The sequence below is a fragment of the Diplotaxodon limnothrissa genome, linkage group LG14, assembly GCF_057381915.1.
Source record: "Diplotaxodon limnothrissa isolate DT_005_m linkage group LG14, D_limnothrissa_male_GT1.1, whole genome shotgun sequence".
Taxonomy (NCBI): domain Eukaryota; kingdom Metazoa; phylum Chordata; class Actinopteri; order Cichliformes; family Cichlidae; genus Diplotaxodon; species Diplotaxodon limnothrissa.
The window spans coordinates 9,939,720-10,001,016 of NC_140609.1; the positions used below are offsets into that span (position 1 = coordinate 9,939,720).

At 42.1% G+C, this 61,297-nt stretch overlaps 3 protein-coding genes across 3 annotated transcripts; all 3 read right to left on the reverse strand.

Moving 5' to 3' along the window:
* Positions 1–19,503: 19,503 nt before the first annotated feature.
* On the reverse strand, positions 19,504–32,427 carry LOC146618386 (TRPM8 channel-associated factor homolog). The gene is made up of 11 exons (XM_085371501.1): positions 31,781–32,427; positions 31,313–31,529; positions 30,348–30,639; positions 27,414–27,715; positions 27,029–27,203; positions 26,662–26,756; positions 25,804–26,017; positions 23,631–23,867; positions 21,978–22,195; positions 21,615–21,728; positions 19,504–19,746 (listed from the first exon to the last, which is right to left on the reverse strand). Exons 1-11 carry the CDS (start codon positions 32,425–32,427, stop codon positions 19,504–19,506), a joined length of 2,754 nt encoding a protein of 917 aa, XP_085227627.1.
* Positions 32,428–37,740: 5,313 nt separating this feature from the next.
* Positions 37,741–47,373, reverse strand: LOC146618387 (TRPM8 channel-associated factor homolog). The gene is made up of 11 exons (XM_085370597.1): positions 46,727–47,373; positions 46,259–46,475; positions 45,288–45,579; positions 42,386–42,687; positions 42,000–42,174; positions 41,633–41,727; positions 40,775–40,988; positions 40,223–40,459; positions 38,556–38,773; positions 38,328–38,441; positions 37,741–38,054 (listed from the first exon to the last, which is right to left on the reverse strand). Exons 1-11 carry the CDS (start codon positions 47,371–47,373, stop codon positions 37,812–37,814), a joined length of 2,754 nt encoding a protein of 917 aa, XP_085226723.1. The 3' UTR covers positions 37,741–37,811.
* A 3,566-nt stretch (positions 47,374–50,939) lies between these two features.
* Positions 50,940–60,711, reverse strand: LOC146618388 (TRPM8 channel-associated factor homolog). Its single transcript, XM_085370579.1, has 11 exons — positions 60,065–60,711; positions 59,597–59,813; positions 58,626–58,917; positions 55,724–56,025; positions 55,340–55,514; positions 54,973–55,067; positions 54,114–54,327; positions 53,562–53,798; positions 51,895–52,112; positions 51,667–51,780; positions 50,940–51,393 (listed from the first exon to the last, which is right to left on the reverse strand). Exons 1-11 carry the CDS (start codon positions 60,709–60,711, stop codon positions 51,151–51,153), a joined length of 2,754 nt encoding a protein of 917 aa, XP_085226705.1. The 3' UTR covers positions 50,940–51,150.
* Between the last annotated feature and the right edge of the window lie 586 nt (positions 60,712–61,297).

Genomic DNA, 61,297 nt, shown 5'->3' on the forward strand with positions numbered 1-61,297 from the left:
ATGCAGCCTTCACATTCATAAAGTTTTCTCCTTTTTCTTTATATTCACGTTTTATGTAAATAAAACCACAACACAGAGTACTAACCACTGTGCAGTCACTGTTCATAAAATAGGAGCGCAGCTAAATTGACCTCAGTGTTTGATTGTGTAGGTCTGTAAGCACAGTTTTCTGCAGGTTTGGTGTCAGTTTGAACTATTACATCATCTGTATGAAAAGTAGTGATGTCTCCTGTGTGTCGAAGCTTTGAAGCGTGTGTCGGTAATCTCAGGGTAGTTTTGTGAAGCGCGCGTCTTGCTTTGATTGCGTATGCAGTGACGTTCGAGGCCTCGCGGGCAGTCCGTACCACGTGACTGATTCAGGAACTGGCTCGCCGTTTTGCGCCAGATTCTAAATAAATTGGGCAGCAAAACACAGCTGATTCCCCATCACATTGTGTTGTGGAATTGGATTATGTCCCAGTTACATACTTGAGCATTTCCCCTTCGATGGAACCAGCAAGGAAGAGAAGATTTTCCCCTGTCTGGCAACATTTAGATCTCATCTCTCCTAATAAAGTATGCACACAGTAATAAATATCACAAATGATAAGTACCATAATATAAATCAACAACACCACAGATCTTATAATCTCATTTCTGTCTTTTAGTTTATTAAAAAAGTGAAGCACCACACACTAGTTTGTGTCATTGTCCAGATGTACATAAGCATGATTACACAGTTACACAATCATATCAAAACTCTGTCCTGATAGTTTCCACTTTCTCTTTTGTATCAGACATACTGAGACAATATTTGGGATAAATAACCATGAAAACAATTTATTTATTAAGTTTACACATCACATCATTATAATCATTGAGCCTATTTAACTTTAATCATCCACTTGATGGCGCAGTAGAGCCAATGAATCGTCACAATGCTTCGAACCATGAGTCGACCAGTTAGCTGGAAAGCTTCAGTTCATCACAAGGTTTCATCTCACCATCACTAATGAAAGCTCTTATAATTTGGCTGCTATTAGAGACCATCGATTTAGGCTCTCTTTGGTTACTACGTGGATCTTTTTTCAGACTAATTAATGAAAAAAAATATAATAAATGGAAAAACAGAGTACAAATGTGGACAGTTAACTGGATATTACAGCGCAATTTCAGTGCATATATACATAAATACAGGTCTGAGACGTAAGTCGTGCAATATTGATAGAGCTCACATGACTCCCTCCTCTTCATATCCCAGAAATAAACCAGGATTTTAGTGCCTCATATACTGCACAGGTCATCGGCACACCTGTGAGATTCAGGACGACATGCTAAGAATCAGAATCAGAATACTTTATTGATCCCTGGGGGAAATTATTTTTCTAAGCAGTGCTGTGTCACCGTTAATAATACACCATATTAATGCAAGGTACAATTACAGCTGGGCTCCGCCATGTTTTAAAATATGCAGAGCAAGCTGAGTTGGTTGAAATTCAGTTGTTACTTCAAGGGAATTTCATACAAGAATAATTGAAGATGAAATATGTCAATGGAAAATTGTACTTAGTAGTCAGTATAATCTTTTAATAATATAAGTTTGCATATGGTAGTGATAGGATGTGCGATCCTTAATAGTCTGCAAAGGCTTTGTGTGCATTCCAGAGTGCTCTGGCATTCACACCCACACTCTGGGAGTATGGGAGAGGTCGTACCTTGTCTTATTATTTTATGGTAGGATAAACGTAGCTATGTCAAGTTTTAGTCTAAGTGCTTAGATGAACTGTTGGACTTCCAACCAGCAGATTTAGGGAAGTCGGTTATGGGGTCACACTCTAACTCCACACCTACACCCACACACACACACATATAAACATCCACATTCCAATGTAAGGAACAAACACCCACTGATGTATAAAATAAAGACCAGGGCAGTCTCAGAGCTGCGAGTCCCTGAGCCATCACTCTCGTGCGAGCGTTCTTTGGCTGCTCTTGCTAGCAACAAGTAAAACTGTGTGTTTTTCCTCTCTGTTTCTCAGCTGAAGAAGTGTTTTAGAATACATCTCTTGACAGTTTGTCACCCTGAGAACACAAGCTCCAAAAATCTTTCCCCGGAGACAAGAAATGCAGTTCCAGAACAACGAGATGGATATCAAGAGCTCACAGCAGGTCAAGAGCTCACAGCAGGTCAAGAGCTCACAGCAGTATCCTGAGCCGTGAAGAAAAGGTCCAGCAGCAGCAGCTGTGCAAGACAGCGACAGCAAGGAGAAAAATGGCATCATCATGACTGGATGGATGGATGTGCATTTCCAACGAGCTGCAACTTCACTGTGTGTGAATGGACTTTTGAAAAGACTGCCTGAGTTGGACATTTGCCACTTTTGGAGCAAAATGGCAAGATGAGACAGTGGAAAAGACAGGACAAAGCTGAAAGACAACTGACTCTCACTGGACTGCTGCAAGGGGGGGAGATGGGATGAGACCACAGTGGAAGGAGCAGGGGAGGACACTAAAACAGCTGGCTGTTTTAGTGTGGGAATGAAATTTGGGAAGAAAAAACGACTGCCTTGCGTGGTGAATTGTAAAGTGTCTGGAGCACCGCAAAGAGGAGAGGTACACAAAAATTACACAAACAGAAAAATGCATTAATCCTACTAACACATACACACATGCCATGAAGCTCATGAAGATCAAATAGTATTTTTAAGCATGCATTTCTGTTACCATCATCTTGTCCGGTTCACTTAGTAGGTTAACAAGTGATACATAGACTAGTGAACTAGTATTATTTTGGGCAAAAATGATTGAATCATAGCAGGGGTGAACAGAATGCTGCAGGAGGGTCAGATGAGTGGAGACTAATAGATTATTGAGTTTCTTGTTTCTGATGTGTGGGGGAGGTCTTATCATGACACACATCTGGGTACATAGGGGGGGAAAAAACTCATTATCTGATAGAATATTGCTGTTGTGTGAGGTGTGTGACTCGTGGATGAATGTTTTGGGGATTTACTTGACTGATGCATTTTCTTTTGGTACCACTTTGAACCTGCCAATTAGTTTTGTTTTTTCATCATTCTAAGAGAGTATGCTCAGACAAGTCCTAAAACTAGGCCTTCATATTTTTCGATTTTTAACAGTGCACTGAGATTTTTTGTTTGGCAATTTTCTCTTTTTCCAGCAGGCCTGCAACATCGGAATCGAAAGCGCTACACAACATGTTGAACAATCGCAAGTGAGCTTTTCCAAAATTAAAATGGGCTCAGGAGAAAGCCACTTATTTGGGACAATCAGAAAACAAGTCCCTGTCAAAAAGGATTCAGCGAGGTAATCCAGTCTAAATTTTCTTTTCTCTTTTTTTGAAATGGCGTCATTGCTGGCAGTAGAAACTTATTGCGTCACGAGAGGTTCTACTGTCAGCAAATAAAAAATGGGGACTGACTGGACTGACAAAAGCTTAACTTACTTGACACCAGTATGCAAGAATGCACCTCCACCTACACAGTGACAAAAGGGTGGATGTATGTATGTTTCTTTTTACAGGAGCAGAAAGGTCACACCAACAGGTTGCATGGGCTTTTGGGCCGTGCTGACTTAACCTTTTAATTGCCACTTTCCGTGTCTTTGTGAATTTACCAGCAGTGTGTTATTCATGACCTTGTATTGTTTACAGTGCAGAGGTCACTGTGAGAAAGTGTGCATACAGATGCGCTGCACTAACATCTACATCACTTTTTCCACAGCAGAGGGTTAATCGTGGGTTTTTCAAGAAAGTAAGTCTTCATCACTGGCTGGTAGTAACAATTAGTTAGCTCCAGCTAACAGCAGAGTCCCATGTAAATAATGAACCAGGTGCTCCCCATTTTGATAAATAAAAACCAAAATTTATCTCTGCCCTGCCCGTCGGCCTATCGTAGGAAGGAAAAATATATGTCAATGCTTTTGCATTCTTTCGGAAATGTAGCTGGGTAATTATGTCATTGGCATCGGTGAGCCACTGTCAATATGTGACATATTGAAATCGCATTTGAATTTGCGCTTGTTTTTTGCTTTCACTTTGCAATCGAGCGAACTGTGTATAGAGAGCGACAGCACTGACTGGTGAGTGATGATAATTTGTGCACCAATTCCTCTGACATCGTCTTATCAATCGTTAGCTTACTATGCAAACATGACAAGTGAAATCTCCCGCAGCAAGCTTAAACATGTGAGAGGTTGATCGCGCAGAGAATCGCTGAGCTTATGTGAGTGCCTCTGTAAAAGCAGCAGGACATATATTTTAGTTCTGCTGAGCCAAATAAGACAGGTCAGGATGAAGAAGTGACAGCCAAAGAAAAGCTTACCACAAAACGGAAAAGTTATGACAAATCAGACTATAAGGCAAAAAGAAAGTGCAGCTTTATGGTTTCATGGACAAAATAATTTCTGTGGCTGCAATATGACGAGCTAAATAACCAGGGCTGCACATAAGTGGTCCGCAGGTGCGCATTCGCTATCAAAATAAATAAAAAAACGCGCACAAGATATGAAGTTGCAATGCGTGTTTGCGTACATAAGATTTTCAGGAGGAGGACAGACATTTGTTTAGAACTCTTAAAGATGTCGAAGAAGCTCCTTTAAGCAATTACTTTGGTGTTCCTCCACCTCCAAAGAAATGTCAGAAGGAGTCCGAACCACAAAAGAAGCGCATATTCTCGGAAAAGTGGTTGCAGGAAGTGAGCTGGCTTCAAACAAATGATGAACGCACAGAGATGTGGTGCAGAATGTGCCGTGAAAATCCCACTCTAGCGGACAAAAACAGTGGCATATGGAGGCAAACGCGCGTTGCAACTTCTTATCTGGTGCGCGTCTTTTATTTTGACAGCTAATGCGGACCACTTATGTGCACCCGTGTAAATAACATAATGTTCTGCCGGGTGTGTTGTTGGTTTTCCCTCGAGTCGACAAGCGCCTTTGTTACTGGGACCAGTCATTTTAAGAAAGGCTCCCATTAGAACCCATGAGCATAGCTGGACATAGCATTTGCCCGGTGGGCCGCTGGCGATTTTTTGTTTTTATGGGCCGATGGATTTTTTTTTTTTTTTTTTTTTTTAGGGAGGGTATATGTAATGAAAGGTGTTGGATTGGCCAATTGGTCATGATCGACTCTGGGCTAGACCGAGGAGGCCGGATGCACCCTCCCCCTTGTTTAGCAATCACGTGATTTTCGCGCATTGCATGCCGGGAACTAGTGGCAAAACAATCAAGTACCGCGTCAAATGCAAGTATTTGCAGCACCGCAAAACGTTCATTCTCCGGTTCCAATGCCTTCTTGTTTTTTCTTTGCCGCACAAAAAAGGAATGTACAAAACAAAAGGAGAACAATGCCGGTCCATACAAAGACAGACTCGATGAAAAGACAAAGAAAAGATATGAGGAAAAATCAAAGGAGTGAAAGGGTCAGACCCTTACGAGCACACAGAGTGGACAAAAGACGTTAGCGTGCTGCCCAACTTTCACCACGCTCAGATTTATAATTATACGCTTCTTGGAGTGAGTGCATACACTCATGAAGTTTAGTAACTTCAGGTCACTGCAACAAGCCCAGGTACAGTTTACCGACGGATGGGTACAGGACCTTGAAATGCACCGTGTAGAACGAAAGACCATCGTACGAACAAAGGTAAGTTTACCAGTTTCACAAATCGTCGTCATAAATACACATTCGTTAACCGTTTATTAATATAACCTTTGAGCTCAACGGTAACTAAATAGTAGTGGAAATAATTTCTGGTAGCATCACAGAAATGTAGCAGTGACAATAATATTGTATGCTGTAATCGCACTGGACAATTAGTGACACAAAACAACTGTTTTATCCTGTGAATAAAAGTATATGTTTTCGTCAATGTACCATGGTAATAACAGAAGCGAAATGCAATATTGTGTCAGGACAATTCACTATTTATGCACAATAAATAAGGAGCATAGCGCGACAATTTCTGTTCAGCGCCAGACTTGCTTGTAACCTATATCACCAATTATGTTAAGAAAAATGACGCATTAACTACAACAGCAGACTGACCTTTGTGGGAATGCTTGGAGCAGACTAACCTGTGTGAAGGAAATTGCCTTCCCGGGTTTCCTCCGTGGCGTGAGCGATAAGCAGAGTTTGTCCTTTCCTTATAAGACTCCTAATTATTCAAAGTAACACTCAGGTATGCCGTTCAGCGGGGTTAGTTACGATATCGGGAGCAGTTAGGAGAACAAAGTGATACAGAAACTGTTCAGATTGCTTTCCCAGAATCAACTCAAAGGTTTATTTGATACACAGCAGTTTATATAGAGAAAAAAAAGGTTCGTGTGTCAGCTTTCCCAGTTCAAACCGGTACAGACTAAATAAGGAAACGTCTTCCTGCCTTCTGAGCAAAGTATCCCTTGTGTAGTTTATCAGTTCAGCTATAATTTATGATCATCCCAGCAAAATACACTCCTAGACATAAAATACAGAGTTCTTTCATTAGTGAATTCTGAAACAAACCACCTAGCCTTTAACGAGCCTTTTTCTAAGAGATAAGGAAGGGAGGATGGGAGTAGGGAAGTGGTCTCATCTCTGTGGTGTTTTCGACCTTGAGGTACCAGCTTGTGAGTCCTACACATTAATTCTTGGGTCACAGAGAAAGAGAAAAACAACTAGTAGATGAGCCTTATTGAGTAACAGTTTTCCTGTATAAAACAATATCCTGTAAATGCTTACCGTGGTATCAAAATACCTAACAGTTTCCCCTCTTTTATTATTTTTAAAAATAATAACTCAAATAGAAAGGAAAAATCACAAATGTAATAACATAATATAAAGATAAATCATAAATGTGAAACAAATTATAAATGTGCCTTCGAGTGAGCTTAATATCAAAATCTTAAAAAGAAGAAAAGAAAAAGAAGAAAACGTCAGTCTCTTCTTTGACGATTGAGTAATTCACAATCTAATGCTCAATACAGACATCAGGATCATCATTGATGACATCTGACACATAATCTGGGTCAATTTGTGCCAATTGCAAATACATTGAAGTAGCTGTAGTAGTAGCTATACGGGTTATCATTGAACGTACACAGGGTACCACACAACAGGCAATAATCATCAAAAACAAAATAATACATGCTACAATGGTTACAAAAGCTACAATTAGTTCCTTCCATTTTCCAAACGTGTCCTGCAGCCACTTGTCTATCCACTGACCGTGACCTGCATTGGCTCTTAGTTCTATCTGCAATGCTTCAAGTTTATTCATAGCCTGTGTGAATGAACCGTTAGGGGCGGTATTATTGGGAATGAAAGTACAACAAACATCTCCGAACATCGCGCAAACACCTCCTTTCTCAGCTAACAGCATGTCTAAGGCCATCCTATTTTGCATGGTCATTAAAGAGGTAGCCGACATCTGTTCTCCTAGGGCCTTAAGGGCCGTATTGGTCAAATTAGTAAGTCTTTGCTGATTGTAATAAACATAATTGATCCAGGCTACATTTTTGTTTACCTGTATATGCGGTATTAGTGAGGCAAACCCTGCAGATATTTCCCCTTGTGCCTTCAATTCCCTTGGTATCCCGCGTGGAACCCCTATAGCATCTATGTAAACGTTATGTGAGTAAGCGGAGCGTTTTGTACGTCTGCTGGATACAGGCAGATCTGAGGTTTGTTGTATTAGTAGTTCTTGAGCTAAAGTTACTAGACCGCAGGTACCGGTCCAATTAACAGGTAAAGCCACTCTAAGGGTATTATTGCACATCCAATAAGCATGTGGGATTGGTCTGGTCAGGCGCGAAGCTGTAAAGCCTTTTAATATGCCTCCCCAGTACGAGTCGTTTAGTGTGTTGGGCGAATGCAGGATTGTGGAGTTATCTGAATGCGTACTTATATATGCATATAGATAAAAAAACATATGTTTATGTTGTGTCCTGTCAACACTCGCTGCTAGCCATGTTTCATTACAACGTGCTCCTGGAGAGTCAGAAAAAAATGTATAGTTTTGCGCGTCATAATTTATGTTTTCAAGTTTTGGTCGGTGTATGCATGTCATCAAGATATTTGGGTGATGGCGCACCTGTTTTGGGGGCGAGAGAGGTTCAGTGCGGTCTTCGGGGCGCTTCATTGGGTTACAGGGGTGGGTAGAGTCGTTAATCATGCTAACATCCTTACTAGAGACTTGTCCTGTGTATATGAGTAGACAATCTAAAGGACTTAGTTCCACTCGCACCGCTTCAATCAGGGTTACTGTTAAGGGCCCCTTTTCATCATTTTTGAATAGCATCTTTGTCAGGGGAAAACCTGAGATTGGGTATCCCACTATAACCTGTTCTGGATTACCCTTTGAACAGACATAACAATTGCTGTTTCCTAAATCACGAGCAGCTGTTCTAGCATTTTCATACCAGGAGTTGACTCCTGCTCTAGAGGGCGCATAAAATGGTTTATTAGTGGCGTCTATGTTGCCATTTACTGATTTTAGGGAGCGTGAGGAGTGCATTAAGTAGGTGTCTCGCAAAATAGAGCATGAAGTATCGTCAGCAAAATATGACCTGCAAAAATGTGAACATGGTTGCAGTTTACAATACAAAATAGCAAAGAAAAATCCTAAGGTTAATGCGATAAGTATGATAAATAACCTAAATATATAAGAAAAACAGTTCTTCAGTCGTCTTCTGGCCTGGTCCCAGGTTTGAGAGACATTGAATAAGCGCCGTATGATGACAATGGGCATTTCATTTTCTCCATTATCAGGATGGAGTGAGTCTAGCTTTATCAGGTTAGACATCATGTGGTACTTTTGGCTTTCTATTCCTGCTGGATGTTCGAGTACCTTGCTGTGGCTCTTTCAGACGTTGTGTGTTAATCAGTGATTGTGTGTGTGCACTGGATCCGGGCGCTGGCTCGCCTGAGATGTCATCTACCCGTGTGTGTTTATTTGCTCTAGTTCCGGGCGCTGGCTCGCCGGAGATGTCGTCTGCTTGATCCGACGCCTGAGATGGTCCGATTGGGCTGGTCTTAACCCTGCTGGCATGAATCCACTGAGGTTGTCCGTCCGTAAGGATGCTGGTTCTCGTCACTGCCAGTACAGTCTGGGGGCTGGAAAACGCGGCCTCCCCGAGTGTTCTTGGTTTTAGTGACTTCACCAGTACCGCGTCCCCTGGTCTCCACTTGTGGGTTGGATCTGTGGAGGGGAGAGGCTGGGAGAGACAAACTTTCTGATAGTTATTATTCAGTGTTTCTACCAGATTGTGGACATAGTCGGACAATGCAGTGTCTATGTCCCCTTCCAATAGCGGTGCCCCTCTGGAAGCTGACCATGGTGTTGGAAATGGTCTTCCCATGATTATTTCAAATGGAGATAATTTGGTTGCTGCGGATGGAGTCATTCTAATCTCGCAGAGGATTTGAGGAAGTAGTTTGATCCAGGTCATTCCTGTTTCTATCATTGCTTTAGTCAGGCGATTTTTTATGGTCCTATTCATTCTTTCTACAACTCCTGAACTCTGAGGATGGTATGGCACATGATATTTCCAGTCTATTCCTAGAGTTTTAGTACACTTTTGAATTACTTCTGATGTAAATGAAGGTCCTCTATCACTGTTAATTTGGTGAGGTATTCCGAATCTGGGTATTATTTCATTGCACAACTTTTGACAGACTACTTCTGCAGTTTCTTTTGATGTTGGATAAGCTTCTACCCATTTACTAAATTGATCCACTATTACCAGTAAGTACTTGATGCTTCCTTGTGCTGGCATGTGTGTGAAATCAATTTGTAATGTATGAAATGGAAAATCTGGTTGTGGTAAATGCTGATGTTCTGCTTTTGGTCTTCCTACATTAGTTCGTGCACATGTTAGACAGGTTGCTAATATGCTTTTTACTGCATGCAATGTTTTCTCAATTACAAATCTTGATTTTATTGCTCCTATTACCCCTCTTTGTCCGACATGACTCACACCGTGAAAATGTCGGACAAGGACTGGCAGCAGGGAAGATGGGAGGGCAATCAAACCCTCAAGGTTTTTATATAGGCCATCTCTGTCATCTAAGGTACAGCCATTATTCTCCCAATAGGTGTAATCACAGGCAGATGCTTGCGCTTGTATGAATTTTAAATCAACATTTGTTTCGAAATAGTCTGGGAGTGTAACAAGTGGCAGCTGTAGGGGCACAGATAATACTTCCTGTGGAGGTGGGAGCTGTGATGCAGCTGCAGCTTTGGCTGTCACGTCTGCTAAGGCATTACCTGTTGCTTCGTCTGTGTCAGCTGTACTGTGTCCTTTCGTTTTTACAACTGCAACGGCCGATGGCAGCTGTATAGCCTGCAAAAGTCTCTGCACAAGATCAGAATTAGCAATCGGTTTTCCATCAGCAGATCTAAATCCTCTTTGTCTCCACAATGTGCCAAAGTCATGTACGACGCCAAACGCATAGCGGCTGTCTGTGTAAATTGTCACACGCTTATCCAAATGGAGCTCACAGGCGCGTATTAAAGCCATGAGCTCTGCTTTTTGTGCTGATTGAAATGGTAATGAGTGAGCCTCTAGTATGATGTCAGGCAATGTCACCACTGAATAGCCACAAAGAAATGAGTTGTCATTCGGCCTTGAACAGGACCCGTCCACATAAACCGTGGCTGAGTCTGGGATAGGTGTTTGCTCTAAATCTGGACGTGGTGCTGTGGATTCGTGTATTCGTGTCATGCAGTCATGATCATCAAGCATGTCTGAGCCATCCTGTCGGTCAGAAGAACACAGCATATGGATCAATAAATGTGCTGGCGAATTGGGTGTGCTGCTCGCTTTTATGGTGAGGTTTGCTGTGGAGGTCAGTGTAGCTTCATAACCTGAGCGACGTTGTGCAGTCATGTGTTGTGTAGTTATGTTTGCTAGAATGGTCGTGACCTGGTGATTGGTGTGTAGAATAGTGTCATGTGAGAGTGTAAGCTTCTCGCAGTCCCTTATCATGATAGAGCAAGCTGCTACTGCTCTCAGGCAGGCCGGCATCCCCTGAACTACTGCTGGCAATACCTTTGAATAGAAGGCTACTGGACGGTAGCCACTGCCATGCTCTTGGGCCAGTACACCTGTGCAGGTCATGCCGTTCTCTGTAACGTACAGATGGAAAGGTAAGTGGTAGTCAGGCAGACCCAAACAAGGGGCGGAGGTCAGCGCTCCCTTTAATGCATTGAAAGAGGCAGTCATTTCTGTGGACCACAGTATTCGAGGAGGCTTGTCTTTTTTGCAGCATTCACGCAGAATGTGGTCATGAAAAGAACAGTCTGGTATCCACTGTCTGCAATAGTTCACCATGCCTAAGAAGGACAGCATTTCCTTCTGTGTAGTAGGCCGAGGGACGGAGGTCACAGCTTTGACCCTGTCTGCAGTCATGGAACGTTTTCCGTGAGACAGTGTAAATCCCAAATATTGAACAGAAGTCTGACAGTACTGCATTTTCTTTGCAGATGCTTTGTGGCCAGTCTTTTGGAGGTGCTGGAGAAGCATGTGTGTAGCAGTTTGACACAATTCCTCACTCGGAGCACAGAGGAGGAGATCGTCCACATACTGGATCAGAGTACAGCCCTCAGGAGGAGCGAAGCTGTCCAGGGTAGCACGGATCACCATTGAGAAAGCAGCAGGGCTGTCTATCATGCCTTGAGGCAGACGAGTCCAAGTGTACTGCTTATTTCTATGTGTAAATGCAAATAACGGCTGTGTATCTACATGCACAGGCACTGAGAAAAAGGCAGAGCATAAATCCACCACGGTAAAATGTGTGGCTGTGGATGGAATACATGTCAATATGCTGGGGACATCTGGGACCAGAGGTGGCAAAGGGATAATGACTGCATTAATTTGTCTTAAGTCTTGTGTAAAACGCCATACGCCAGGTTTGTTAGGCTTTGGCACAGGATTGACAGGAGTATTATATGGAGATACTGTAGGCTTTATCACTCCTGTAGTCAATAAATCTCCTATGATGACATCTAGGGCTGAGGCTTTTTCGACAGAAATGGGATACTGCTTGACATATACTGGCGTGTTGTTTTTTAGCTGTGCGTGATAAGGTATGCAGTCAATAAATCCTACATCATTCTCACCTTTAGACCACAATGTCATATTCTGGTATTCAGCTGGCAACGTAAGTGCAGAAATAGTACAGTGGATAGGATAGGCTAGATCTATGTGACGACATGGTGTAGTTATGTCATAACCTATGTCTGAGTTATGTGACAAAACCACTGTTTGGCCTTCACTTGTGTGAGCAGTTATCATGTTGTTGAACAGTGTGAGAGAAACAAAAGTGTGGCTCCCAGATATGGGATTACCTGGCAGTGGTTTTTGAACACGTCTTTGGCACAGTGTGTGTCGTGGAATACCAGACAAAAAGGTGTTGAGTTCATTCTCTGCTGAGCCGTCCAGCTGACACAGAGGCTGTTCCTTCTCCATGGTACATAAGGCAGAGAAAACATAGCTGTTATCAGTATCAGCAAACATTTCACCTTTTGTGTTAAATGAAATACACAAATTCATTTTTGCCATTAGATCTCTGCCTAATAAATTCACAGGCGAGTTTGGAATAATTACAAATGGATGATATGTGATTTCATCTGGTTTAGAGCCCCAACGTGTCTTTAGAGAATGAGTTTTAGGGCATTGCACTACAGTTCCATTAATTCCCATAGTGTTGATGCACACAGAGGACACAGGCCCATTATAGAATTTCCCAGACAGTGAACTTTTAGTGGCTCCACTATCCACTAAAAATGGGTATTTTTTACCATCTATTTCTACTTGTAGCATGGGCAAATGTTCTGTGTTAGGGGACAGCTGCAGATGCAGCATCGTGTGTAGTGCTTCACACTGCTGTCCCTCATCCTCACCTGGGCCTCCCTAGTAGCGACCCAGCCGGGGATTATCAGGTGATGGGAAAAGATCATGGTGAGAATTGTAACGCACCCTTTCCCATTCTGATTCATGCTCTGGGTGTCTGCGGTTACTGGAAAACTGAGCTAAATTTGCACCTCTAGCTTGTCTGCCTTGTGGGTTATAATGTGGGTTGTAAGGCTGCGGCCTAGATGTGGGGCCATTATTGCATGCTTCTTGTGGTTGCCAGTTACCTTGACTGGAAGAGCTCTGCTGACGCCTAGTGGCGGGAACTTGTACTGCGTTCTGTGGTTGAGGCGTGTGTGACCTGTTGGTGGCTGCAAAGCGACACTCTCTGTACCAGTGTCCTGTCCTTCCACAGTAAAAACAAACATCTCTATTCTTACCATTCCGTCCTCTGAAACTTCCTTGCTGTGCTGGAGCGGGTAGTCCTGCATACATTAATTTCTCACTTTCCTCTGAGCCTTGAACATCAAAATTCAACATCATCTTAACACTGTTAGCTTTTGTGATAGTAGGAAAAAGGTCTGCACTGGCCTTCAGTTGTACAAGCTTTAAGAAAGCATCTTTACTCAATTCGTAGAGATTATTAGTAGCTGTCACTTTTAGCAACTGAGAGCATTCGGGGTGGATATTGTTCAAAAAGGTGGTGATGAAAATCTGATCATTACCATACTCTGGCATGCATGCCTCATCAGTCCAACAGTGCATAAAGCGTTTTATGAATACTAGGATAGATTCATCAGGCTTCTGTTTACACATAGTTACTGCATTTAAGTCAATTTTGTCTCTGGACATTGTGAGCAGGAATTTCTTTAGATTCTTAAAGAAATCGGCGACTTTGTCATTATTTACCCACAAAAACTCTGCAGTTGTGGATGCTTTATCATGCTTTGGGTCTAATTCACCTATCTCTTCTATGAGTTGTGACTCGGTTACTCCAGGAATGCATTGACACAATATGTACCTGTAATCCGGACCACCCAAATGGTGATATCTGGTACTTCTCTGTAGTGCAGAGACAAAGGCTGTAGGATTTTTAAGAGGATTGGGAAGCTCTTTAATAGTTGTCACTAATTCTGAGATTTTAGGGGGCTGAATACAACACTGATCTCCTATTATCATAAAGGGGTAGGCGTCATTGACGTCACTAGATTTTGGGTCTGTTTGTTTACTACCGCGAGTGTTGGCGTGAGGACCTTTGTCATTCCGGCTTTGTTTTTCCTTTTTTTCTTTTAGATAAGTCTTTATTAAAGTTCGGGTAACAGGTATTTCTTTAGCTACCTCTAAACCTCTAGCTACGATATCGTGGCGTTTCATGTGGGTGTCTATTGTGGACACTGCCTGATGCAAAAGTTTTTCTTCATAGACGTCTAAATTGTTTTTCATAAGTTCCTCACATTCTTCTTTCAAAAGTTTTTCTCTCTTTCTATGTTCTGCTAATTCTTCCTCGCGGCGTATATATTGTTTTTCCTGATCTTGTTCAATTAGGTGGCTGAGACCCGTTGCATGTGATTCAGGTTTTGTGTCACTGTCTTTTAAGCTGGTTGGATCTAAGCGCTGACGTTGTTTGCATGCGGCTGCTGCAGCAACTATTAATTCGGTCTCATCTTCGTAAGGCGGCGGGGCTGTGGGCTGAATGGCTGAGCATGCAAGACTAGCTTTTCCCGCGGTAGATTTATTTTCTATGCTGGAGCCTGCACTAGTTTTATTTGATGTAAAAGTATCTACACCTGGTTCCGGTCCCTTTTTCCATAGTGGTAACATTTGATGCATCACGTCGCGGCATTCTATCATATATTTTCTACAGGACTTTTTAAGCAGACTACTTTTCTTATCACAAATGATATTCAACATTTCTACTGACCTGTTTTCTGGCGATAATCGTTCGGGATAAGGCTCCGGAAATAAATTAGAATGCATTGAACTTATAGTCCGTAAGTTGTAAACAAAGTCAGTCACATAAGCACTCCCGCATGTTCTGGATACGTAATCATGGAAGTCTTCGCCGATTCGTGGACGTGGGTTACACGTAACCGGAAATGGGAGTCGTACTGAGCTGTTGTTTGAGACTTTAAATTTAATTTTTGTTGGTTTTACAGGTAATTTTGATTTTTTATCGGACTTGTCTGTGGTTTTTGAATTATTCTGACCCATGTTCAGTGATTTCCAGAGGGGTTTACACGCTTGAAGGATTTATGTTAGTATTTTCGCTGCGGCACAGCTGAGGTTACTTTAAATTTATTGCTAGCAATTTTTTGTTTGTGTGAGCAACTCTCACTTAGCGAGCAACTTCTCGCCTGACGAGCAACTTCTCGTAAAACAACAGGCAACTTCCTGTGTCTTTCTGCTTTTAATTTACTGCTTTTAACCCTTGTATGGTAATCGGGTCTGTGAGACCCGTTTTCAGTTTTCTTTCGTTTTTTTTTTTTTTTTTTTAACAAAATTAAATTTAATTATTTACTAGCTTTCTGTGAGTGAGCAACTTCTCACTTTTTAACGTACGTTTCAAGATAACAGGCAACTCCCTGTGTCACTCTTTGGTGAGCAACTTCTCACTTAACGAGAAGTATTTAAGACAACAGGCAACTTTCTGTGTCACTTTTCTAAGTGAGCAACTTCTCACTTTTTAGCGTACGTTTAATTAAACAATTAATTATTATTATTTTTTAAACAAAATTAAAATATTCAAGACAACAGGCAACTTCCTGTGTCCACCAACACCACACAAGGGTTAATTTACTTTATTCGGGGACTGAGGAAGTCAGTCAGTGTATCTCTCTGGATCACTAAGTGAAACTTCGTCAGCATATCCCGTTTTTTTATGGATTCGGGGACTGAGGAAGTCAGTCAGTGTATCTCTCTGGATCACTAAGTGAAACTTCGTCAGCATATCCCGTTTCTTTATGGATCGATCACTGAGAGAGGTATAATAGGTCTTTATATAAATATGAAAGACGCATATTTACCTTCTGTCAGGAATCCCACTTCTGACACCAAAATTGAAGGAAATTGCCTTCCCGGGTTTCCTCCGTGGCGTGAGCGATAAGCAGAGTTTGTCCTTTCCTTATAAGACTCCTAATTATTCAAAGTAACACTCAGGTATGCCGTTCAGCGGGGTTAGTTACGATATCGGGAGCAGTTAGGAGAACAAAGTGATACAGAAACTGTTCAGATTGCTTTCCCAGAATCAACTCAAAGGTTTATTTGATACACAGCAGTTTATATAGAGAAAAAAAAGGTTCGTGTGTCAGCTTTCCCAGTTCAAACCGGTACAGACTAAATAAGGAAACGTCTTCCTGCCTTCTGAGCAAAGTATCCCTTGTGTAGTTTATCAGTTCAGCTATAATTTATGATCATCCCAGCAAAATACACTCCTAGACATAAAATACAGAGTTCTTTCATTAGTGAATTCTGAAACAAACCACCTAGCCTTTAACGAGCCTTTTTCTAAGAGATAAGGAAGGGAGGATGGGAGTAGGGAAGTGGTCTCATCTCTGTGGTGTTTTCGACCTTGAGGTACCAGCTTGTGAGTCCTACACATTAATTCTTGGGTCACAGAGAAAGAGAAAAACAACTAGTAGATGAGCCTTATTGAGTAACAGTTTTCCTGTATAAAACAATATCCTGTAAATGCTTACCGTGGTATCAAAATACCTAACACTGTGAGCTGGAGTGTTCTGGGACGTTATATTTGGTCTTTGAATGGCTGCAATCCAGGCCATCCGTCGCCTGTTTGTCACTTCGGAAACATGGCTCGAACAATTTCTCTTCAACGACGTAATCCTATAACAACCGATCTCTTTACCCGTCGGCTTCCCGTGGCTGTCATGCGACCGGCTATTGCAGTTAATAATACAACAGCTTATTGCCATTTTTTGGGTTTCTTTTTATCGCTGTGTAACTGAGTTCAATTGAAAGCCTGCATGCGCTAGTACCTCTTGCCGCAAGTTCCCAGAATCCTTTGCGGTTTTACCCCTGAATGACGTCACATTTTCAATCTTTATCCTGGTGGGCCGGTCTCTAGTCAAAATGCCCGGGCCGATTTTTTGTCCCAGTCCAGCCTTGCCCATGAGAAATGCAAGAAATGCATTATTGCTCAGTCTGCAATATCTTTCCCAGAACAAACACCAATTGCAAATAACATACTAAAAATAAACCTGAAAATCAGTTTAAAACAGCGTACTATGTTGCAAAGAGTGAACTACCACTGGCAAAATTTAGCAGTCTTTGCAAACTTCAAAAAGCAAATGGCCTAGATCTTGGTTCCACTTGCCTCTTACCCGTGACTTCAGTGGAAATTTCAAATTCAGGATCTGACACAGACTGATTCATGTCCTACACAGTTCTTACAAGTTCATAGAAATTTCTGTTCAATTAGAACCAAGTATTTGAGTTGATGATTGTAATTTTTATACAATGTTGTAATTTGTTTTTCAACAATTTTTTGATTAATGTTTTGTTTCCTTTACAATATTATACTTTAATGAATAATATTGTAAAGGAAACAAAACAGGAAACAAAACATCAATCAAAAAAAAATTGCTCTCTTTTTTATTCGGGCTACTTAAATTTATTTTGGGCTACCAAAAACTGAAGAGTCCCTGCCCGAAGGGCTACCAGGGATTTAGAAATTTCGCGAGCCCTGAGATATATATTTTTTATTTTATTACTTTGTTGTTTCAGCAACATTAAATTTAAAAACTGTACTTTTGAGTTAAAATATATATTTATAATTTTAATAAATGACAAATTAAAAAGGCATGAACATTTTTTTGTATCGAAAAAATATCGAACCGTGACACCAAAGTATCGAACCGAACCGAACCGTGAATTTTGTGTATCGTTGCACCCCTAACAAATAGGTATGCCAATAGTAGTGTGTTAAAACAGTCTCACAAACTCTGACTAACAGAATTTGGTGACTTTGGTGAACCCTCTAGAAAATGTAACAGTCAACATTTCCCAACTAACATGATCACATTCTTTTGTTTATAAAAGAAGTTATCGGATTTAACAGCTGAATGGTTTCATTCCAATATTACAATGCATTTTATATAAAGAACAATATTGATTAACTACACAACAAAAAAATCACTTAAACTTATAATCTTTGTTTTTCAGTCTGTAGTGTTCTAAGCTTCAGTCATACTGAGCCAGAGAGGGGTGATCAGTCCAGGAAGGAGAGCTATAGTAGCCGTTTTTTATGGCCCAGCCAGAAAGTCTCAGCAAACAGGTTCATCTTTCCTGTGTTGTCACGGGGAAGTTGTTTATGTGGTGGCAAGCAGTGAACGCTTTTTTTTCAGCATCCCAGCCAAAGGAGCTACAGAAGAGAAAACAGATGTAGGGATATCTGCGAGTGAGAATATCAATCCCATTTAAACAAGGATTATACATGTGTGTGTATCCTTCATGGGGAAACAAGGACAACATATGTGATGTCATGGTTGCCATGGCATGTTTTCTCAAGGCTACACTACTACCCCAACTCTCTGCCATTTTTCAATTGACTCACAGTAACACACCATCCATATGTCTCTTGTCACCTGACACACCTGACTCCCAGTTATATTGTGTTTACTCTATCCATTCTTTCTATTGGTCGCTTCCTTTTGCCACATTCAGTTTCCCCTTCATGCAGCTCTCCATATCACCTGTAGATGTCCTCAGCCTTTCTTTCTTGACCTGTCACCCGACTCTCACATGCATCTGTTCTACTGATCTTCCCACCCACTCACACACACCTATTGATACCTGCATTTGTCTTCAACAGATAATCTTCTACAGCACAGAAAAAAACGTGAGCTCTAAAGTTTCTTTTCAGAGCTGAATGAAAAAGGAAGTGTCTGAGAGGTATAATTCACGTTTATTGGTGTTTCAGTTGTGAGCAAACAAATATCAGTGTGAAAGTAAAGACAAAGGTTTGCTTAAATAAAGTCTGACCTCTGTATTATGAACCAGCATAATTCAAATGTGCAACAGCAGATCAAATGAAAGATGCAGTTTACTTACTCACACAAAGAAAATACACATCTTCCACATCCACACTCTTACAGTATAAACCTGTAGAAAGTCCCTTGTATTCTTTTGAATATTAATTTCTTTATAAAAATTCATTTTACATAAGGAAAGGGTTGCAGTGCAAGTAAAAGAAACCGAAACAGGTTGGCAAACAGAAACCAAGAGCAAAACAGAAACATAATGCATAATGCATTGTATTTCTTTATAGAGAACAAATGATTGAAATGTATGCTATAGTAGTGCAATGCCTTGGTATGATTTCAGCCCAGAACATGTATAACAAGTCATATTTCCTGCTTGTATCTTCACATCAACTATGAAATAAAAGCAAAGATGCCACTCCTTATACCATCAAAAGTCTAGTCTACCTGGCAGTAAGTGGAAGCCTAATGTACTTCCCCTCGGGAACATGAGAATCACAAACCAGTTGCAATACTGAATTCAAACCCTGCAACCTCAGTACATCATTTCTTTTTTTCTATTCAGATACTCTAAATGTTGTTAAAACAAAACACCAGACACCAAATCAATTCACTGTGTTGCCCATCATTCACTTCAAGCTAAGATATTGGTTAAAACCACCCTTCAGTGGTCTGAGGTTTATTGATACTGGGTCATGGGGTGATTGTTCCAGGGAGGCAGCTGGGACAGCTTCTCCTCAGTGGCTGTTTCTATTGGCCAGCCCCAGGCCTTAAAGAAGCCAGTCAGGTCCATCCCCACAGTCTGGGAGAAAGTCTCAGCATACAGGTTCATCTTTCCTTTGTTGTCCTTGGGGAAGTCCTTTATGTGGTGATACGCAGCAAACACCTTCTTAAAGGCATCCCAGCCAAACCTTTCCTGGAGCTGCAGATGAGGAGACAAAAATCATAATGCTGGTAATCGTGTTACAGTGGGGCAAAAAAGTATTTAGTCAGCCACCGATTGTGCAAGTTCCCCCACTTAAAATGATGACAGAGGTCAGTAATTTGCACCAGAGGTACACTTCAACTGTGAGAGACAGAATGTGAAAAAAAAATCCATGAATTCACATGGTAGGATTTGTAAAGAATTTATTCGTAAATCAGGGTGGAAAATAAGTATTTGGTCACCTCAAACAAGGAAAATCTCTGGCTCTCACAGACCTGTAACGTCTTCTGTAAGAAGCTTTTCTGTCCCCCACTCGTTACCTGTATGAATGGCACCTGTTTGAACTCATCATCTGTATAAAAGACACCTGTCCACAGCCTCAAACAGTCAGACTCCAAACTCCGCCATGGCCAAGACCAAAGAGCTTTCGAAGGACACCAGGAAAAGTATTGTAGACCTGCACCAGACTGGGAAGAGTGAATCTACAATAGGCAAGCAGCTTGGTGTGAAAAAATCAACTGTGGGAGCAATCATCAGAAAATGGAAGACATACAAGACCACTGATAATCTCCCTCGATCTGGGGCTCCACGCAAGATCTCATCCCGTGGGGTCAAAATGATCATGAGAACGGTGAGCAAAGATCCCAGAACCACACGGGGGGACCTGGTGAATGACCTGCAGAGAGCTGGGACCAAAGTAACAAAGGTCACCATCAGTAACACACTACAACGGCAGGGAATCAAATCCTGCAGTGCCAGACGTGTTCCGCTGCTGAAGCCAGTGCATGTCCAGGCCCGTCTGAAGTTTGCCAGAGAGCACATGGATGATACAGCAGAGGATTGGGAGAATGTCATGTGGTCAGATGAAACCAAAGTAGAACTTTTTGGTATAAACTCAACTCGTCGTGTTTGGAGGAAGAAGAATACTGAGTTGCATCCCAAGAACACCATACCTACTGTGAAGCATGGGGGTGGAAACATCATGCTATGGGGCTGTTTTTCTGCCAAGGGGACAGGACGACTGATCCGTGTTAAGGACAGAATGAATGGGGCCATGTATCGTGAGATTTTGAGCCAAAACCTCCTTCCATCAGTGAGAACTTTGAAGATGAAACGAGGCTGGGTCTTCCAACATGACAATGATCCAAAACACACCGCCCGGGCAACAAAGGAGTGGCTCCGTAAGAAGCATTTGAAAGTCCTGGAGTGGCCTAGCCAGTCTCCAGACCTCAACCCCATAGAAAATCTGTGGTGGGAGTTGAAAGTCCGTGTTGCTCGGCAGCAGCCCCAAAACATCACTGCTCTCGAGAAGATCTGCATGGAGGAATGGGCCAAAATACCAGCTACTGTGTGTGCAAACCTGGTAAAGACCTATAGTAAACGTTTGACCTCTGTTATTGCCAACAAAGGTTATGTTACAAAGTATTGAGTTGTATTTTTGTTATTGACCAAATACTTATTTTCCACCCTGATTTACGAATAAATTCTTTACAAATCCTACCATGTGGATTCATGGATTTTTTTTTCACATTCTGTCTCTCACAGTTGAAGTGTACCTCTGGTGCAAATTACTGACCTCTGTCATCATTTTAAGTGGGGGAACTTGCACAATCGGTGGCTGACTAAATACTTTTTTGCCCCACTGTATGTGCACTCCAGTGTGGACAAAGGACTGACTGTTAAGATACTGTTTATAATTATGTCTCCACACTTTCTTAAAAGTGACTTAATGGAAAACATTTCTTGAACTCTCCTTGTTTCACACTCTGCTTTCAGTTTTATATGCAATCATTTTTTTTCCTATGGAAGCAGGTCACTCCAGTGTGGACAAAGGACAGTTTCTCTACAGAGCAGAATTCTCTCACCTGCATATATGTTTCCAGAGCCACCCACATGCTCCAGCTCTCAGGTGTCCTGTCTCCCGCGACGTAATCCTTGGCTCGACTTTGTCGATTTTCTGCAGTCATAGCTCCATGAGCCTGCATTAAAAACATGGAATGAGATGATTGTAAAATATTTTACTTTTAGTCATTTATTCGACTTTGTCGGTGTGCTGAAGTCATGGCTCCTTCAGTCTGCATTAAACAACATGGGATGAGATGATTGTAAAATATTGTACTCTAAAACATAGTTAAGTGGTTTGTCATCATATAACATCAAAGAAGTTATCATAAAAAGCGTAACAATATAAGATGTTTCTGGCCATTTGTCTTTGTCATTTACTCCACCTTCTCCCTGTCGACGCCCAGCACCTCTTCATTCACATACACTGACCACAGGTTGCATGTACACTCTGTGGTGTTTGGTGGGAACTCCCAGCAAGCTCTCTGTTGATTGTGTCCCAGTTCATGGATGGGGCCCCACATTGGATTACCTTTTTTGACGCCGACCAGTTCATGAGCTGTCATTTTGTGTGCCATGATTGGATAACCTGCATGCATCCAGCCTGAACAGAAAAAGAGCAATAAACAGTGGTATAGTGATAATTCTTTCAGATTTTACAGCATTGATAGACAAAAAAAAAAAGAGAGAGAGAGAATGCCATTGTATCTATCTGAGCAAAGAACCAAACAAAATCATCATTACTCTATAGTTGATCACTGAAAGGGTGACTGTAGCTCAGGTGGCAGAGCAGGTCAGCTACTAACCAGAAGGTTGGTGGTTTGATCCCAGGCTGCTCCTGTCTGCATGCCAAATATCCTTGGGCGAGATACTAACCCCATGTTGCTCTCCGATGCATTCATCAGAGTGTGAATGGTAGCTACTTAGCACTTAAGAGTTCAGAAAAAAAAGTGCTTGTGTGAATGGGTGTGATTGGGTGAATGAATTAGTTGTATAAAGCGCTTTGAGTGGTCAGAAAGAGTAGAAAAGCGCTATATAAGAACCAGTCCATTTACCAAGTGTGAATAGTGGCAGAATGCCCGAACTCCCCAGCAACCTTCACCACAGCTCATCTGAGCTTTCAAGTGGGTTGTTGGAGCAGAGCATCTACAGGCTGGACAGCAGCTGCCTCCTATTCACACCTACATGGGTGACATGAAATTGAAGCCCAGCAAATCTTGGAGCTTATCTTTTGCAGGCTATCCATGTAATATCCACTCCAGTGCTGGCAGAGCAATCAGTCAAACATTCAGGGCAGTGATAGAATGGGAGGTTTAAAGACTCAGACCATATTGACTAACTGAGGAAGAAACGCCTTGTTGTCATAGATAGAACCTGCTACTCTCGCAAATTCAAAAAATACGGTGTTGGCAGTTCGTATTACTCTCCCATTTGTTGTGGCTTTCAACACTCTGTGAGGTTCCGATCACAAGACATAGCAGCCGATGCAGAACAAGGTGTACCTAGGTATTTCATGTAGAGGTGGGTTGCAGAGGACAACAATCGGGTCCCCGAGAAGAAAATGTGGATTCAAGCCATCACTATCAGAAGCTGATGAGTGAAGCAGTAATTGGCTTTGGAAGGAAAGGAAGTACACCAAATGGGCTGCAAGATGTCTGACATGAGGGGTTGAAGCAGAGGGAGCAGACTTGGGATGGCAGGTATTCAACTTGAGCTTTCAGGAGAGTCCACACTGATTTCTTGGTTGGTTACTGTTTTCTTCTTCTGAGTCTGGCTTCCTGTTCCCAGTGACTCCATCCCAAGCAAATAAGAATGAATTACTCAATTAAAACAATTAATTCCTTCAAAGGAGTGTTAGCTGTGTTAGGAGCTAACACTCCTGAGTGTTAGGAGTGCCAGCTGGTCCAAAGACTGGTCCACATGTAACCAGTCAGTCACCCAGCGTTTTTTTGGTCAGGCCTTATGTTCTTGGGAGTCTCTAAGAACAAGCAAATAAGTGCAATGTGTGTACTGTACAACATGAGGCACAATGCACTTACCGTGAGAAATCTGCACATCTGCCACAAAGCGCTCCTTGCGGGGAAATTTGTGTGGTTTGGCAGCCAGATCTGCAATGGCCCTCATCATTTCATCCCACAGAGCAGCCAGCTCATCTGGGCGCTCCAGATCCCGAACAACATCTGCTGGTATGGTGAGAATAATGTTTTCAAACTCCAACTCTGCCCAGGGTGAAGGAGCCGTGCGCAGCATTAACCACTGAGCTGCAGTTGTCACACCTGAAAAGAGCAAAGAGAGGAGTGGATCTACTAAAATGCTTCAGGCTATAACATATACAGGGAGTGCAGAATTATTAGGCAAATGAGTATTTTGTCCACATCATCCTCTTCATGCATGTTGTCTTACTCCAAGCTGTATAGGCTCGAAAGCCTACTACCAATTAAGCATATTAGGTGATGTGCATCTCTGTAATGAGAAGGGGTGTGGTCTAATGACATCAACACCCTATATCAGGTGTGCATAATTATTAGGCAACGTCCTTTCCTTTGGCAAAATGGGTCAAAAGAAGGACTTGACAGGCTCAGAAAAGTCAAAAATAGTGAGATATCTTGCAGAGGGATGCAGCAGTCTCAAAATTGCAAAGCTTCTGAAGCGTGATCATCGAACAATCAAGCGTTTCATTCAAAATAGTCAACAGGGTCGCAAGAAGCGTGTGGAAAAACCAAGGCGCAAAATAACTGCCCATGAACTGAGAAAAGTCAAGTGTGCAGCTGCCAAGATGCCACTTGCCACCAGTTTGGCCATATTTCAGAGCTGCAACATCACTGGAGTGCCCAAAAGCACAAGGTGTGCAATACTCAGAGACATGGCCAAGGTAAGAAAGGCTGAAAGACGACCACCACTGAACAAGACACACAAGCTGAAACGTCAAGACTGGGCCAAGAAATATCTCGAGACTGATTTTTCTAAGGTTTTATGGACTGATGAAATGAGAGTGAGTCTTGATGGGCCAGATGGATGGGCCCGTGGCTGGATTGGTAAAGGGCAGAGAGCTCCGACTCAGACACCAGCAAGGTGGAGGTGGAGTACTGGTTTGGGCTGGTATCATCAAAGATGAGCTTGTGAGGCCTTTTCGGGTTGAGGATGGAGTCAAGCTCAACTCCCAGTCCTACTGCCAGTTTCTGGAAGACACCTTCTTCAAGCAGTGGTACAGGAAGAAGTCTGCATCCTTCAAGAAAAACATGATTTCCATGCAGGACAATGCTCCATCACACGCGTCCAAGTACTCCACAGCGTGGCTGGCAAGAAAGGGTATAAAAGAAGAAAAACTAATGACATGGCCACCTTGTTCACCTGATCTGAACCCCATTGAGAACCTGTGGTCCATCATCAAATGTGAGATTTACAAGGAGGGAAAACAGTACACCTCTCTGAACAGTGTCTGGGAGGCTGTGGTTGCTGCTGCACGCAATGTTGATGGTGAACAGATCAAAACACTGACAGAATCCATGGATGGCAGGCTTTTGAGTGTCCTTGCAAAGAAAGGTGGCTATATTGGTCGCTGATTTGTTTTTGTTTTGTTTTTGAATGTCAGAAATGTATATTTGTGAATGTGGAGATGTTATATTGGTTTCACTGGTAAAAATAAATAATTGAAATGGGTATATATTTGTTTTTTGTTAATTGCCTAATAATTGTGCACAGTAATAGTCACCTGCACACACAGATATCCCCCTAAAATAGCTAAAACTAAAAACAAACTAAAAACTACTTCCAAAAACATTCAGCTTTGATATTAATGAGTTTTTTGGGTTCATTGAGAACATGGTTGTTGTTCAATAATAAAATTATTCCTCAAAAATACAACTTGCCTAATAATTCTGCACTCCCTGTATAAAAAAGGACTAGGGGTTAGCTAGCTTTAACTTAAAGTTAGCTAATGTCCCATACTAGATAAATTACAAACTTGTGTCACATCAAGATCTACAGAGACAAATAACGACTTTATAATGATGAGGTTTCATAGATAACAATGGTCCACAGGAAATTAATGCTCATGATATAAATCACAGTCTTTTCATTTTATACAGTACATTATACATTATGACGTACACAATTATTGTTCAGTTAGTAGCTTTGATTAACAGTTAAGAAACCCTGTTTCACTGTTACTTGGATAAACACATATTACAGTTCTATCCACCACAGACTCACCAGACTTGTAATATGGAGCAGGTACAGCCATCTGCACTATGACCTCCAACCCCTTCACTTGTGTTTTGGGTGGGGCCACCAGGTAAATGAGTCCTCCCCACAGGTTCCAAACCTGTATCATCTGTGCAGTGACAGGAAATCGCTCATGGACAGATGGTGGTCTCTTCAGCTCGTCATTATGATGCAGTGAGTCAGTTTGACATCCTATCTGAATCTGCAGAAGAAAAGGAAAATGCATTATTAGCATGTGTTAGTTAACTGAATAGGTGCCAGAAACTGCAGTCTCTCTCTTTTTTAAGCCTTAGATTTTGGACCATTGCCGCATTGCCTGATAGGAATCTCCCTGCCAAATCTGATCTTTCTACCAAATTTTTTTTTACATTTTTAAAGTAATTATAACTGCAGTTATGTTTTTGTATCTGCGTGACCTTGTTAAATTGGGTAACTTGACTCTGTCTCATCCCAATATGGTCATTTGCAATTAAAAAAAAAAACCCAACATGATTGTAGCCAGAGTACTGAAGTTGAGGCTTTAAGCTTTAAAACCAGTGGGTGATGTCACCCACCCATTAGATATAGGTGGATTGATATTGAAGGCTGAGGCATGCCATATCATTATACTGCTGGGGGCAGTCTAGTGGGCTTGACTGGAATCTCAGCTTATACTTATGATGGTCTATAATCTTCAAAGTATCACATCAGGCTAGAAAATGCATATTTAAAATAAATAATGAGAATAAAATATTGTGGACCCCAACCTTTAGGAGGCATCCCGATTAGATGCCTCCTGAGGACAGAGACTTACATGGGGTCAGCATTATCACTGAAATTAAAATCAATTGACTTCATATGCTGTACCTTCCAATCCTTGTTGACGATCTGAGGTGGTATAGCGATGTAGGTCTTCATACCAGGAGAGAGGTAGAGACCTGTGCTGATCCACTCTTCCCCATCTGAAACACAATTATGTTTAAAAAATAAAACAACACAGTCAGGGACATTTGCAGGTATAAAATCAGTATTTTAAAAACTGTATTTCACAGTTTTCAGTGTCTACAGTGAGGTTCACAGATTAAAACTGTGTAACATTAAGTAACAAACATTGCTGCATCATGGTTAACATTGCTATGTGATTCAAATGTGTTAGCAAAACAATAACCACTGTACACATATTGTAAATTGTAAACTTATAACCAGTTCACATAACACAGCGGAGAGATCTGACCTGCTGTATTGACATCAACCTTGATCCGGTGGTTATAGACAACAGGCATCATTGGGTTGTCCTTAATGAGGTAGGGCAGGAGAGCGTCAGGGTCTGAGGAAACCTTATATACCTGGGTACCCACAGCGAGGAGGAGGTGGTCTTTGGGACTCTTTACAGGGCAGCTGTCACTCACCTTGAAAATGAATAGTGAATGTTATAAAAATTATCTTTCGCACATTATCACAGCATCTGCAGCCAAAAAAAAAAAAAACTACCAAAACCAAACATTCATAGATTGGGCAGCTGTCAGTCATTGATCACTTATAGCTGTGAGAAGTCAACAGCACTGTTTCATTCTTTTGGAATTTTTTTTTAAGATGATCATATTATGTTGTCTACTCACTTCTGGCAGGCCTGATGTTATTAATATATCCGTGAGTGTGGCCAAAACTTGTCTGTAGTGGGAGGAGTCATGGGCTTTCATCTGCAAGTAGACGTTGCAGTCGTTGCCCAGCTTTTTCAGATATCTCTCCTCATGCTGGCTAAGTTCTTCACCTGTAGTCACATGGGCAGCGAAGCGGTTTAGAAGGTGGCGGAAGTGGTAGCTGTCTTTAATAGCCTGGCTGGGTACAGGGGCTTTGTATGATCCTCCTCCGATTGTTGCTCCCAACAGGCTCAATCCCATTTGGTTCAGGATCTTGTTCCCTGGAAGATATTAAAGCAAATCTGACTTAAAATACTCTCGTTTACTGTTGGAAGTGTAATGACTTTGGTTTTTTCATTAAACTGCAGAAGGTTGTTTTTTTTTGCCCAAGATGTGCCACCTTATCATCACTGTAGGCTATTAGAGCTCTGTATGTATATAATAAAAGAGCTTTGTGATGTTTTTATGAGCAATCATGGCTTGTAGTGTAAAATGATTTAAATGATACAGGCAAACTATAAAAACACTACCAGAAATTTTGAGTTTGAAAACAAGCCCAAAAATATTTTTTCACATTTAGTGACTCATGTATACCACATACAGTTAGGTCCATAATTTGTTGGACAAGAGAAGACTCCAACTGTCAGTTTCAAGAGGAAAAATGCATGGTCCATTCTGGCCGTGAATAAGCTTTTTAGCCTTGCAGGACTTCTGGAAACAATGCTGGGTCAATAATAATAATAATTAGTAGTAGTAGTAGTATCAGTAGTAGTAGTAGTAGTAGTATCAGTAGTAGTAGTAGTAGTAGTATCATTTCCCCAGGGCAGTCACCCGTAAACTGTGCGAGTGACTCCAGCAGATTCCAAGACCAACATCCGAGATCTCTATCAAGAAGTGTACAGTCCAGGAAGCACTAAAGATACTGTGCAGAATACTTAATCTCTTAGTAGAGAGATTAGAGGAACCGAGCTTGAAAGATAAAGTATGTCAGCAGAGTGAGTGGTATTTTGAACTGACACCACTGTAATGTTACTTTGGTGACTTATTGGCCCACATACACCTACATGATTACCAGCCAGCAATAAATGTCCTAAAAGGAAGGAAATCTCAGTCTTGTATCCTGACCAGCACTCAGGGGTAAGTATTGACAACCCTCGAGTGCAAAACAGAGCTCTTATTCCTCAATTCCTCATTTTCATGTCTGATTTCCTGGGAAACAGCACAGCGATATGTGTGTGTAGCTTTCTATCATCCAGAGCTTTAAAAAAATAAAGGCAACTGGATTTTATTTAAGTTTGTGGAGATGTTTTAGCTCTTATCATGATGCATTTTCAGTTCTAAAAACTACAGTTGGAGAGTCCCAGGTACTTAACCTCTAGTGGGGGTTTTCTGCTTTGGAGGTGGAAGTAAAGGTTGCTGACCCACTGTTGATTATGTGAGTCATTAAATGAGCCAAGGTGTGAAAAAAGGCATGGGTCCTTACCTCCTTACCATCACTAGTCGTTAAGGGTGAAACCACTGTAAAGCCTTGCCTAACTACATCATGTAACCATTTTAGGTCAGATAGGACAAGATGTGAGTAGTGTGAGTTCACTTGGTACATAGGTTGGTCTATGTAAGGGATTTGGGGAAACTAGGGGACTATAGGAACGACCTCCACTTTAACCTGAGACGCAGACAGACTGAATCTCACACTGGTTCCCAGGAGTTTGTGCCTTCGTTCTACACTCAAGGACATGGACCTGAAAAGATCTTATGGGAAGCACAGAAACAGCTCCTGAGTAAAAGGATAGGATGGGTCCATTTCACCATAGATGCACTCCGAAACAAGATCAGCCAGACCCTGAAGGAATTTAGAACATTCTTACCATCCTCCATTGTAGAAGAAGTTTCAAAGTTGATGGACAAAGGTCAGTTGGTACAACACATCAAAGGCCAAAGACAAATCAGGATTAAGCTTTCAGCAACCTTCTCTAGTGCAGGAAAACTCACCACCAGGTGGTGATCAGTTGACAGCTCGACTCCTCTTTTCACCCGAGTGTCCAGAACATATGGCCACAGGTCTGGTGATATAATTATAAAATCGATCATTGACATTCCCCGACCCAAAAGCACAGGGAACAAACCTTCTTTTCCACCAGGAGAAACACCAACGTACAGGCAGCAAGCCAAGGGGATACAGATACCCACCCCAGCCCACTGCGTCTCACCAAGGGCAACTCCAGACTGAGACAGAGTCCAGCCCTTCTCCAGGGGTCTGCTTCCAGAGCCCAAGCCATGCTTTGAGGTGAGCCCGACTATATCTAGCCAGTACATCTCAACCTCATGCACTAACTCAGGCTCCTTCCCCACCAGAGAGGTGACATTCCATGCCCCAATCACTAGTTTAGGTAGTGGGGGATCAGTCCACCAGGGCATCCACTCCTGGCCACTGCCCAACACACATTGCACCCGACCCCTACAGCATCTCCTGCTGGTTGTGAGTCTACAGGACAATGGGCCGATGTCCCTTTTCTGGGCTCTGTCTGGCAAGGCTACATGGACTAAGGCCTAGCTGCCAGATGCTTGCCTTCAGGCACCCTTCCCGGGCCTTGCTCCAGGGCGGGGCTCTGGAATTCTCTGTACTGGAAGCTGGGAAGTCATTGCTGAGGAGATCACATTTATTGGAACTGCTTTGGACTGCATTATTTTACACTGTAACCAAATTCCCTGTCTGCGAGTCCTGCGTTAGGTCCTGCTTTTCTGACATACTTGGCAGACTCAGCCTAGAGGCAATACACTCTCCTTACTCGAAAGAATGCTAATTAAAGTCAAGAAGTTATAAGTCATATTATCTGGGCCAGGAGCAACCAGATCCTTAACTTTATATATCTTTATAACTTTATATATCACTCTTGTCGTGCATTTTCATACCTGAGAATTCCGTTAGCACATTTTTCCCAGCATTTGAATGAGCCCACCACCAGGCATGTCCTCCAATCAGCAGGCCTCCTCCCTCTGCCACAAAGTTTTGGATTTCCTCCAAATGCTCAGTGATATATGCTGTACACACAAACACACTGAGGTCTTTCCTGAAGTTTGTCTTCTCACACTTCAGCCCTGAATCACTGAGAACTTTGAGTGCAGGATCCATCATTACACCAACAACCCCTCTGCGGCCTTCATCCAACCAGTGAATGGCATTTTTCCAAATTGGAGCCATACTCTAAAAGAATAGAAGAAAAGCAGCAACAATACAGTCATGTGTTTAATAATCTTTGCAAGTTTACAATTCCACTATTCATTTACTCTCACATTCACACTGGTGGAGGCAAGCTACAGTTGTAGCAGACAGAAGCGAGGCTGCCATATCGCACCATCGGCCCCTCTGGCCATCACCAGTAGGTGAAGTGTCTTGCCCAAGGACACAACGACCGAGACTGTCCGAGCCGGGGCTCGAACCGGCAGCCTTCCGGTTACAAGACAGACTGCCAACTCTTTGAGCCACGATCGCTCCAGATTATCTGATATATAAAAGGTTTGGGAGATTAGCAGAAATATTTAACTCTTTGAGAACTACTTCCTGTTAACTCCTAACCCTATCAGGATATGTGAATTTTAGGGCATTTGAAATGTTTTACTTAAAGGTAACTATATTTACATTTTTTAAATGTAAATTTATTTTTTACTTCCAAACACTAGGGTAATCCGTAGGGAACTGCTAATGTAGACAAATGTAATGTACACCGAAATAAATGTTGAAAGGAAGCATATTTACTGTCTAAGCTGAAACATGCTATCTATAAAATAGTGCATTCGTGTACAATAGGAGCAAATTCCTGTTATATGTTCATGAAAAAAGCTTTAATTTAAATTCTAGTTCAAGGTGTCAACTTTACCTCAAGTCCCAGAAATCCTTCATGTGAAATCAAAATGACTCGTCCCTGTCCATAATAGGCTCCTGCGAGGAATGCCCGTCCATCATGTGTAGTACCGATGGGAAAAGCTAGCGGTCCATGGACTAGAACCTCAGAAGCAGTTGACCCCTGCGGGAGCTCGAACTCTGAAATTCCCTGGAGTAAGAACTCTAAGTCATCCTCAAAATCCTTACCTATGCTGCATTTGAAAGAGGGAAGAATAAAAGGGGAAAGACATTTTAAGAAGGAAAGACAGTCTATGGAATGTATTTTGTTTGCATTTTAATTTTTTACACTCTAGAAATGGGTAAATGGATATAGAATAAAATATATTTAACAACTAACAGAAAAAAAAATCTGTTTGCTTCAGTGACAGATAAGCTGTTTACTTTTGATAAAATTGTAATCTTTGTTTATGTGCAGTAAAGCAGAACCAACAGAATCACTCACACCACAGACATCCAGGAGGACGGGATCTGAGGGTAGACAGGCAAGTTCTCCGCCTCACCACAGTTCTTAGAAAAGTAGATTCCTGCCACTCCCGACACTTTATTCCCATCAAACTGATGCAGTGCGTTCTCTTTGGGGTGATCTGCAGCCCAACTCCACGCTTGTCCAGCTATCAGCACCCCTCCTCCAGCTTTCAGAAACGTCACCAGCTCCATTGAGTCTGAGCCCACACTGTAGGCATCGGTCACATAAACACCAACTCCCAGGTTGTCACTGAAAGCTCCCACAACTTCTACTTGGAAGCTGGATTTTTGAAGGTTATTAGCAACTGCACTGACATTTCTGTGCACCCTTACAGAGAGGTTATCAGATCCATCACCTCTCAGCCAGGTCAGAGCATTTTCTACCAGAGCAGGAAAGGCTGTCAAGTAGCCCTCATGACCCAGGACCACAATCCTTCCACTGCCGTACAGAGAGGCAGCCATCAGCACCTGACCTCGGCTGTTCATTGCTAAAGGAAAAGCATGGTCTCCGATCAGCAACAGGTCAGTGGGAACATAGGATCCCTGTAGGTCCAGCTCCTTCAGGCCTCTCATCAGGGAGGCGTAGGCCTCTTCATGTTGGTTTTGGAAGGACTGGTTGGACATGGCCTGTAGGATTTGTAATTTGAAGACAAAGAAGAAGGTGCCGAAGAAGGCAGAGAGCAAGATATCAGGAGAAGTTATCTTAGCCCCTGAGGTTCAACTCTTCTTATGTAGAAGTTGTCCTGTAGTTGTCCTTGTTCTGTCAAATGAGAGCAGGAATAGGAGGAGTGCCTACTTCAGGTGCCCTAATAATAAGGGGAGGGTTTACTGTGATGACAAACCCATGGACAAACAAATGGCCAGAGCTAAATTAAACATCAGATTCATAGAAAAATATCAGCAGTGGATAAGCTTTCTCAGAATAGGAATGATGTTTCACTGTGGCTGAATACACACCCTAAAAGAGGATTAAGCAAAACCTGCTCATCATGTCGCTTGAAGTTAACTAGTGTGAATGATACGAACACAACAGAAAAAACTCACACAATACACTCACCATGTTGCAATTCTGACCACAAACATGCGTGTTTGTGACACCATGTATATCCTGGTGTCACTGAGGAAGCCCTCACTTCCTCAGTGAGGGCTTGCTCCAGCTGGGAGAATTGACATGATGTTTTCAAATGCCAACGCTGAAGGCAGTGCAGCAACCACCACATTTCAGAAATGAAAGCTGCATTTGTGTATTGTAAACTGAGTCTAAGTCTGATACTAAGGTAACTTTTTGAATCTTAAATTGTACATATTTAAGATTCAGTTTGTGTCAAACTGCAACAAACACTCCACACTCTGACTGGCACAGTCGAAGTAAGAAACTATATATTCTACTATTCAACCACTAAGATTTCCTGACTCGGAGCAACATGTAAATCTAAGCATGAGGCAGATCTACTGTACACAGGTAAATTCTGTTTGCCAGGACAAAAAATAACCTGCACTGAGAAGTGAATGGTCCTAAATGTTCCATCACGCTGGACAAACAAGCCAAATTCCCTACATCTCTTTAAGAAGGCAACACAGAAACATGCATAGATGATGTCATGGTTGTCATGGATTTGTCCCTTTCAAGGTTACTCCCTTCCACCACACCCTGTCCTTCCTTCCCTGCCTCACAGTAACCTAACACCTTAGGGAAATGAGGATCAGGGTAAGCTTGTCTGCAGTCTGAGCTGACTGTGAAGAGCTTTTTAACCTCTTAAAACAGTGTGGGGCATTTTAGCAGGCTCCTCAGCCTCAACACCTGGCTTCAGAATAAACATAGGTTTTATTGGCAATTTTAATCTGTTGTTCCCTTTTTAGGACAGATGAAAACCAGCCCAACTGGTTAGTTGGCTCATTTCTAGCAGTTGACATGCTGTATATTGTCCATTTTGCTACACGTGACTGCCTCTGGAGCCTTCTTCCCCTTCTCAGCCATGAGTAGTTCTGTTTTATCTGCCAGCTTTGTTAGGATGCCTGGGTCGTTGACCCAGGATTTTTGAGTTTATTATATTATTTATCTTTTCTAGTCTTTGGTTTCTTTGTTAGAGTTCTTTCTTATGGTTTAGGTCTCTGTGTAATCCTTAGTTGCTGTCTCCCCTGTCTGCTGTATCCCCGTGTCCAGTCAGCGTCTGTCCTGGTCCCACGTCTCTGTTCTCTCTGTTGTAGTGCCTGCCTGTGAGTCTGTGTCTGTATGTTCAGTCTGTGTTATGTTTCCTGTTTTGAAGGTCCTTGTCTTATGTTAATGTGTCTGGTTTTGCTTCTCCTGTTTCGTTAGGCCTGATTTGCCCCAGCGGTGTTTCCCTCCTGTTACCCATTCCCTGATTGCTTCCTCTGTGTATTTAAGTATTGTGTATTCTCAGTTTTGTTACCCTTTTGAGTTCAGCATTAAAACTGTTTTGAGTTTACATTGTGTCTCCGAGCATCTGCACTTTGGGTCCTTTCCCTGCCTGCACACAGCCGTTCCATAACAAGCTTTCTCTGCAGGCCTCACAAACTAAGTCCACTGTGTTGCTATCCTATGTCCACAACACTATCACCCCCCTGTAACCTATCTTATGCTACGTTGTACTTATTATCCAAATTACTTAGTGATCACAATTTAAGAGAAAATGATAAGTCACTGACCTCAAAATCTGATCAGGTTAACCAAACTCTGTAATTATAACACACAGAAGGAGACTGTAACATTTTCATCAAATTTCTACTCCCTTCTTAATTTTTTCATTCAACAGAAGGGTTTACAGGAACAACTTAAATTGTGTTCCATTTACTTCTCGCTTCTTCTTTTTTCAATTCATTCAAAATACTTTGTGTAAGAATCCAGTCTCCTTGTTTTCTATCATCCTCCTAAATTTCCTTCTGAATTCCTAAATAAACTCTCAAATGTGTTTTCATCTGTTGTTCTTTCATTTGAGCAGTTCATTATGGTTGGTGACTTTAACTTTCACATCTTCTTTCTTAGATCTTTCCTCTGGTTGTAATATTCTTAATAGTCCCGTTCTTATTGGTGAGCACACCCTGGAGTATGTTTCTACTTGTGGCCTGTCCTTAAACAACCTTTGTACGTCTGATTTACTGTCAAAATATAACTTCACTAATTTTGTGTTCCCATAGCAGACTTAGTCTGGCATTGTTAATGACAATTCAGCAGCTCTGTTCTCCTATTTTTACATTTGAACACCTGGGTTTTCAGTGATTTACATGAATGATTTAATGATCTGTGTTGATCATTTCTTGATAGTGTAGCCCCTTTAAAATCTGGATTACCTTGAGCCATCAATGTTTTCCCTTGGATCAATGATTATATGTCACCATAGAAAGAAGTGCATAAAGGCTGAATGCACGCAGTAAAATACAAATTACACGGCAAAGACACAACCAGGGTGTCACCTTTGTCCTGTCTCCATCCCTTCCATTTGAGAGAAAGCTGTGGCCCGTCAGTTACAGTGGGGCAAAAAAGTATTTAGTCAGCCACCGATTGTGCAAGTTCCCCCACTTAAAATGATGACAGAGGTCAGTAATTTGCACCAGAGGTACACTTCAACTGTGAGAGACAGAATGTGAAAAAAAAATCCATGAATTCACATGGTAGGATTTGTAAAGAATTTATTCGTAAATCAGGGTGGAAAATAAGTATTTGGTCACCTCAAACAAGGAAAATCTCTGGCTCTCACAGACCTGTAACGTCTTCTGTAAGAAGCTTTTCTGTCCCCCACTCGTTACCTGTATGAATGGCACCTGTTTGAACTCATCATCTGTATAAAAGACACCTGTCCACAGCCTCAAACAGTCAGACTCCAAACTCCGCCATGGCCAAGACCAAAGAGCTTTCGAAGGACACCAGGAAAAGTATTGTAGACCTGCACCAGACTGGGAAGAGTGAATCTACAATAGGCAAGCAGCTTGGTGTGAAAAAATCAACTGTGGGAGCAATCATCAGAAAATGGAAGACATACAAGACCACTGATAATCTCCCTCGATCTGGGGCTCCACGCAAGATCTCATCCCGTGGGGTCAAAATGATCATGAGAATGGTGAGCAAAGATCCCAGAACCACACAGGGGGACCTGGTGAATGACCTGCAGAGAGCTGGGACCAAAGTAACAAAGGTCACCATCAGTAACACACTACAACGGCAGGGAATCAAATCCCGCAGTGCCAGACGTGTTCCGCTGCTGAAGCCAGTGCATGTCCAGGCCCGTCTGAAGTTTGCCAGAGAGCACATGGATGATACAGCAGAGGATTGGGAGAATGTCATGTGGTCAGATGAAACCAAAGTAGAACTTTTTGGTATAAACTCAACTCGTCGTGTTTGGAGGAAGAAGAATACTGAGTTGCATCCCAAGAACACCATACCTACTGTGAAGCATGGGGGTGGAAACATCATGCTATGGGGCTGTTTTTCTGCCAAGGGGACAGGACGACTGATCCGTGTTAAGGACAGAATGAATGGGGCCATGTATCGTGAGATTTTGAGCCAAAACCTCCTTCCATCAGTGAGAACTTTGAAGATGAAACGAGGCTGGGTCTTCCAACATGACAATGATCCAAAACACACCGCCCGGGCAACAAAGGAGTGGCTCCGTAAGAAGCATTTGAAAGTCCTGGAGTGGCCTAGCCAGTCTCCAGACCTCAACCCCATAGAAAATCTGTGGCGGGAGTTGAAAGTCCGTGTTGCTCGGCGACAGCCCCAGAACATCACTGCTCTCGAGAAGATCTGCATGGAGGAATGGGCCAAAATACCAGCTACTGTGTGTGCAAACCTGGTAAAGACCTATAGTAAACGTTTGACCTCTGTTATTGCCAACAAAGGTTATGTTACAAAGTATTGAGTTGTATTTTTGTTATTGACCAAATACTTATTTTCCACCCTGATTTACGAATAAATTCTTTACAAATCCTACCATGTGGATTCATGGATTTTTTTTTTTTCACATTCTGTCTCTCACAGTTGAAGTGTACCTCTGGTGCAAATTACTGACCTCTGTCATCATTTTAGGTGGGGGAACTTGCACAATCGGTGGCTGACTAAATACTTTTTTGCCCCACTGTACTTGGACTGATCGAGGGTCTTAATAATCTTAATAACAAAGTCCTACATGGCCAGGGTCCCGGGTATATAGCAGAGATTCCCAGACATTATACTGCTACTGCTGTTGGCTCTTCAAGCCTTATTTTCAAGCTCTTATGTTATAATCAGAGGCCATCAAATTTTGATGTTGTAGCTGAAACAGCCTTCCTCAGCCTATAGGGTTGGCTGAATCTGTGGTTTGTTTAGAACGACTGGTGAAAACTTTGCAACAACAGCAAGTGAGTGTATACAAATAAGAACAGGAGGGGCTACTTGAGTGAAAAAGACAAAGACAATTAGAGGAGTGACTTTAGTCAGGGCAACCGACTGACTCAGGCTGATGGAATTAAGTGAAAGACGAGGTGTCAGTGAACAGAGAAGGCTTCAAAACCTGTTAGTCAACATTCTGCATCTGTTTTTAAAACTCAGACAAGCGACACACCCAGGCTTTATTACGCACTCATTCATCTAGTTTTAAGGGCTGGCTCTGCAATAGCATCCTATATGTCACTGTGTGTGTTTATGTGTGGAAGAAAACCATGGCAGTTTTGGATGCAAGTAAAGAAATGCAAGTAAGTAATAAATATGCAAACATGCAAGAACATTTTCATCTTCAGAAACAATCTCTGTTTAGTAATGTAATGTCTTCCAGTTTTCACAAGTCACAAACATCAAGTTGCATTTTCTGCAGGGAACAAAATTATTTGGCTTTGTACAAAATAAAGGGAAAGATTCGATACCTACAACCTCAGTCCACCATTTCTGTTTCTCTATTCAGATACTCTAATAAATCAGAACACCAGACACCAAATCAGTTCACCGTGTTGCTCATCATTCACTTCAAATTAAGATATTGGTTGAAACCATTTCTCTGCACACTGCAGTGGTTTGAGGTTTAGTCATACTGGGTCATGGGGTGATCGTTCCAGGAAGGCAGCTGGGAGAGCTTCCCTTCAGTGGCTGTTTCTATTGGCCAGCCCCAGGCCTTAAAGAAGCCAGTCAGGTCCATCCCCACAGTCTGGGAGAAAGTCTCAGCATACAGGTTCATCTTTCCTTTGTTGTCCTTGGGGATGTCTTTCATGTGATGATACGCAGTAAACACCTTCTTAAAGGCATCCCAGCCAAACCTTTCCTGGAGCTGCAGATGAGGAGACAAAAATCATAATGCTGATAATCATGTTATGTCTAATAAAGTGTTTGTGTCAGGCTTATTTCTGTTTGTTAAGATACTGTTTTAATTCTGTCTCCACACTTTCTTGATAGTGACTTGATTTAAAAGGTATCATCTTACAGTTTCTGGAACGTGCCTTGTTTCACACTCTGCTTTCAGTTTTACATGCAATCATTTTTTTCCAGTGAAAGCAGGTGTGTGGACAAAGGACAGTTTCTCTACAGAGTAGAATTCTCTCACCTGCATATATGTTTCCAGAGCCACCCACATGCTCCAGCTCTCTGGTTTCCTGCCTCCTGCGACGTAATCCTTGGCTCGACTTTGTCGATTTTCTGCAGTCATAGCTCCATGAGCCTGCATTAAAAACATGGAATGAGATGATTGTAAAATATTTTACTTTTAGTAAAAACTGAGTTCAATCATCAGTTATCATGGGATATCAAAATAGACACATGTGATTTACTCTACCTGTCCTCTGTGGAGACCCAGCACCTCTTCATGCACATACACTGACCACAGGTTGCATGTACACTCTGTGGTGTTTGGTGGGAACTCCCAGCAGCCTCTCTGTTGGTTGTGTCCCAGCTCGTGGATGGGGCCCCACATTTCTTTACCTTTTTTAACACCGACCAGCTCAGCAGCTGAGACTTTGTGTGCCATGATAGGATAACCTGCATGCATCCAGCCTGAACAGAAAAAGAGAAATGAACAGTGGTATAGTGATGATTCTTTATTTTTTATAGATTTTAGATTTTATAGATTTGATAGCTTTTATTTAAAAAAAATAAACAATTAACAAACAAACAACCAAAAGCATGATATGATTATGGTTCTTCGGTAAAAGTTAGTCATGTTAAGTGTAAATATTCATCTGTCTCTGTGGTAACCCTGCAGTGGTCTTGCGACCTGTCCAAGGTCTGCTCAACCTTTTGCCCTGTCACAGCTGAGATAGACGCCAGTGGATGGATAGACGTTTAAACAAGTTTCTCTGATTGGCAGTTCTTTATAAACACAAGACTTCAATAACAAATGGGTAGAGCTTCTGCACTCAGAAGCTAAGCTGGGGATACACGCCCTCAGGGATTTCAAACAGAGCCAAAAGTAGAAGGAAAAACTGTCTGATGAATAAGCATTTAGAGCTCTAAAGCCTGAGCTTTCAGCTTATAGGGATTAAGTGTGCACACACCTCATTTTCTGAAACTTGTTAGACAGCTGAAGCCAGCATTGTTACTGTATATATGCACTATTTTGCCAAAAGTATTTGTTCGTCCACTTTCACACCCACACAAATTTGGGAGACATCCCATTCTGAATCCATAGGGTTTAATATGATGTCAGCCCACCATGTGCAGATATAACAGCTTCAGCTCTTCTGGGAAGGTTTTCCACAACATTTAGGAGTGTGTTTATGGGAATTTTTGACCATCCAGAAGCACATTTGTGTGGTCAGATACAAAGAGTCCAGTAGCAGCATTCTGTACATCACCAAAGCACAATGCTTTGCACTAGTTCAAAGCATTAAATGCAAAGGTTTATATGCTTTGCACTGTCCCTCGTGGTGTAAAGTTTGGAATCAGGTGCTCAGGCATGGAAACCTTTTCCATGAAGCTCTCTGTGCACTGTTCTTGAGCTAATCTGAAGGCCAAATGAAGTTTGCAGGTCTGCAGAAAGTTGGCAACCTCTGCACGCTATATACTTCCCAATCCGATGACCCTGCTTTGTGATTTTACTTAGCCTGCCTCCTTGTGGCTGAGTTGCTGTTGTTCCCAGTCCCTTCCACTACTCACTATGTTTAGTAGCAAGGAAATATCATGACTGGACTTCATGCTGAGGTGGTATCCTATCACATTACCACACTGGAATTCCCTGAGCTCCTGAGAGCGACCAATTCTTTTACAAATGTTCATAGAAGCAGTCTGCATGCTTTGGTGCTTGATTTTATACACCTGTGTCATGGAAGTGATTGGAACACCTTACCCCAATGATTTGTATTGGTGACTAAATACTTTCTGTTTGCTAGTTCAGAGAACTGGACCATGCATACCCTGCCTGTCACCCAGCATTACTTGAGACTCTATATATGACAAGCCAGTTAAAGGCAGGTGTATATACAACATGAGGCAAAATGCACTTACCGTGAGAAATCTGCACATCTGCCACAAAGCGCTCCTTGCGGGGAAATTTGTGTGGTTTGGCAGCCAGATCTGCAATGGCCCTCATGATTTCATCCCACAGAGCGGCTAGCTCGTCAGGGCGCTCCAGACCCCGAACAGCATCTGACGGTACGGTGAGAATGATGTTTTCAAACTCCAACTCTGCCCAGGGTGAAGGAGCTGTGCGCAGCAACGACCACTGAGCTGCAGTTGTTACATCTGAAAAGAACAAAGAGAGGAGTGAATTTATTAAAATGCTTCAGGCTCCAACACATAAAAACAGAATCAAGGGCTAGCTAACACCAACTTGAAATATTAACAGTTAGGGAAGCCTAATTCATTGTATCAGACGTTAAACTGTTGGATATTTACTTTACTTTACTGAACATTTCTAACACTCCTAACACTTCATATTTGATTAGAACCAGGGAGATGCTGCCCTCAGCCCCTTAAATCGCCTTATAAACTGTTTGAGAATAGTCTATTAGACCAGTACAAACAAAGTTAACAAAGTCAAATCCACCACAGACTCACCAGACTTATAGTATGGAGCAGGTACAGCCATCTGCACTATGACTTCCAACACCTTCACTTGTGTTTTGGGTGGGGCCACCAGGTAAATGAGTCCTCCCCACAGGTTCCAAACCTGTATCATCTGTGCAGTGACAGGAAATCGCTCATGGACAGATGGTGGTCTCTTCAGCTCGTCATTATGATGCAGTGAGTCAGTTTGACATCCTATCTGAATCTGCAGAAGAAAAGGAAAATGCATTATTAGCATGTGTTAGTTAACTGAATAGGTGCCAGAAACTGCAGTCTCTCTCTTTTTTAAGCCTTAGATTTTGGACCATTGCCGCATTGCCTGATAGGAATCTCCCTGCCAAATCTGATCTTTCTACCAAATTTTTTTTTACATTTTTAAAGTAATTATAACTGCAGTTATGTTTTTGTATCTGCGTGACCTTGTTAAATTGGGTAACTTGACTCTGTCTCATCCCAATATGGTCATTTGCAATTAAAAAAAAAAACCCAACATGATTGTAGCCAGAGTACTGAAGTTGAGGCTTTAAGCTTTAAAACCAGTGGGTGATGTCACCCACCCATTAGATATAGGTGGATTGATATTGAAGGCTGAGGCATGCCATATCATTATACTGCTGGGGGCAGTCTAGTGGGCTTGACTGGAATCTCAGCTTATACTTATGATGGTCTATAATCTTCAAAGTATCACATCAGGCTAGAAAATGCATATTTAAAATAAATAATGAGAATAAAATATTGTGGACCCCAACCTTTAGGAGGCATCCCGATTAGATGCCTCCTGAGGACAGAGACTTACATGGGGTCAGCATTATCACTGAAATTAAAATCAATTGACTTCATATGCTGTACCTTCCAATCCTTGTTGACGATCTGAGGTGGTATAGCGATGTAGGTCTTCATACCAGGAGAGAGGTAGAGACCTGTGCTGATCCACTCTTCCCCATCTGAAACACAATTATGTTTAAAAAATAAAACAACACAGTCAGGGACATTTGCAGGTATAAAATCAGTATTTTAAAAACTGTATTTCACAGTTTTCAGTGTCTACAGTGAGGTTCACAGATTAAAACTGTGTAACATTAAGTAACAAACATTGCTGCATCATGGTTAACATTGCTATGTGATTCAAATGTGTTAGCAAAACAATAACCACTGTACACATATTGTAAATTGTAAACTTATAACCAGTTCACATAACACAGCGGAGAGATCTGACCTGCTGTATTGACATCAACCTTGATCCGGTGGTTATAGACAACAGGCATCATTGGGTTGTCCTTAATGAGGTAGGGCAGGAGAGCGTCAGGGTCTGAGGAAACCTTATATACCTGGGTACCCACAGCGAGGAGGAGGTGGTCTTTGGGACTCTTTACAGGGCAGCTGTCACTCACCTTGAAAATGAATAGTGAATGTTATAAAAATTATCTTTCGCACATTATCACAGCATCTGCAGCCAAAAAAAAAAAAAAACTACCAAAACCAAACATTCATAGATTGGGCAGCTGTCAGTCATTGATCACTTATAGCTGTGAGAAGTCAACAGCACTGTTTCATTCTTTTGGAATTTTTTTTTAAGATGATCATATTATGTTGTCTACTCACTTCTGGCAGGCCTGATGTTATTAATATATCCGTGAGTGTGGCCAAAACTTGTCTGTAGTGGGAGGAGTCATGGGCTTTCATCTGCAAGTAGACGTTGCAGTCGTTGCCCAGCTTTTTCAGATATCTCTCCTCATGCTGGCTAAGTTCTTCACCTGTAGTCACATGGGCAGCGAAGCGGTTTAGAAGGTGGCGGAAGTGGTAGCTGTCTTTAATAGCCTGGCTGGGTACAGGGGCTTTGTATGATCCTCCTCCGATTGTTGCTCCCAACAGGCTCAATCCCATTTGGTTCAGGATCTTGTTCCCTGGAAGATATTAAAGCAAATCTGACTTAAAATACTCTCGTTTACTGTTGGAAGTGTAATGACTTTGGTTTTTTCATTAAACTGCAGAAGGTTGTTTTTTTTTGCCCAAGATGTGCCACCTTATCATCACTGTAGGCTATTAGAGCTCTGTATGTATATAATAAAAGAGCTTTGTGATGTTTTTATGAGCAATCATGGCTTGTAGTGTAAAATGATTTAAATGATACAGGCAAACTATAAAAACACTACCAGAAATTTTGAGTTTGAAAACAAGCCCAAAAATATTTTTTCACATTTAGTGACTCATGTATACCACATACAGTTAGGTCCATAATTTGTTGGACAAGAGAAGACTCCAACTGTCAGTTTCAAGAGGAAAAATGCATGGTCCATTCTGGCCGTGAATAAGCTTTTTAGCCTTGCAGGACTTCTGGAAACAATGCTGGGTCAATAATAATAATAATTAGTAGTAGTAGTAGTATCAGTAGTAGTAGTAGTAGTAGTATCATTTCCTCAGGGCAGTCACCCGTAAACTGTGCGAGTGACTCCAGCAGATTCCAAGACCAACATCCGAGATCTCTATCAAGAAGTGTACAGTCCAGGAAGCACCAAAGATACTGTGCAGAATACTTAATCTCTTAGTAGAGAGATTAGAGGAACCGAGCTTGAAAGATAAAGTATGTCAGCAGAGTGAGTGGTATTTTGAACTGACACCACTGTAATGTTACTTTGGTGACTTATTGGCCCACATACACCTACATGATTACCAGCCAGCAATAAATGTCCTAAAAGGAAGGAAATCTCAGTCTTGTATCCTGACCAGCACTCAGGGGTAAGTATTGACAACCCTCGAGTGCAAAACAGAGCTCTTATTCCTCAATTCCTCATTTTCATGTCTGATTTCCTGGGAAACAGCACAGCGATATGTGTGTGTAGCTTTCTATCATCCAGAGCTTTAAAAAAATAAAGGCAACTGGATTTTATTTAAGTTTGTGGAGATGTTTTAGCTCTTATCATGATGCATTTTCAGTTCTAAAAACTACAGTTGGAGAGTCCCAGGTACTTAACCTCTAGTGGGGGTTTTCTGCTTTGGAGGTGGAAGTAAAGGTTGCTGACCCACTGTTGATTATGTGAGTCATTAAATGAGCCAAGGTGTGAAAAAAGGCATGGGTCCTTACCATCACTAGTCGTTAAGGGTGAAACCACTGTAAAGCCTTGCCTAACTACATCATGTAACCATTTTAGGTCAGATAGGACAAGATGTGAGTAGTGTGAGTTCACTTGGTACATAGGTTGGTCTATGTAAGGGATTTGGGGAAACTAGGGGACTATAGGAACGACCTCCACTTTAACCTGAGACGCAGACAGACTGAATCTCACACTGGTTCCCAGGAGTTTGTGCCTTCGTTCTACACTCAAGGACATGGACCTGAAAAGATCTTATGGGAAGCACAGAAACAGCTCCTGAGTAAAAGGATAGGATGGGTCCATTTCACCATAGATGCCCTCCGAAACAAGATCAGCCAGACCCTGAAGGAATTTAGAACATTCTTACCATCCTCCATTGTAGAAGAAGTTTCAAAGTTGATGGACAAAGGTCAGTTGGTACAACACATCAAAGGCCAAAGACAAATCAGGATTAAGCTTTCAGCAACCTTCTCTAGTGCAGGAAAACTCACCACCAGGTGGTGATCAGTTGACAGCTCGACTCCTCTTTTCACCCGAGTGTCCAGAACATATGGCCACAGGTCTGGTGATATAATTATAAAATCGATCATTGACATTCCCCGACCCAAAAGCACAGGGAACAAACCTTCTTTTCCACCAGGAGAAACACCAACGTACAGGCAGCAAGCCAAGGGGATACAGATACCCACCCCAGCCCACTGCGTCTCACCAAGGGCAACTCCAGACTGAGACAGAGTCCAGCCCTTCTCCAGGGGTCTGCTTCCAGAGCCCAAGCCATGCTTTGAGGTGAGCCCGACTATATCTAGCCAGTACATCTCAACCTCATGCACTAACTCAGGCTCCTTCCCCACCAGAGAGGTGACATTCCATGCCCCAATCACTAGTTTAGGTAGTGGGGGATCAGTCCACCAGGGCATCCACTCCTGGCCACTGCCCAACACACATTGCACCCGACCCCTACAGCATCTCCTGCTGGTTGTGAGTCTACAGGACAATGGGCCGATGTCCCTTTTCTGGGCTCTGTCTGGCAAGGCTACATGGACTAAGGCCTAGCTGCCAGATGCTTGCCTTCAGGCACCCTTCCCGGGCCTTGCTCCAGGGCGGGGCTCTGGAATTCTCTGCACTGGAAGCTGGGAAGTCATTGCTGAGGAGATCACATTTATTGGAACTGCTTTGGACTGCATTATTTTACACTGTAACCAAATTCCCTGTCTGCGAGTCCTGCGTTAGGTCCTGCTTTTCTGACATACTTGGCAGACTCAGCCTAGAGGCAATACACTCTCCTTACTCGAAAGAATGCTAATTAAAGTCAAGAAGTTATAAGTCATATTATCTGGGCCAGGAGCAACCAGATCCTTAACTTTATATATCTTTATAACTTTATATATCACTCTTGTCGTGCATTTTCATACCTGAGAATTCCGTTAGCACATTTTTCCCAGCATTTGAATGAGCCCACCACCAGGCATGTCCTCCAATCAGCAGGCCTCCTCCCTCTGCCACAAAGTTTTGGATTTCCTCCAAATGCTCAGTGATATATGCTGTACACACAAACACACTGAGGTCTTTCCTGAAGTTTGTCTTCTCACACTTCAGCCCTGAATCACTGAGAACTTTGAGTGCAGGATCCATCATTACACCAACAACCCCTCTGCGGCCTTCATCCAACCAGTGAATGGCATTTTTCCAAATTGGAGCCATGCTCTAAAACAAAGGAAGAAAAGCAGCAACAATACAGTCATGTGTTTAATAATAATAATCTTTGCAAGTTTACAATTCCACTATTCATTTACTCTCACATTCACACTGGTGGAGGCAAGCTACAGTTGTAGCAGACAGAAGCGAGGGTGCCATATCGCACCATCGGCCCCTCTGGCCATCACCAGTAGGTGAAGTGTCTTGCCCAAGGACACAACGACCGAGACTGTCCGAGCCGGGGCTCGAACCGGCAGCCTTCCGGTTACAAGACAGACTGCCAACTCTTTGAGCCACGATCGCTCCAGATTATCTGATATATAAAAGGTTTGGGAGATTAGCAGAAATATTTAACTCTTTGAGAACTACTTCCTGTTAACTCCTAACCCTATCAGGATATGTGAATTTTAGGGCATTTGAAATGTTTTACTTAAAGGTAACTATATTTACATTTTTTAAATGTAAATTTATTTTTTACTTCCAAACACTAGGGTAATCCGTAGGGAACTGCTAATGTAGACAAATGTAATGTACACCGAAATAAATGTTGAAAGGAAGCATATTTACTGTCTAAGCTGAAACATGCTATCTATAAAATAGTGCATTCGTGTACAATAGGAGCAAATTCCTGTTATATGTTCATGAAAAAAGCTTTAATTTAAATTCTAGTTCAAGGTGTCAACTTTACCTCAAGTCCCAGAAATCCTTCATGTGAAATCAAAATGACTCGTCCCTGTCCATAATAGGCTCCTGCGAGGAATGCCCGTCCATCATGTGTAGTACCGATGGGAAAAGCTAGCGGTCCATGGACTAGAACCTCAGAAGCAGTTGACCCCTGCGGGAGCTCGAACTCTGAAATTCCCTGGAGTAAGAACTCTAAGTCATCCTCAAAATCCTTACCTATGCTGCATTTGAAAGAGGGAAGAATAAAAGGGGAAAGACATTTTAAGAAGGAAAGACAGTCTATGGAATGTATTTTGTTTGCATTTAAATTTTTTACACTCTAGAAATGGGTAAATGGATATAGAATAAAATATATTTAACAACTAACAGAAAAAAAAATCTGTTTGCTTCAGTGACAGATAAGCTGTTTACTTTTGATAAAATTGTAATCTTTGTTTATGTGCAGTAAAGCAGAACCAATAGAATCACTCACACCACAGACATCCAGGAGGACGGGATCTGAGGGTAGACAGGCAAGTTCTCCGCCTCACCACAGTTCTTAGAAAAGTAGATTCCTGCCACTCCCGACACTTTATTCCCATCAAACTGATGCAGTGCGTTCTCTTTGGGGTGATCTGCAGCCCAACTCCACGCTTGTCCAGCTATCAGCACCCCTCCTCCAGCTTTCAGAAACGTCACCAGCTCCATTGAGTCTGAGCCCACACTGTAGGCATCGGTCACATAAACACCAACTCCCAGGTTGTCACTGAAAGCTCCCACAACTTCTACTTGGAAGCTGGATTTTTGAAGGTTATTAGCAACTGCACTGACATTTCTGTGCACCCTTACAGAGAGGTTATCAGATCCATCACCTCTCAGCCAGGTCAGAGCATTTTCTACCAGAGCAGGAAAGGCTGTCAAGTAGCCCTCATGACCCAGGACCACAATCCTTCCACTGCCGTACAGAGAGGCAGCCATCAGCACCTGACCTCGGCTGTTCATTGCTAAAGGAAAAGCATGGTCTCCGATCAGCAACAGGTCAGTGGGAACATAGGATCCCTGTAGGTCCAGCTCCTTCAGGCCTCTCATCAGGGAGGCGTAGGCCTCTTCGTGTTGGTTTTGGAAGGACTGGTTGGACATGGCCTGTAGGATTTGTAATTTGAAGACAAAGAAGAAGGTGCCGAAGAAGGCAGAGAGCAAGATATCAGGAGAAGTTATCTTAGCCCCTGAGGTTCAACTCTTCTTATGTAGAAGTTGTCCTGTAGTTGTCCTTGTTCTGTCAAATGAGAGCAGGAATAGGAGGAGTGCCTACTTCAGGTGCCCTAATAATAAGGGGAGGGTTTACTGTGATGACAAACCCATGGACAAACAAATGGCCAGAGCTAAATTAAACATCAGATTCATAGAAAAATATCAGCAGTGGATAAGCTTTCTCAGAATAGGAATGATGTTTCACTGTGGCTGAATACACACCCTAAAAGAGGATTAAGCAAAACCTGCTCATCATGTCGCTTGAAGTTAACTAGTGTGAATGATACGAACACAACAGAAAAAACTCACACAATACACTCACCATGTTGCAATTCTGACCACAAACATGCGTGTTTGTGACACCATGTATATCCTGGTGTCACTGAGGAAGCCCTCACTTCCTCAGTGAGGGCTTGCTCCAGCTGGGAGAATTGACATGATGTTTTCAAATGCCAACGCTGAAGGCAGTGCAGCAACCACCACATTTCAGAAATGAAAGCTGCATTTGTGTATTGTAAACTGAGTCTAAGTCTGATACTAAGGTAACTTTTTGAATCTTAAATTGTACATATTTAAGATTCAGTTTGTGTCAAACTGCAACAAACACTCCACACTCTGACTGGCACAGTCGAAGTAAGAAACTATATATTCTACTATTCAACCACTAAGATTTCCTGACTCGGAGCAACATGTAAATCTAAGCATGAGGCAGATCTACTGTACACAGGTAAATTCTGTTTGCCAGGACAAAAAATAACCTGCACTGAGAAGTGAATGGTCCTAAATGTTCCATCACGCTGGACAAACAAGCCAAATTCCCTCCATCTCTTTAAGAAGGCAACACAGAAACATGCATAGATGATGTCATGGTTGTCATGGATTTGTCCCTTTCAAGGTTACTCCCTTCCACCACACCCTGTCCTTCCTTCCCTGCCTCACAGTAACCTAACACCTTAGGGAAATGAGGATCAGGGTAAGCTTGTCTGCAGTCTGAGCTGACTGTGAAGAGCTTTTTAACCTCTTAAAACAGTGTGGGGCATTTTAACAGGCTCCTCAGCCTCAACACCTGGCTTCAGAATAAACATAGGTTTTATTGGCAATGTTGTTCCCTTTTTAGGACAGATGAAAACCAGCCCAACTGGTTAGTTGGCTCATTTCTAGCAGTTGACATGCTGTATATTGTCCATTTTGCTACACGTGACTGCCTCTGGAGCCTTCTTCCCCTTCTAAGCCATGAGTAGTTCTGTTTTATCTGCCAGCTTTGTTAGGATGCCTGGGTCGTTGACCCAGGATTTTTGAGTTTATTATATTATTTATCTTTTCTAGTCTTTGGTTTCTTTGTTAGAGTTCTTTCTTATGGTTTAGGTCTCTGTGTAATCCTTAGTTGCTGTCTCCCCTGTCTGCTGTATCCCCGTGTCCAGTCAGCGTCTGTCCTGGTCCCACGTCTCTGTTCTCTCTGTTGTAGTGCCTGCCTGTGAGTCTGTGTCTGTATGTTCAGTCTGTGTTATGTTTCCTGTTTTGAAGGTCCTTGTCTTATGTTAATGTGTCTGGTTTTGCTTCTCCTGTTTCGTTAGGCCTGATTTGCCCCAGCGGTGTTTCCCTCCTGTTACCCATTCCCTGATTGCTTCCTCTGTGTATTTAAGTATTGTGTATTCTCAGTTTTGTTACCCTTTTGAGTTCAGCATTAAAACTGTTTTGAGTTTACATTGTGTCTCCGAGCATCTGCACTTTGGGTCCTTTCCCTGCCTGCACACAGCCGTTCCATAACAAGCTTTCTCTGCAGGCCTCACAAACTAAGTCCACTGTGTTGCTATCCTATGTCCACAACACTATCACCCCCCTGTAACCTATCTTATGCTACGTTGTACTTATTATCCAAATTACTTAGTGATCACAATTTAAGAGAAAATGATAAGTCACTGACCTCAAAATCTGATCAGGTTAACCAAACTCTGTAATTATAACACACAGAAGGAGACTGTAACATTTTCATCAAATTTCTACTCCCTTCTTAATTTTTTCATTCAACAGAAGGGTTTACAGGAACAACTTAAATTGTGTTCCATTTACTTCTCGCTTCTTCTTTTTTCAATTCATTCAAAATACTTTGTGTAAGAATCCAGTCTCCTTGTTTTCTATCATCCTCCTAAATTTCCTTCTGAATTCCTAAATAAACTCTCAAATGTGTTTTCATCTGTTGTTCTTTAATTTGAGCAGTTCATTATGGTTGGTGACTTTAACTTTCACATCTTCTTTCTTAGATCTTTCCTCTGGTTGTAATATTCTTAATAGTCCCGTTCTTATTGGTGAGCACACCCTGGAGTATGTTTCTACTTGTGGCCTGTCCTTAAACAACCTTTGTACGTCTGATTTACTGTCAAAATATAACTTCACTAATTTTGTGTTCCCATAGCAGACTTAGTCTGGCATTGTTAATGACAATTCAGCAGCTCTGTTCTCCTATTTTTACATTTGAACACCTGGGTTTTCAGTGATTTACATGAATGATTTAATGATCTGTGTTGATCATTTCTTGATAGTGTAGCCCCTTTAAAATCTGGATTACCTTGAGCCATCAATGTTTTCCCTTGGATCAATGATTATATGTCACCATAGAAAGAAGTGCATAAAGGCTGAATGCACGCAGTAAAATACAAATTACACGGCAAAGACACAACCAGGGTGTCACCTTTGTCCTGTCTCCATCCCTTCCATTTGAGAGAAAGCTGTGGCCCGTCAGTTACTTGGACTGATCGAGGGTCTTAATAATCTTAATAACAAAGTCCTACATGGCCAGGGTCCCGGGTATATAGCAGAGATTCCCAGACATTATACTGCTACTGCTGTTGGCTCTTCAAGCCTTATTTTCAAGCTCTTATGTTATAATCAGAGGCCATCAAATTTTGATGTTGTAGCTGAAACAGCCTTCCTCAGCCTATAGGGTTGGCTGAATCTGTGGTTTGTTTAGAACGACTGGTGAAAACTTTGCAACAACAGCAAGTGAGTGTATACAAATAAGAACAGGAGGGGCTACTTGAGTGAAAAAGACAAAGACAATTAGAGGAGTGACTTTAGTCAGGGCAACCGACTGACTCAGGCTGATGGAATTAAGTGAAAGACGAGGTGTCAGTGAACAGAGAAGGCTTCAAAACCTGTTAGTCAACATTCTGCATCTGTTTTTAAAACTCAGACAAGCGACACACCCAGGCTTTATTACGCACTCATTCATCTAGTTTTAAGGGCCGGCTCTGCAATAGCATCCTATATGTCACTGTGTGTGTTTATGTGTGGAAGAAAACCATGGCAGTTTTGGATGCAAGTAAAGAAATGCAAGTAAGTAATAAATATGCAAACATGCAAGAACATTTTCATCTTCAGAAACAATCTCTGTTTAGTAATGTAATGTCTTCCAGTTTTCACAAGTCACAAACATCAAGTTGCATTTTCTGCAGGGAACAAAATTATTTGGCTTTGTACAAAATAAAGGGAAAGATTCGATACCTACAACCTCAGTCCACCATTTCTGTTTCTCTATTCAGATACTCTAATAAATGTTGTTAAAACAGAACACCAGACACCAAATCAGTTCACCGTGTTGCTCATCATTCACTTCAAATTAAGATATTGGTTGAAACCATTTCTCTGCACACTGCAGTGGTTTGAGGTTTAGTCATACTGGGTCATGGGGTGATCGTTCCAGGAAGGCAGCTGGGAGAGCTTCCCTTCAGTGGCTGTTTCTATTGGCCAGCCCCAGGCCTTAAAGAAGCCAGTCAGGTCCATCCCCACAGTCTGGGAGAAAGTCTCAGCATACAGGTTCATCTTTCCTTTGTTGTCCTTGGGGATGTCTTTCATGTGATGATACGCAGTAAACACCTTCTTAAAGGCATCCCAGCCAAACCTTTCCTGGAGCTGCAGATGAGGAGACAAAAATCATAATGCTGATAATCATGTTATGTCTAATAAAGTGTTTGTGTCAGGCTTATTTCTGTTTGTTAAGATACTGTTTTAATTCTGTCTCCACACTTTCTTGATAGTGACTTGATTTAAAAGGTATCATCTTACAGTTTCTGGAACGTGCCTTGTTTCACACTCTGCTTTCAGTTTTACATGCAATCATTTTTTTCCAGTGAAAGCAGGTGTGTGGACAAAGGACAGTTTCTCTACAGAGTAGAATTCTCTCACCTGCATATATGTTTCCAGAGCCACCCACATGCTCCAGCTCTCTGGTTTCCTGCCTCCTGCGACGTAATCCTTGGCTCGACTTTGTCGATTTTCTGCAGTCATAGCTCCATGAGCCTGCATTAAAAACATGGAATGAGATGATTGTAAAATATTTTACTTTTAGTAAAAACTGAGTTCAATCATCAGTTATCATGGGATATCAAAATAGACACATGTGATTTACTCTACCTGTCCTCTGTGGAGACCCAGCACCTCTTCATGCACATACACTGACCACAGGTTGCATGTACACTCTGTGGTGTTTGGTGGGAACTCCCAGCAGCCTCTCTGTTGGTTGTGTCCCAGCTCGTGGATGGGGCCCCACATTTCTTTACCTTTTTTAACACCGACCAGCTCAGCAGCTGAGACTTTGTGTGCCATGATAGGATAACCTGCATGCATCCATCCTGAACAGAAAAAGAGAAATGAACAGTGGTATAGTGATGATTCTTTATTTTTTATAGATTTTAGATTTTATAGATTTGATAGCTTTTATTTAAAAAAAATAAACAATTAACAAACAAACAACCAAAAGCATGATATGATTATGGTTCTTCGGTAAAAGTTAGTCATGTTAAGTGTAAATATTCATCTGTCTCTGTGGTAACCCTGCAGTGGTCTTGCGACCTGTCCAAGGTCTGCTCAACCTTTTGCCCTGTCACAGCTGAGATAGACGCCAGTGGATGGATAGACGTTTAAACAAGTTTCTCTGATTGGCAGTTCTTTATAAACACAAGACTTCAATAACAAATGGGTAGAGCTTCTGCACTCAGAAGCTAAGCTGGGGATACACGCCCTCAGGGATTTCAAACAGAGCCAAAAGTAGAAGGAAAAACTGTCTGATGAATAAGCATTTAGAGCTCTAAAGCCTGAGCTTTCAGCTTATAGGGATTAAGTGTGCACACACCTCATTTTCTGAAACTTGTTAGACAGCTGAAGCCAGCATTGTTACTGTATATATGCACTATTTTGCCAAAAGTATTTGTTCGTCCACTTTCACACCCACACAAATTTGGGAGACATCCCATTCTGAATCCATAGGGTTTAATATGATGTCAGCCCACCATGTGCAGATATAACAGCTTCAGCTCTTCTGGGAAGGTTTTCCACAACATTTAGGAGTGTGTTTATGGGAATTTTTGACCATCCAGAAGCACATTTGTGTGGTCAGATACAAAGAGTCCAGTAGCAGCATTCTGTACATCACCAAAGCACAATGCTTTGCACTAGTTCAAAGCATTAAATGCAAAGGTTTATATGCTTTGCACTGTCCCTCGTGGTGTAAAGTTTGGAATCAGGTGCTCAGGCATGGAAACCTTTTCCATGAAGCTCTCTGTGCACTGTTCTTGAGCTAATCTGAAGGCCAAATGAAGTTTGCAGGTCTGCAGAAAGTTGGCAACCTCTGCACGCTATATACTTCCCAATCCGATGACCCTGCTTTGTGATTTTACTTAGCCTGCCTCCTTGTGGCTGAGTTGCTGTTGTTCCCAGTCCCTTCCACTACTCACTATGTTTAGTAGCAAGGAAATATCATGACTGGACTTCATGCTGAGGTGGTATCCTATCACATTACCACACTGGAATTCCCTGAGCTCCTGAGAGCGACCAATTCTTTTACAAATGTTCATAGAAGCAGTCTGCATGCTTTGGTGCTTGATTTTATACACCTGTGTCATGGAAGTGATTGGAACACCTTACCCCAATGATTTGTATTGGTGACTAAATACTTTCTGTTTGCTAGTTCAGAGAACTGGACCATGCATACCCTGCCTGTCACCCAGCATTACTTGAGACTCTATATATGACAAGCCAGTTAAAGGCAGGTGTATATACAACATGAGGCAAAATGCACTTACCGTGAGAAATCTGCACATCTGCCACAAAGCGCTCCTTGCGGGGAAATTTGTGTGGTTTGGCAGCCAGATCTGCAATGGCCCTCATGATTTCATCCCACAGAGCGGCTAGCTCGTCAGGGCGCTCCAGACCCCGAACAGCATCTGACGGTACGGTGAGAATGATGTTTTCAAACTCCAACTCTGCCCAGGGTGAAGGAGCTGTGCGCAGCAACGACCACTGAGCTGCAGTTGTTACATCTGAAAAGAACAAAGAGAGGAGTGAATTTATTAAAATGCTTCAGGCTCCAACACATAAAAACAGAATCAAGGGCTAGCTAACACCAACTTGAAATATTAACAGTTAGGGAAGCCTAATTCATTGTATCAGACGTTAAACTGTTGGATATTTACTTTACTTTACTGAACATTTCTAACACTCCTAACACTTCATATTTGATTAGAACCAGGGAGATGCTGCCCTCAGCCCCTTAAATCGCCTTATAAACTGTTTGAGAATAGTCTATTAGACCAGTACAAAAAAAGTTAACAAAGTCAAATCCACCACAGACTCACCAGACTTATAGTATGGAGCAGGTACAGCCATCTGCACTATGACTTCCAACACCTTCACTTGTGTTTTGGGTGGGGCCACCAGGTAAATGAGTCCTCCCCACAGGTTCCAAACCTGTATCATCTGTGCAGTGACAGGAAATCGCTCATGGACAGATGGTGGTCTCTTCAGCTCGTCATTATGATGCAGTGAGTCAGTTTGACATCCTATCTGAATCTGCAGAAGAAAAGGAAAATGCATTATTAGCATGTGTTAGTTAACTGAATAGGTGCCAGAAACTGCAGTCTCTCTCTTTTTTAAGCCTTAGATTTTGGACCATTGCCGCATTGCCTGATAGGAATCTCCCTGCCAAATCTGATCTTTCTACCAATTTTTTTTTTACATTTTTAAAGTAATTATAACTGCAGTTATGTTTTTGTATCTGCGTGACCTTGTTAAATTGGGTAACTTGACTCTGTCTCATCCCAATATGGTCATTTGCAATTAAAAAAAAAAAACCCAACATGATTGTAGCCAGAGTACTGAAGTTGAGGCTTTAAGCTTTAAAACCAGTGGGTGATGTCACCCACCCATTAGATATAGGTGGATTGATATTGAAGGCTGAGGCATGCCATATCATTATACTGCTGGGGGCAGTCTAGTGGGCTTGACTGGAATCTCAGCTTATACTTATGATGGTCTATAATCTTCAAAGTATCACATCAGGCTAGAAAATGCATATTTAAAATAAATAATGAGAATAAAATATTGTGGACCCCAACCTTTAGGAGGCATCCCGATTAGATGCCTCCTGAGGACAGAGACTTACATGGGGTCAGCATTATCACTGAAATTAAAATCAATTGACTTCATATGCTGTACCTTCCAATCCTTGTTGACGATCTGAGGTGGTATAGCGATGTAGGTCTTCATACCAGGAGAGAGGTAGAGACCTGTGCTGATCCACTCTTCCCCATCTGAAACACAATTATGTTTAAAAAATAAAACAACACAGTCAGGGACATTTGCAGGTATAAAATCAGTATTTTAAAAACTGTATTTCACAGTTTTCAGTGTCTACAGTGAGGTTCACAGATTAAAACTGTGTAACATTAAGTAACAAACATTGCTGCATCATGGTTAACATTGCTATGTGATTCAAATGTGTTAGCAAAACAATAACCACTGTACACATATTGTAAATTGTAAACTTATAACCAGTTCACATAACACAGCGGAGAGATCTGACCTGCTGTATTGACATCAACCTTGATCCGGTGGTTATAGACAACAGGCATCATTGGGTTGTCCTTAATGAGGTAGGGCAGGAGAGCGTCAGGGTCTGAGGAAACCTTATATACCTGGGTACCCACAGCGAGGAGGAGGTGGTCTTTGGGACTCTTTACAGGGCAGCTGTCACTCACCTTGAAAATGAATAGTGAATGTTATAAAAATTATCTTTCGCACATTATCACAGCATCTGCAGCCAAAAAAAAAAAAACTACCAAAACCAAACATTCATAGATTGGGCAGCTGTCAGTCATTGATCACTTATAGCTGTGAGAAGTCAACAGCACTGTTTCATTCTTTTGGAATTTTTTTTTAAGATGATCATATTATGTTGTCTACTCACTTCTGGCAGGCCTGATGTTATTAATATATCCGTGAGTGTGGCCAAAACTTGTCTGTAGTGGGAGGAGTCATGGGCTTTCATCTGCAAGTAGACGTTGCAGTCGTTGCCCAGCTTTTTCAGATATCTCTCCTCATGCTGGCTAAGTTCTTCACCTGTAGTCACATGGGCAGCGAAGCGGTTTAGAAGGTGGCGGAAGTGGTAGCTGTCTTTAATAGCCTGGCTGGGTACAGGGGCTTTGTATGATCCTCCTCCGATTGTTGCTCCCAACAGGCTCAATCCCATTTGGTTCAGGATCTTGTTCCCTGGAAGATATTAAAGCAAATCTGACTTAAAATACTCTCGTTTACTGTTGGAAGTGTAATGACTTTGGTTTTTTCATTAAACTGCAGAAGGTTGTTTTTTTTTGCCCAAGATGTGCCACCTTATCATCACTGTAGGCTATTAGAGCTCTGTATGTATATAATAAAAGAGCTTTGTGATGTTTTTATGAGCAATCATGGCTTGTAGTGTAAAATGATTTAAATGATACAGGCAAACTATAAAAACACTACCAGAAATTTTGAGTTTGAAAACAAGCCCAAAAATATTTTTTCACATTTAGTGACTCATGTATACCACATACAGTTAGGTCCATAATTTGTTGGACAAGAGAAGACTCCAACTGTCAGTTTCAAGAGGAAAAATGCATGGTCCATTCTGGCCGTGAATAAGCTTTTTAGCCTTGCAGGACTTCTGGAAACAATGCTGGGTCAATAATAATAATAATTAGTAGTAGTAGTAGTATCAGTAGTAGTAGTAGTAGTAGTATCATTTCCTCAGGGCAGTCACCCGTAAACTGTGCGAGTGACTCCAGCAGATTCCAAGACCAACATCCGAGATCTCTATCAAGAAGTGTACAGTCCAGGAAGCACCAAAGATACTGTGCAGAATACTTAATCTCTTAGTAGAGAGATTAGAGGAACCGAGCTTGAAAGATAAAGTATGTCAGCAGAGTGAGTGGTATTTTGAACTGACACCACTGTAATGTTACTTTGGTGACTTATTGGCCCACATACACCTACATGATTACCAGCCAGCAATAAATGTCCTAAAAGGAAGGAAATCTCAGTCTTGTATCCTGACCAGCACTCAGGGGTAAGTATTGACAACCCTCGAGTGCAAAACAGAGCTCTTATTCCTCAATTCCTCATTTTCATGTCTGATTTCCTGGGAAACAGCACAGCGATATGTGTGTGTAGCTTTCTATCATCCAGAGCTTTAAAAAAATAAAGGCAACTGGATTTTATTTAAGTTTGTGGAGATGTTTTAGCTCTTATCATGATGCATTTTCAGTTCTAAAAACTACAGTTGGAGAGTCCCAGGTACTTAACCTCTAGTGGGGGTTTTCTGCTTTGGAGGTGGAAGTAAAGGTTGCTGACCCACTGTTGATTATGTGAGTCATTAAATGAGCCAAGGTGTGAAAAAAGGCATGGGTCCTTACCATCACTAGTCGTTAAGGGTGAAACCACTGTAAAGCCTTGCCTAACTACATCATGTAACCATTTTAGGTCAGATAGGACAAGATGTGAGTAGTGTGAGTTCACTTGGTACATAGGTTGGTCTATGTAAGGGATTTGGGGAAACTAGGGGACTATAGGAACGACCTCCACTTTAACCTGAGACGCAGACAGACTGAATCTCACACTGGTTCCCAGGAGTTTGTGCCTTCGTTCTACACTCAAGGACATGGACCTGAAAAGATCTTATGGGAAGCACAGAAACAGCTCCTGAGTAAAAGGATAGGATGGGTCCATTTCACCATAGATGCACTCCGAAACAAGATCAGCCAGACCCTGAAGGAATTTAGAACATTCTTACCATCCTCCATTGTAGAAGAAGTTTCAAAGTTGATGGACAAAGGTCAGTTGGTACAACACATCAAAGGCCAAAGACAAATCAGGATTAAGCTTTCAGCAACCTTCTCTAGTGCAGGAAAACTCACCACCAGGTGGTGATCAGTTGACAGCTCGACTCCTCTTTTCACCCGAGTGTCCAGAACATATGGCCACAGGTCTGGTGATATAATTATAAAATCGATCATTGACATTCCCCGACCCAAAAGCACAGGGAACAAACCTTCTTTTCCACCAGGAGAAACACCAACGTACAGGCAGCAAGCCAAGGGGATACAGATACCCACCCCAGCCCACTGCGTCTCACCAAGGGCAACTCCAGACTGAGACAGAGTCCAGCCCTTCTCCAGGGGTCTGCTTCCAGAGCCCAAGCCATGCTTTGAGGTGAGCCCGACTATATCTAGCCAGTACATCTCAACCTCACGCACTAACTCAGGCTCCTTCCCCACCAGAGAGGTGACATTCCATGCCCCAATCACTAGTTTAGGTAGTGGGGGATCAGTCCACCAGGGCATCCACTCCTGGCCACTGCCCAACACACATTGCACCCGACCCCTACAGCATCTCCTGCTGGTTGTGAGTCTACAGGACAATGGGCCGATGTCCCTTTTCTGGGCTCTGTTTGGCAAGGCTACATGGACTAAGGCCTAGCTGCCAGATGCTTGCCTTCAGGCACCCTTCCCGGGCCTTGCTCCAGGGCGGGGCTCTGGAATTCTCTGCACTGGAAGCTGGGAAGTCATTGCTGAGGAGATCACATTTATTGGAACTGCTTTGGACTGCATTATTTTACACTGTAACCAAATTCCCTGTCTGCGAGTCCTGCGTTAGGTCCTGCTTTTCTGACATACTTGGCAGACTCAGCCTAGAGGCAATACACTCTCCTTACTCGAAAGAATGCTAATTAAAGCCAAGAAGTTATAAGTCATATTATCTGGGCCAGGAGCAACCAGATCCTTAACTTTATATATCTTTATAACTTTATATATCACTCTTGTCGTGCATTTTCATACCTGAGAATTCCGTTAGCACATTTTTCCCAGCATTTGAATGAGCCCACCACCAGGCATGTCCTCCAATCAGCAGGCCTCCTCCCTCTGCCACAAAGTTTTGGATTTCCTCCAAATGCTCAGTGATATATGCTGTACACACAAACACACTGAGGTCTTTCCTGAAGTTTGTCTTCTCACACTTCAGCCCTGAATCACTGAGAACTTTGAGTGCAGGATCCATCATTACACCAACAACCCCTCTGCGGCCTTCATCCAACCAGTGAATGGCATTTTTCCAAATTGGAGCCATGCTCTAAAACAAAGGAAGAAAAGCAGCAACAATACAGTCATGTGTTTAATAATAATAATCTTTGCAAGTTTACAATTCCACTATTCATTTACTCTCACATTCACACTGGTGGAGGCAAGCTACAGTTGTAGCAGACAGAAGCGAGGCTGCCATATCGCACCATCGGCCCCTCTGGCCATCACCAGTAGGTGAAGTGTCTTGCCCAAGGACACAACGACCGAGACTGTCCGAGCCGGGGCTCGAACCGGCAGCCTTCCGGTTACAAGACAGACTGCCAACTCTTTGAGCCACGATCGCTCCAGATTATCTGATATATAAAAGGTTTGGGAGATTAGCAGAAATATTTAACTCTTTGAGAACTACTTCCTGTTAACTCCTAACCCTATCAGGATATGTGAATTTTAGGGCATTTGAAATGTTTTACTTAAAGGTAACTATATTTACATTTTTTAAATGTAAATTTATTTTTTACTTCCAAACACTAGGGTAATCCGTAGGGAACTGCTAATGTAGACAAATGTAATGTACACCGAAATAAATGTTGAAAGGAAGCATATTTACTGTCTAAGCTGAAACATGCTATCTATAAAATAGTGCATTCGTGTACAATAGGAGCAAATTCCTGTTATATGTTCATGAAAAAAGCTTTAATTTAAATTCTAGTTCAAGGTGTCAACTTTACCTCAAGTCCCAGAAATCCTTCATGTGAAATCAAAATGACTCGTCCCTGTCCATAATAGGCTCCTGCGAGGAATGCCCGTCCATCATGTGTAGTACCGATGGGAAAAGCTAGCGGTCCATGGACTAGAACCTCAGAAGCAGTTGACCCCTGCGGGAGCTCGAACTCTGAAATTCCCTGGAGTAAGAACTCTAAGTCATCCTCAAAATCCTTACCTATGCTGCATTTGAAAGAGGGAAGAATAAAAGGGGAAAGACATTTTAAGAAGGAAAGACAGTCTATGGAATGTATTTTGTTTGCATTTAAATTTTTTACACTCTAGAAATGGGTAAATGGATATAGAATAAAATATATTTAACAACTAACAGAAAAAAAAATCTGTTTGCTTCAGTGACAGATAAGCTGTTTACTTTTGATAAAATTGTAATCTTTGTTTATGTGCAGTAAAGCAGAACCAATAGAATCACTCACACCACAGACATCCAGGAGGACGGGATCTGAGGGTAGACAGGCAAGTTCTCCGCCTCACCACAGTTCTTAGAAAAGTAGATTCCTGCCACTCCCGACACTTTATTCCCATCAAACTGATGCAGTGCGTTCTCTTTGGGGTGATCTGCAGCCCAACTCCACGCTTGTCCAGCTATCAGCACCCCTCCTCCAGCTTTCAGAAACGTCACCAGCTCCATTGAGTCTGAGCCCACACTGTAGGCATCGGTCACATAAACACCAACTCCCAGGTTGTCACTGAAAGCTCCCACAACTTCTACTTGGAAGCTGGATTTTTGAAGGTTATTAGCAACTGCACTGACATTTCTGTGCACCCTTACAGAGAGGTTATCAGATCCATCACCTCTCAGCCAGGTCAGAGCATTTTCTACCAGAGCAGGAAAGGCTGTCAAGTAGCCCTCATGACCCAGGACCACAATCCTTCCACTGCCGTACAGAGAGGCAGCCATCAGCACCTGACCTCGGCTGTTCATTGCTAAAGGAAAAGCATGGTCTCCGATCAGCAACAGGTCAGTGGGAACATAGGATCCCTGTAGGTCCAGCTCCTTCAGGCCTCTCATCAGGGAGGCGTAGGCCTCTTCATGTTGGTTTTGGAAGGACTGGTTGGACATGGCCTGTAGGATTTGTAATTTGAAGACAAAGAAGAAGGTGCCGAAGAAGGCAGAGAGCAAGATATCAGGAGAAGTTATCTTAGCCCCTGAGGTTCAACTCTTCTTATGTAGAAGTTGTCCTGTAGTTGTCCTTGTTCTGTCAAATGAGAGCAGGAATAGGAGGAGTGCCTACTTCAGGTGCCCTAATAATAAGGGGAGGGTTTACTGTGATGACAAACCCATGGACAAACAAATGGCCAGAGCTAAATTAAACATCAGATTCATAGAAAAATATCAGCAGTGGATAAGCTTTCTCAGAATAGGAATGATGTTTCACTGTGGCTGAATACACACCCTAAAAGAGGATTAAGCAAAACCTGCTCATCATGTCGCTTGAAGTTAACTAGTGTGAATGATACGAACACAACAGAAAAAACTCACACAATACACTCACCATGTTGCAATTCTGACCACAAACATGCGTGTTTGTGACACCATGTATATCCTGGTGTCACTGAGGAAGCCCTCACTTCCTCAGTGAGGGCTTGCTCCAGCTGGGAGAATTGACATGATGTTTTCAAATGCCAACGCTGAAGGCAGTGCAGCA

Excerpts from the sequence above, each read along its gene's own strand:
- LOC146618386 (XM_085371501.1), bottom strand. The coding sequence starts at position 32,427 with ATGTCCAACCAGTCCTTCCAAAACCAACATGAAGAGGCCTACGCCTCC. Across the intron at positions 31,530-31,780 it reads TCCTCCTGGATGTCTGTGGT|CATAGGTAAGGATTTTGAGG; the intron begins GTGAGTGATTCT and ends TTTCAAATGCAG. Across the intron at positions 30,640-31,312 it reads AAGGATTTCTGGGACTTGAG|AGTATGGCTCCAATTTGGAA; the intron begins GTAAAGTTGACA and ends CTATTCTTTTAG.
- LOC146618387 (XM_085370597.1), bottom strand. The coding sequence starts at position 47,373 with ATGTCCAACCAGTCCTTCCAAAACCAACACGAAGAGGCCTACGCCTCC. Across the intron at positions 42,688-45,287 it reads TGTGCTAACGGAATTCTCAG|GGAACAAGATCCTGAACCAA; the intron begins GTATGAAAATGC and ends AATATCTTCCAG. Across the intron at positions 41,728-41,999 it reads GGTTGATGTCAATACAGCAG|ATGGGGAAGAGTGGATCAGC; the intron begins GTCAGATCTCTC and ends ATTGTGTTTCAG.
- LOC146618388 (XM_085370579.1), bottom strand. The coding sequence starts at position 60,711 with ATGTCCAACCAGTCCTTCCAAAACCAACATGAAGAGGCCTACGCCTCC. Across the intron at positions 59,814-60,064 it reads TCCTCCTGGATGTCTGTGGT|CATAGGTAAGGATTTTGAGG; the intron begins GTGAGTGATTCT and ends TTTCAAATGCAG. Across the intron at positions 58,918-59,596 it reads AAGGATTTCTGGGACTTGAG|AGCATGGCTCCAATTTGGAA; the intron begins GTAAAGTTGACA and ends CCTTTGTTTTAG.